The following is a 72,089-nucleotide window of genomic DNA, read 5'->3' on the forward strand; positions in this document are numbered from 1 at the left end:
GGAAGATAAAGGAGGGGATAATATTGGGACTGGTGATATTGGAGGAATAAGATTAAAAGAGGAAAAACAAATATTGTTTTGAATACCTGTGGTCGGGAACAGACAACCCCCTCCGAGTAGAACTGCTGACTTGGGGAATACATCACAAGAAATGTCGTCATAGAAATAACGTGAGACTTCTTAACCACTGAAAACAAGACTTCGTGGCAAGAAAGGAAGGAAGGAGCCATTAAGAGAAGGGAAAATAGCAAGCCTCCCAGCCCTCTCTAGGACCTCAAATCATAGAGAAGTACTGGCGGCCATTTTAAGAAGGTCAAAATTTTAAAAATTAATTAAAATAAAATAGGGCATTAAAAATACTGGAGCCAGCAGATATCATCATTAAAAGGTGAAATCTATTGGATTATATGTTCAGAATCAACTTTGGTGCGGTTTAGGAGAAAAAAGGAAAAAACTTTTTTAAAGGACAGAAAAGCCACGGACACCATTTTGAAGGGAAAAAATGTTTTTAAAAATTAATATCTGGATTTAGGAGCATCAGGTAATTTTGGGCTCATATAAAAGGGCATGGTCCAATCTATAAGACTGAGTACTTGAAAAGTGAATCTGAGAGGTCAACTTTAGAGCCTATTTAAGTAATAGGCAAACAGTGATGTCTGTGCAAAAATCAGTAACAAAGCAGATCCGAACGAGGGCTGGGTCACTTGAAGAAGAAAAAATGGCCAAATGGCAAGATGCAATGGATGCTATGAAGCAAGATTAGTAAAGATAATAAAGGAGTCAAATAAAGAAAGAAAGAATTAAAAAAAAGACATTGAGTCCAGTGCAGAAGAAGTTAAAAAAGAAATTAAAAAAGACATTGAAGATCTCAGAAAAGACTCTCAAGCAGCGTTAAAGAACATTCAAGAGGTGGAAGAAAAGGTGAAAGACCAAGGAATAATAATGAACACAGTGGATTCCACTATTCAAAAAATGCAGGAGAAAGCATTACTACTAGACTGTAAACTAATGGAAAATCAGATTCGATTAAGAGGAGTGCCTGAATCTATTGAGACTGACTTAAGGACATATATAATAAAAATTATTGCTGAATTTTTAGATGAAGACCCAAATGAAACAAACCATTTCTATGACTACATCTATAGGGTAAATTCGGAATACGCCAGAAGAAACAAACTACCAAGAGATGTGGTAGTAAGATTTGTGACAAGAGATATGGTGGGAAAGATTCTGAGTAAACAATTTGAGAGCACACTGGAGGTGGATGGCAGTAGAGTAAGAATCATGAAAGAATTGCCAAGGAAAGTCATCAGCTACAGGAGACTTTATAAAAAGTTAACAGAAAAGCTGAGAGAAAAAGAAATGAGATATAGATGGGTACTCCCGGAGGGCTTAAGTTGTGAATTTAAAGGACGGAGATTTATCATTACAAATACTCAGGAAATGACAACGTTTTGGGAGGAACATAAGGACTTCAGGGAAACAGATCAAGAATAAAAATTATTATAGATTACAAATTAATATCTTGGAATATAAATGGACTAAATTCACCACAAAAAAAGAAAGGTGATTTTTCATTGGATTGGGAAACAAAAATGTAACATAATTTGCCTACAAGAAGTACATATTAAACAAATGGATTATAATTTTTTATGGAGCAAACAACTTGGCATGGAATTTTGTTCATTGGCCAAGGCGAAAAAGAGGGGTGTAGTTTTTTACATCAATCAAGAATTAGACTCAAAATTAATTTTTAAAGACGAAAATGGCAGATATATTACGGTGGAAGTGACGTTGAACTACAAAACGTTGTTGTTGGAAATATATGCCCCAAATGGAGCAAAAGACTCTTTTTTAAAAGATATTATGCAACAATTAGACCAAGTGGTGTATGAACAAATTATGATAATGGGAGATTTTAATGGAACAGTAAAAAATACTTTGGACAGGTCTGGGGGAAAAAAATAGTGAAGGAAAATTACCAAAGTCATTTTTTGAGCTGGTAAAACAAGAGAGTTTAGAAGACATTTGGAGGGAATTAAACCCCAAAGAACATAACTATACTTATTTTTCAGCAAGGCATAATTATATTTCAAGAATTGATATGATATGGACTACAAAAGATCTTGGAGATACTTCCTAAAATAAGGGCAGACCACAAACCAATAATGTGGTCTGCAAAATCAGGGAAAAAGACTCCAAGATGGCGGATAAATAAGGATTTGCTACAGAAACAGGAGATAGTGGTGTCTCTGGAAAAGGAAACCAAATGCTTCTTCCAAATAAATGAAAATGAGGACACTCAATTTCAAATTGTGTGGGATGCCTATAAAGTGGTAATGAGGGGCATTTTAATTACATTGAATAATAAAGACAAAAGAGCCAAAAATAAGCAAATAATGGACATTCAGAAAGAAATTGGAAAAAAGGAGAAGGAGCTTAAAAAGTGACCTGGGAAAAAGAAAATTATAAGAGAGATTACAATATTACAAAGCCAATTGAGACATTTGCTGAATAAAGAAGTGGAATGGGATTTAAAAAGACTCCAACAGAAATCTTTTGAAGGAGCGAATAAACCTGGAAAATATCTGGCTTGGCAAATGAAAAAAAGAAGGGAGAATAAAGTAATTAACAAAATTGTGTTGGGAGGAAAGGACATTGTTGATCATGAAGGAATTAAAAGGAAATTTTATAAATACTATGCCAAGCTATTCAAAAGTCAAAGCAAGGATAGAAAAAAATTGATGCATATCTACATAAAATTAAGGTAAATCCCTTAACAGAAAACATGGAGAAGGTGTTGAATAAACCAATTGAAAGAGGAGAAATGGTGGAGGCGATTAACTCAATGAAATTAGGAAAAGCACCCAGTCCATATGGTTTTACAGCAAAATTTTATAAAGTTATCGCAGACGCGTTATTACCAAAACTTCAGAAATTGATGAACATTATAAGAACAGATGGGAAAATTCCCAACACATGGAAAGAAGCAGTAATTTTGTTGATACCAAACGAAGACAGAGACGCCACAAATGTAAAAAACTATAGACCAGTTTCATTATTTAATAATGACTATAAAATATATGCAAGAATTCTAGCAGAACGCCTTAAACAGCATTTGAGCAGTTTTATTAAAGAAGAAGGAGCAGGATTTCTTCCCAGGAGACAAATTAGAGATAATATCAGAACAGTTATAGATGTCATTGAATATTATGAGAAACATCCTGAAAAAGAAGTAGCATTATTTTTTGCAGATGCAGAGAAAGCATTTGATAATGTGCATTGGGACTTTATGTTTGCAGTGACGGAGAACTGAGACTGGGAGAAGATTTTATAAGAATGGTAAAGGCGATATATTTTGAACAAGCAAGGCTCTGTATTAATGCAGATTTAATGGAAAAATGATAATAAGTAAAAGAACAAGACAAGGTTGCCCTCTATCTCCACTGATATTTATAATGACTTTAGAGGTTTTGCTAATGCAAATTCAAGAAGATAAAGAGATAGAGGGACTGAAAGTGAAAGGGTTTTTTTTTAAAGTACAGAGCATTTGAAGATGATGTAATGTTCATAAATGAAAATCTCACTCATGTAACGCTATTGTTGCTTTGTAAGATACTAGAATATGGAGAATTGGCAGGCTTTTACATAAACAAAGAAAAATTGAAAATTTTATGTAAAAATATGTTAAAGAGCAAACAGGAAGAACTACAGAGGTAACAGAGTATGCCGGTTCCGGCATGCCCAGTTTAAGGATGGCGGTGACTTTGTCTCTGATTAAAAAGCTAAGTTATCAAAGTTTTTTAAACTTTCAATTGATGTTTTAAACTCATCTATTGCAATTTACAACTTTGTTCTTCCCTCTTGGCAAGGGTGGATAAGTTTTATCTTATCTTACTCCACTAACAAGGAGTCAATTATCTGCCGTCCATTTACTGCTGGGAGTGGAGTTTAAGAAACTTTGGCCAGAGGATTTTATGTCTTTCTTTAAGTCTAGTTTTGGAAGTTTACCCTTGGCAGAGGAACCTTTTCAAATTGTGGATTTTGTGAGATTATTTAGCACATCCTTTGAGAAAAAACTGTTTGAAGTTTTAGAGTCACTATTATTTTCACCTGTGTTATTCCAAGGGTCTCCCTTCTACCTCTGGATTGTATTTTAAGTTTTCTGTTCCAGCGTAGCCTGTTGTGGTTTGTGCTTTGGCTGCTTGTCAACAATGGGATTGAAAAGGACATATCCTTTTGAAGAAGAGGTTTCTCAACCATCATTCAAACAATCTAAACTGGATCATTTTTTTTTCTGCAATATCATTGTGAAGCAGGTTCAAGTGCTTGGAGGCTGTTGCTGAGGAGGGCGAATTCCTCACCTATCAAATCACCCCAGAGACTGAGCAAGAGATGCCTGGTTTCATGTCTCCTAATGACAGACAAGCCACCACATCTTGGGAGGGGCTGGAGCTGCTAGCCCAACAAACAGTTCTAGTTGCTGAATCCCTAAATAAAATATTTCAAGCCCAAGAGAAGATGTTGGCCCTGCTTCAAGAACTGAATAACACCATGTCTATCAATATGGATAGCAGTTCACCAATCACTAAAGGGAGTCCAAGTGTGCAATTCCAGTCAGACAGTTCTGATGGTGACCAGAAGGCTAATGTAAAAGCCTCCTTTACACTAGTCCTTAATCCTTATGCTGTCATTGTTAATGTGTTCCCATGGAGAGGGAGACACATTGAATGGAGCCAGAGAAGCAGAGCAATAGGTCATCTGGCTGATATTTTTAAGCTTCACCATAAAGGTATTGATCTTATTTGGATCGAGAGACTAAGCAGCCCAATCAGGTTTGAACGTTTCCTTTTGCATTTTCACTCTAAGACAATACCATCATGACTGTTTGCCCAATCCACCAAATTAACTGCTCTGGGCATTCAGGTACAGAGACATTTCAAAACCACCTTAATTCAGGAGCTAGCCCCCAAAATTGCTACAATAAAATCTGAAAAATCCATTCAAGATTTAAATGCAAGGGCAACAGGGACCCAAAAGGCGCCTATCAACCCTCGGGATCCGCTGATGATCCTAGACCTGCCTATTCCCTCCAACTTACAACAGCCGTTGAGGGTGTCAGGACAGCAGCCCCCTACTGATATCTCTGCCCCTAAGATCCTAGAAACATTAAATTCAAGGAGTCAGATCCACATGGAGACTGTGGATTCCCCAGGTGCAGAGGATGTGATAGAGGCAAGGCTTTTCACCTTTTTTAGGACGTTACCAACTCAAGAACAAGATTGTATACTTGGTCGTATGGAGCTCTTGGTATCCACCCTGAAGGGTTTAAGACAGCCCCTGGCAGAAAAAATGAACTGAATGGACCCTCCCTCTGCCATAGATGGTTCTCTAGTGCCAGCGCCATTGAGATGCATTCCACTGGAACCAATCATAACAATCAAGAAAAGGGGCAACAACACCAATCTGATTATCCCTCCAGACAACCCAGTCTTGCATACGATAAGAACATAAGAACATAAGAGAAGCCATGTTAGATCAGGCCAATGGCCCATCCAGTCCAACATTCTGTGTCACACAGCGGCCAAATATATATATATATATATATATATATATATATATATATATATATATATATATATATATATATATATATATATATATATATATATATATACACACCCACACACACACACACACACACACACTGTGGCTAATAGCCACTGATGGACCTCTGCTCCATATTTTTATCTAACCCCTTCTTGAAGGTGGCTATGCTTGTGGACGCCACCACCTCCTGTGGCAGTGAATTCCACATGTTAATCACCCTTTGGGTGAAGAAGTACTTCCTTTTATCCGTTTTAACCTGTCTGCTCAGCAATTTCATCGAATGCCCACGAGTTCTTGTATTGTGAGAAAGGGAGAAAAGTACTTCTTTCTCTACTTTCTCCATCCCATGCATTATCTTGTAAACTTCTATCATGTCACCCCTCAGTCGACGTTTCTCCAAGCTAAAGAGCCCTAAGCGTTTCAACCTTTCTTCATAGGGAAGGTGTTCCAGCCCTTTAATCATTTTAGTTGCCCTTTTCTGAACTTTCTCCAATGCTATAATATCCTTTTTGAGGTGCGGCGACCAGAACTGCACACAGTACTCCAAATGAGACCGCACCATCGATTTATACAGAGGCATTATGATACTGGCTGATTTGTTTTCAATTCCCTTCCTAATAATTCCCAGCATGGCGTTGGCCTTTTTTATTGCAAACGCACACTGTCTTGACATTTTCAGTGAATTATCTACCATGACCCCAAGATCTCTCTCTTGGTCTGTCTCTGCCAGTTCACACCCCATCAACTTGTATTTGTAGCTGGGATTCTTGGCCCCAATGTGCATTACTTTGCACTTGGCCACATTGAACCGCATCTGCCACGTTGACGCCCACTCACCCAGCCTCAACAGATCCCTTTGGAGTTCCTCACAATCCTCTCTGGTTCTCACCACCCTGAACAATTTAGTGTCATCCGCAAATTTGGCCACTTCACTGCTCACTCCCAACTCTTAGATGAACCTACTGGAGTCGAAGGAATCACTGATCCTGTTTCCCTGGCAGAAGCTTCAAAGGTATGACAGCCAATTCAGTGTAAAATAGAGAAGCCAAACCATTTTAAAATAATCTCCTGGAACATAGCTAGCTGGGCCCGCCTGAGAAGCCTAGATCATTCCTCACTTTTTAAGACATATGACATTTTATTCCTTCAAAAGGCCTGGACAGCTGGGGAGCTTTAATTGGATGGTTACTATGGTTTTACTAACAAGGCTACCCCTGGTGAAGGCACTGGAAGGCTCAAAGGGGGATTGGGAATTCTAATCTCCTCAACAATTAAAGGTAAATGTGTACATTTAAATAATGCAAACCCATGGACATTGGCAGTTCTCCTTCATTTTAACACAGAGACTATTTTATTAATCAACGTCTACTTACCTCCCCATCAAAGACAATCAGACATTCTTGCAATCTGGAATGATTTCGAATCTCATTTAGAGGATCTTCTGAATGATATTCCAGCTGATATAATCCTAATGGGAGGGGACTTTAATGCTCGACTAGGCCCTCATGATGAGATCCTTATTGGAAAGTTTGGATTTCCAACTTTCATCAATGAGGCGAGTCGCCATCCCACTCTCCTTCGACACCTTTCAAAAGACCCCAGGGTAAATTTTGCAGGAGCTTGCTTAGGAAGGATGGCTAGAAGGTTTGCCCTCTCCATATTGAATGGCTCCATAGTAGGTGATTATCCTGGGGAGATCACCTTCCTAGCCGGCACTAGATGCAGTACTATCGACTATTTTCTAGCCAGCCCAAGATTACTTTAGACGGTTCTTCACCTACAAGTTCTACCCGAACTAGAAAGCGATCATCTTCCACTATTACTCACTCTAGCTCCTTTAGTTCCAGAGACTTTTCATAGTATTACTATGGGCCCACATTTGGTTCTAGTCCAACAGATGATGAAAATTGGGAAAATTGCAGGGAAAATTGCAACATGGGCAGTCCAACAGATGCCGTGCCAAGTGGTCCGATCAGTTGGCACAAACAGTGAGGGGAGCCCTGGAGAAGGAGGATGCTTGCTCCAATAGAAAATTAATTATGGATACTCCCCATTACTTGAACCCTCTGATCCCCTTCGACCATCTCCTCCAACTCATAAAACCATTACTGGTTCAAGATGCTTCTGTTCAACATCGTAGATTCAAAAACGTCTCCAAGCCCTGGTTTGATAAAGAATGCAAGCAAGCAAGAAGAGATCTAAAATCAGTGTATCAAGTGCTGTACTCTGATCCCCATCATTCTGCAGTTCCCCAGATTCATGAGGCTCTTTCAGACCTGCCACCTTGGCTTCCAGTGACGGCTGGAGAAGTTAGATCTTTGATCAGTAAACTCAAGAGAGGCAAAGCTCCAGGCCCTGATTTTATTCCCCCAGTTCTATTGAAAGATAATATAGACTGGTGGTCCTCTCTCTTGGCCCCATTGTTTACATATATAGATTTGACAGGGGATTTACCTGAGGCCTGGAGAGAAGCTATCATCATTCCTTTTTTTTTTTTTTAAGTCCGGGCAGAAGGATAATCCAGCCAATTATAGGCCAATCAGCCTCTTGAGTATTCTGGGCAAACTATACGCTAGCCATCTTCTAGAGAAATTGCAGTGCTGGCTGATTCAAGAAAGGTATTTGGTAGATGAGCAGACTGGGTTTTGGGGAAGGACTATCCACATTGGGACATAATTTGATTCTATCACATTTGATAGAAAAATACGCAACCAGCAGAACGGTTTCTCTTTATGCAGCCTTTATTGACTTAAAATCTGCTTTTGACTCCATTCCCAGAGGGAAATTATGGGAGAAGTTAAGTGCCACCTCAATTGACAGAAGACTTTTATTCCTGATCCAGGCATTATATACCAACACGTCTATTAGGGTCAGTGCAATAAGCAAGGTCTACTTACGGACCCTATTCCAAATTTAAAAGGAGTCAAGCAAGGCTGCATGCTGACCCCTTCTCTTTTTGCCATCTTTATTAATGATATGATCAGCAACCTCCATCTAGTCGATATTCACCCCCCCTCCCTGGCAGATGGGGAGTAAGGTAGCCTTACTCTTTGCAGATGACACAATCTTGCTGTCTAGAACACCGGTAGGCCTTAGAAGGGCATTAGCTCAATTTGGTCTTTATTGTGATCATAACCTCTTAGAGATTAATTATCAGAAAACAAAAGTAATGGCTTTTGGCCCAAAACCCAGGCTAAGGAGATGGAATATAAATGGCCATAGTCTACAACAGGTAACAATTTACAAATATTTGGGGGTCATGATTCAGTCCTCAGGGTCAAAGAAGGCTCACCACGAATATGCTGCCAATTCTGGTCCCAAATCGACCCAGGCCACCATTAGTTTTTTTCTCATGAAAGGGGGGCATTTTATACTAGTTGCATTAAAACTCTACTTGGCCAAAACAATACCCCAACTCACTTATGGAACTATGTTGGGTCCATCCTTATCAAGTTTTGATCCCCTTGAGAAAATTCAGTCCAAATTCTTGAGAGCCATTTTCCACTTTCCAACCTGTGTTTCCAATGCAGTACTACACTTGGAAACTGGCTTGCTAAGGATAGAGGCTAGGGTGAGCCTACTTTCAATCACCACTTGGCTTAATCTCAGCCATTGCCCCACGAATATCACATCGTTGATTTTAAAGGATAGTTATTGTTCCTCTTGGGTTAGAGCCATCCATCAGAAATTGTCTACACTTGGCTTTTCACCTGAATCTCTCCAGATAAGGGCCCTGGATCAAGCCAGGGCCATAGTCAAACAGAGACTACAAGACATTGAGAGAAAAATGATATTGCCAAGGCCTGGATTATCTAGCTCCCCCTCAAAGGAGATATGTGTTAGCTCCAGCCCCCTATCTCTCAACTCTAACAATACCATCCCACAGAAGGGCCTTTTCTATGGCCCGTTGCAATATCTTTCCTTCAGCAGTCGTTGAGGGCCACTTTAGAAAGGTGCCTATGGCTGACCGGGTTTGTCCTTGTGGTGCAGATAAAGTTGAAACGATTGACCATGTTTTGTTTGGTGGGGCCTATACCCTGGCATACGAACCAGGTACATTTATTCTTTGTTGGAGGGATGTCTCGGTTTTTCTGATTTCAAAATCAGAAATATGCTGTTATCAGATTTTAACCCCCAATTCACAATTAATTGTGCCAAATTTACGGCGGCAGTTAGGAGAATTCGTGAGGATTATGTAAAGAAGGGGTCTTGAACTGACTGTTTTTTGAATATTTCCAATCTTGTATTTTATCTTTTCTTAAATGCCTGAGTACTCTGTATACCATCACAAATGCTACTGAAACTGATATAAATACAGAGACCATGCAGAAAGTTGCCAAATTTTGTTCCCATGCAATCAAATTGCATTTTATGGTTCTTACAAGTTAATGTCAAGGTAACAGATTGTAATTTTAACCAGTGTATTCTAGTTAATATTTTTTCTGGAGCTGTATAATTTTTAAATTTTTTATTATATGTACTATATTTATTAAGCTAGAAGATGTTTGACCACTACTGTATTATTTGTCATATCTCATTATTCATACTAATGTCCTATATTTTATTTTCAAATTTATTTTTTAAATATCTTACATTTCACCTATTTAGGCCCATCTTGATTTTTACAATTTTTATGTGGTTGTTGTTGGCCTGCATTGTGCTGTGTATTTGGTCATGGACTGTAATAAATCAAATTGAAACTGAAACTGAGTATGAAGTTACCTCTAAAATAAAATATTTAGGTGTGGAAATAACAACAAAAAATATTGATTTGTACAAAAATAATTATGAGAAACTTTGGTGTAAGACCGATGGAGATTTGATAAAATGGAATAGATTGAATTTGTCTATGCTGGGCAGAATTTCTGCAATTAAGATGAATGTCTTACCGAGAATTATGTTCTTGTTTCAAACAATTCCAATAGTGAAAGATAACAAACAATTTAATAAATGGCAGAGGAAACTTTCAGAATTTGTATGGGCCGGGAAAAAACCAAGAATCAAAATGAAAATCCTGACTGATGCGAAAGAAAGAAAGGGGCGGATTTCAACTGCCTAATTTAAAGCTGTATCATGATACAGTATGCCTGGTGTGGATTAAGGAATGGATGACATTACTAAATAGAAAATTACTAGCATTAGAAGGTCATGGAAATGTTTTTGGATGGCATGCCTACATGTACTATGGGAAAATAAGATGGACGGCTTATTCTCACATCACTATATAAGAAGCAATTTTGGTCAAAATATAAAAGACATGGAGATGAGAGGAAATTGCTTTGGATTGTGCCAACAGAAGTAATAAAATTGTATTCAGATATTAAAGAAGAGAAGTGGTTATCATATAAACAGCTTTTTAAAAATTCAAGGAGGAAAGGTGGAATTAAAATCGGCTGAGAAAATACAGTATAAATATAATTAGTTTCAATTGCTATAAATAAAGAGTTTGTTTGAACAAGTAAGATGGAATAAGACATGAACAAACAGAACTGGAGAGAATACTGTTTGGGTAAAATGAAAAGCTGATTTCAAAGACATATAAATTATTATTGAAATGGTCTACGGAAGATGAAGTAGTTAAATCACAAATGATAAAATGGGCGATAAATATAAATAAAGAAATACAAATGGAGACATGGGAACACTTATGAAAGAACTCTATCAAAATATCTACATGTTATAAAATTAAGGAAAATTGCTTTAAAATGTTATATAGGTGGTATATGACACCTAAGAAATTGGCAAAAAATGAACAATCAGGTGTCGGATAGATGTTGGAAATGTAAAAAACAAGAAGGATCTTTCTACCCTATGTGGTGGACTTGTGAAAAGGCAAAACAATTTTGGCAAATGGTTCAGCAAGAGATTTCAAAAATTTTGGGTTATAACATTAAGAAGGCACCAGACATTTTTTTTGTTGGGATTACAAAGGGAAACATTTTCAAAACAAGATAGAACAATAATTTGGTATATGCTTTCAGCTGCACCGACATTATATGCGCAGATGTGGAAACAAGACAAAATACGAGAAATGTGGGAGTGGACTTTGAAAGTTATGCATTGGAGTGAAATGGACAAGCTTACAAGAATCTTTAAAGAACAAGATTTAGAGAAGTTTAAAAATGAGTGGGGAAAGTTCCAAACGTATGTTGAAAAACAATGGAATGTTAAAGCATATTTGGCGATTTTTGACAACGGTTAATCTCTCTAAAGAAACTTTATATGGATTATAGTAAAAAAGTGAGATTATGGGAAAATATCATTTTAATTTCTTTGTTAATGACTAAAAGACTATGAAAATGGATTACAATTATAACCTATGTTTTTTTTTCTTTTTGATGCTTTTTTAATGAAGTAAGATTTTTTAATAGATAAAGAATCTATTAACAATTTAAATAAAATACACTGCCGGGGGTGACAAAAAGGGGGGAGGGATGGAGAAAATGTAAAGTATATGTATTAATTTTTAATAACAAATGATAATGTGTTGTTATAATACATTACAGTATAATAAATTGTTTTAAACCAAAAGGTGCTAACTTGCTTTCCTCTCAAGCAAAAATACTTGGAGGGCAATATAAGAGAGGAAGAAGGGTCTAGATGATAAAAAAGGAATATTTAATTAATTATTCAGAAATCAAATAAGAAAGTACAAGGTCAGAGTCTATCACATCATCTGCATTTGTTTGTGAGTATGAAAATAACATGTCCTGTTCTGCATCTTTGATACCTCTCTATTTTCCTTATTGTGACAACACATCCTTTAACTCTACTACTAAGAAAATTTGATGTTAGGTCCGCAAAGATGTGCATAATTCAATTTGGCACAGAAACTGATGGATTTATCATTGGACATGTTTATTATTTTTGCTTAAGCATGTAATTTGCTGTCACATATGTCCTTGTAAAATCATGGCAAAAAATCAATCTGATGTTCAGTGTCAAACAGTTTTCTTTAATGTCTTTGAAAACGTTTGTGAGTCTTCTGCACTGTAGGAGTTATGTACTAACCACCTACAGGTCAACAGTGAAAGGACTCAGCATGATCAAACTGGGCACAAAACCCCATGCCAACATGCAAGCAGTCCTTTTGACTTTGTAGAATTGCTCTCATGAATCTTCAAGCAGCCATTACCATACACTTTCAAGGCACATTCAAATCATGATAGGCCTCTGTAATACTCAAGAGTTTTGCTATCAGTTCTCAGGACATTTACAGTGATGTAAAATGATTTACTATCTGCAGTGATAAATGAGGAGCTGTAGTTTAGCCTTGGGACTTTTCCAGAAGGCAACACTTTCCTGTGGAAGCCCTGGTGTCATTGTAGCTGTTCATGCAGCACCACAGCAATGGGGCAGACGGCAACTTATCCTGCATTTCCCCATCACCATTCCCCACAGTGGCCACTCCCTCCCACCTAGGGTCAATAGTCTCTTCTGGCAGCTGGTGGGGGGTGAGCGGGAGGACTTATCAGAATTGGGATGGAGGCCCAGGCAATTTTGAAGGTGACATGGCTACATTACTTCCAGGGTGCGCTGGAAGTGATGTCATCATGATGTAATGTTGCAATACTCTGGTATTTGGGGGGGGAATCTCTATAGTAAAAATGTCTTCTACCATAGCATTTTTGCCCAAATGCCAGAGTGTCACCTGGTCAGCACCTATGTAATGATGTCACTTCTGGTTCACTTCAGAAGCAACATTGCTTGGGTCTCCCTCTCTCTACTGGTAACTCCCCCTGCCAGCAAGGTGATTGTTGGTTGGAGGTGGGACTTGGCAGTACTGTACCCCCACCTCCACTGTGGGGAGGGAATCTGGAAACCCTATTCCCACCACCTTCTACAATGGGATAATGGACATATTGATGTATTCTGGTAGGTGGCTGCTTCAGGGACTGGGGCAGGGAAAATTGCAACATGGGCAGAACTAGGAAAATCCAGACTTTCCTGTCCACATGACAGTCAGTGCAGCTTTTCTGTGATCTTTCACAATATATTTCAGCAAAGCAGGTTTGGGAAAGAAAAAGTGCAGGAAAATGTAAGTGGTGCATGGAAGCACCGCAATGCTGTGAGGAAGCAGCAGAGGGAAAAACTTTTCAACAGTATTAAACCCTAGCCAAACCACCCATGTATAAATGACCTAAGACTGGTCATTTTTTTGCCACAAAACTCATTTGGTGACTCTGGGCCAGTGTTTTATCTCTCAGCCTAACCTATCTCCTTTTAAAATGTAAAATGTAAAAGGGAAGACCTAAATATACCACTCTAAGCTCCTTGGAGGAAAGATAGAGTAGAAATGTAATAAATAGACTTACAAGAGCTTATACACATTTTCAGTTTCTATAGCTGAAGCTTAATGCTAGTCTGTTCTGTTTACTGAACTGTTCTATTACCTCTCCACAATGCACATTCCAACAAATAAGAAACATTGGCTTAATAAACACTGTGATCTTCTTTTGATGGGTTAATCATGTTACCTTAGAGAAGGTCCCAACAGAAAATCAGTGCAACTTTTAAAAGATAGATTACATGACCATATCACATACATCTCTCTCTCCGCTGTTTCCTTGAGCCCAGAATACAAAACAATGCCTGGTGGTCAGGGCATGACTGAATTAAGGAGAGTCTATGCTGTGGAAAACACTGAACGCATTATGATGCTTCAAGAATCACCATAATAAAGAAGCATGCACAAAAATATAACCACAGTGTGCAAATCAGCACTCAGTTTGACACAGGGGAGATGTTTTTTAGATACACTAAAGAGAAGAAAGGAAAATTGGAGCTCTCAGGACTCTGAAGGCCTTATATAAGAGGAGCATATTTATAGACTTTGCCAGCACAAGTAAAAGAACAGTTTTAACTCTTGTTGTTTGTGTTTACTAACCTATCTGAAGGTCTCCCTCCAAGAGTATTGCAACCAACTTGCACATTCTAGAACAATAACTGCCGTGCCTATGTGGTTAACACTGTACTTTACCTAACAGAAGAGACAACTTTATATAATAAATGCTGCAAGCTCTGGGGTACTGTAAATGGCCTTTTTATTTATATGTAGCAGGGAAAGTCCTGTGCCGTCCAATCAATAGTAAATCATACTCACAAACGAGGTCTGAGGCAAGGTCAGGAAAACAGCTTCTTTATTTAACGTGCATAAGCGCTCTATACACGGGCTTCAGACCCGAGGGTCTGAGCAATGATTACAGTTACCTGCCATCCCTTATAGGGGGTCTCCACCCACTCACTACCTTAAAACACCCATGTTCTCCAGTTCCCTGGGAGGATGTCCACGTCATACTTTAACCACCTTTTGTGTTGTTTACCAGCTCTCTGCGCCCCTATTAGAGCCCCTCTTCTGCTACTGTTTGTCCCCTGTTACCTTATATGGAATCATTACACACACACACACACACATTCCTTATTGATACATTGCTTGCACCTACTGCAGTTCCCCTTTTATGCTTCTTACTGGCGCTTTCACCCTGCGGTTTCTCTTAGAAAGGGCAATGACCTTTCGTAGTTCCCTTTTCTCTCAACAAGCTAAAACTCCTCTGCTTAAACTGTCCTAGAAGATTATTTCCTAAAAGTACTGTTATTTAATTCTAGCATTTCCAAGCCATATATATTGATTAGGTATTGGTATTGATTTTGGCCTGATGCCACATTCCCCTCTTTCAAACAAAGTTTGATTACTTTCATCATCCTGTACATTACACAAATTAGCTATACAAGTCTTCGCCGAACTCGGCCGTCGTTCCCATGATGGCTTTCTTCTCCCGAGCGTAGAACAGTCAGCTCCTTTGTGACTGCAGCTGGGGGTCGTCTTAGATGTCTGTGAAATCCTGCCTTTTCAGGTAGGCTAGGACTCCAGAGGGCGTTGCCTGTGGAACCTCACTGTTGCCGGTGAGTGAGGTCCAGAGGTCGGGGGTCAAGCAATCAGGTCTGGGGGCAAATCTTCACCCGGAAACCCTATCTAGGAAAACCTTGATTAAAGCTGCATAGCAAAACAAAATCAGGTTCGATCCAAGCCTATCCTATCATCATAGCATATAACACTTCTTTCTGGGGGCTGGGTTTTCCTCATGCACTCTCACCAAAGAGCTTCCCCACAAAACATTTAAGACCTCAATCGTCTATCTCACCCTTGCCAAGCATCCCAGCAGGAAGAAGGCACTAAACAACAACAAATAATGCCTTGCCCATACTGAAACGCCTAGCAAGCTCATCAAGATGTTATTCATGAAAAAGCTGTCTGAGAAAGATAACAACAATAAACGAGACAACCCAGCTTATGACACATTTTGTCCCTTAGCATGAACAAGGCATATTTCGACTACCCAACTCTCCCCAGGGGTTTCTCCTACCTTCCCTTCTTCTGGGGCTGTCTGATCAGCGTGCTCCATGGGCAAACAAATCTCATGCCTAGAGCTGTTGCTAGCAAAGGAAAGTGGCTTCAAAACATTAAAAAAATCAAAATAATCCAAAAATTATTTAAAAAGGAACAAAAAGAGTCCCCTCTTTGTAGCTTCACACAGAAACTTAGCAAGTTGGACTTTCTTCCGGACTTTCTTCTGGGCCCTCTCCCTTCTGGAGAGGCTCTTGTAGGCTCACACCTCGTTCTGGGACTGGGACAGCTGCTTCTTCCGTGCTTCTACCATTTCCTGGCCATCTCCCTCTGGCGCAATCCGGCTACAGCCTTCAGGCGTGAAACTTCCTTGATGCCAGTCAGTTCCCCTTTGTGGATCTGTTCGATTCTGCTTTGCTGCTGGGCAGCGTTCTCTCTGCCAGCTGCTTGGCCCCTCTGCAGCCACCCAAGAGCTCAAGCGTCGCAGACATCAGGACCTTCAGATGACCCTTGGTTTCCTTATCTGGATCGGCCCTTCTACTAAGGTTTTCTCTCTTATCTTTTGCAGCAGCAGCAACAAAGAAAAAGCTATTAAGGAAGCTTTTCAGCCCACAGTTTCCTCCACAGGCTTCCTACTTCTTTGGGCCAGCTGTTTGGCTCGATACTCATAGCCTTACATCTTACTGGCTGAACAATACTTTTCCAATCTCCTTCAGGCTGGACTCAGCTTCCTGCTGCCTTCGCCTGATATCTGGAGCCGACTGTAACTTCGTGGTTGGTGGAAATCTGGTGGGCTTCACACAGGCATCTGGCTTCTGGAGGATTTCTGCTGCCTCACACGTCTTAATGGGTTTTATGCCTGCTGGTAGAGCCTGTTGGCAGCGGCTTACTAGGCAGATGGGAGCCTCCCTGTTGGCATCTTACTCGAGGGCAGTTGTTTCTTCACTTCCGCAATCTTGGAGGATTATTTCAGAGACACTCAGCAAGCACTTTAAAAGTCTCTTCTCCCTTGTGCCCAATGAATACATTGTAGCCTGTCATGGGCCAGGAGTTTGGGAGCCCTGGATCTGCTGGAGGGACATCACATGGCTGACGGGGATTTCTTCTGAGAAGGTAAGCTGACCAGAGGCAGGGGACTTGCTTCTGGAGAACTTCTCTCTTTGGTTCTTAATCGATGCAGGGGGCGAGGATGAGGTCTAAGTGGCAAAAGAGGAAGAAGCTGGGAGCTTTGCGTTGGGCTTAAAATCAGCTCCCCATAAGGGGCAGCAGAAACACTGCTCTATGTTTTAACATTCGATTCCCAAGGGGCTCCTTAACTAAAAGTGCCTTGTCCTGAGACTGAGATGCCTGTCCAGGGACAGTATATCTGACAACCATATGCTACTTAAAAGTACACATTAATACGCTTAAGTAAAACGGGAAGCATATCAAAACACAAATGTGACATGATTAATGCTTTTAGGTGCTCTTTTACATGGCCTCACACGGCAGTATTATTGCAATCATAAAACAAAATAAAGCACAGTTTTCCTGGTTAATAATCTTTGGGGTTGTCTCCAGGATTTTTCTCCCGGGGTAAAACACATGCATTTTTATTGCAAGTTGCTAGGTAGCTTATTCACACTCGCACTTCCCGTTTTTCCTGAGCGAGGCCAGGGTTATGCAATACTGCAGAAATATTTCACATCACCACAATCAGCCTTTACACTATCCAGCTGCCTGGGGTGCTGCGAAACCCGTCCACGGCTTTTAAATCTGCTCAGCAGACAACTTCTCTGCAATCAGTGCAATTTGAAAAATTTTCAAGAGTTATGTGACCTTTTTGCCTCCAGCATTTTAGTGTAGGTCAAAACATACCTAGTCGTCACACACCAAGTGAAATTTATAAACGGTTCTCTCTTCCACACAGTAATATATGGGCTTGTAAATTAAAGCTTGAGCCACTTGCTGAGCTCTTCCAGTAATGGTTACACAAGCAAAGGGGCAGAAGCTGCTGTGGCCCATACTAGGGCCACCATTGATCATACCAGGAGGTAGATGGCATTTTATTTCCATGGTCCCAACATTCTGGACCTGGGTCACCTCCAAATACCAATAATCAACATCGGCCCCCCCACGAACACATATGGGACCGCTTTAATAAGCCTACAATACGTCTCCCCCGACTGACAGACAACTAGAACACAAGAACAGGGAGGGGTAACATATATGGGATCCTATTCAGCCGCTTCTCTGTGGTCCCGGCCCACCGTGCTCACGCAGGCGGGAAACGCGGTACTGACAGATCCACTATCGCTTCAATAGCAAGTATTGTCTCAGACACACGTCATGCACACATCAAGCATACCAGACAGATATGTTACTTTTAAACCCACAATTTCCCTAGACAATAAACACAAAATTTCCCCCAATAATTCCCTATTGGTGGCAGAAGGGTCGATTTCGTCCCTTCCCCAGACAGACAGGCGAATGACATGTAGGCTCCCCCCAGCCGCGTTGGTAGGGAACCCTGACCTGTCAATTTCTCGAGGCAAGCACATTTTCCAGGGCGCTGGTATGGAGAGAACCACTACCCCTGCCAGCGGGCTGTACTAGGGTGCTGCCGGTGCATGCGGGTGGTTAGGCCGCCGGGATGGGCATCAGGCGACCCGTTTGGTCACCTACCCTGTTAGAGAGGTTTTATTACTGCAATCAGACTGTTTCAGGTGAAGGAAATCTATCACGTTGAGCACAAGGTCCTGTACTATCAGGGCCCTGGGTACAAGGCTCTCTACTTACACTCCGGAGTCTTCCAAGCAGAGCTGGTTCCTGTTGCCTCCTCGCCGGTCCGAGATCAGGCCATTGGTCAAAGGTCAACTGAAAACAGGGCGGGCAGATGACGGTCAGCCAGAAAGAAGGCTGGGAGCTCCTTACCGTGAATCTGGCCCTCCCCGCCAACAGCAGCACTCGGCCGGGCTAATCATCAGGAGCTAAAGGCCCCTGTCCCATCTGGGTCGCCAAATTTATGTAGCAGGGAAAGTCCTGTGCCGTCCAATCAATAGTAAATCATACTCACAAACGAGGTCTGAGGCAAGGTCAGGAAAACAGCTTCTTTATTTAACGTGCATAAGCGCTCTATACACGGGCTTCAGACCCGAGGGTCTGAGCAATGATTACAGTTACCTGCCATCCCTTATAGGGGGTCTCCACCCACTCACTACCTTAAAACACCCATGTTCTCCAGTTCCCTGGGAGGATGTCCACGTCATACTTTAACCACCTTTTGTGTTGTTTACCAGCTCTCTGCGCCCCTATTAGAGCCCCTCTTCTGCTACTGTTTGTCCCCTGTTACCTTATATGGAATCATTACACACACACACACATTCCTTATTGATACATTGCTTGCACCTACTGCAGTTCCCCTTTTATGCTTCTTACTGGCGCTTTCACCCTGCGGTTTCTCTTAGAAAGGGCAATGACCTTTCGTAGTTCCCTTTTCTCTCAACAAGTTAAAACTCCTCTGCTTAAACTGTCCTAGAAGATTATTTCCTAAAAGTACTGTTATTTAATTCTAGCATTTCCAAGCCATATATATTGATTAGGTATTGGTATTGATTTTGGCCTGATGCCACAGTACTAAGAATAATTAGTCCCCATTCCCCCATAAAAGCTGTTTGCCTTATTTGTAAACCCAACTGTCTAATAAGGCACCCAAGTTTATCCTGTGATTATAAAAGTTGTACAGTCTAGCAACCACATTTGTGAATTCAGATTTCCAAATGGCAGGAGCAGAGGGTTTTTGTTTGTTTGTTTGTTTTGATGTTTTTCTCTGCAAAATATTCATGGTTAAAGCTTCAGAAGTACCACTTTGCCCTGTGATCACTTGATAGAGCCCTCAAACTGAGCAGGGTCAGGTTGGGTTAATATTTGCATTACAGCTCTCTGAGGAACTTGAAGTGAGGCCAATAATTCAGAAAGTGACCCTCTTCTTTCCAGCACACAACGGAGCCTCCTGCAGCCTGTCGCATCGCGGCGTGGCTGCAGGGGAGATTTTGCCCGCCCGGAGGGAGAGCAGACTCTTCGGCATGCTTTCGAGCGCGTCTTGAGGGGGTGGGGCTTCAACGCTGCTATTGAAGCCCCGTTTGCCGGCTCGGCAGTCCTCTCAGCGTTCTTGGACTGCAGGGAGTTGCTCTTAGTTCGAATGGGGCTGTGTGGGCTGAGAGGCTGGTGCATCATCATGGATCATGTCGGAGGGAAGCAGGGAGCGTCGTGGGACGTCGTTGGTTTGCTGCATTGTTTTATACGAGGGTGTTGTTGTGTGCCCTCGAGCATTTTCCTCACTTTTCTTCCTTATTTTTAGTCTGGTTTACAGGGGCGCCATTTGGGCGGTGGGAGGCTTCTTTTATAGGGGCCCCGGTTGCCAGCACTTCTTGGGGGGAGCAGATCATTTTTTTGGGTGACCTGTACACTGTCAGTGGTTTTAAGTGGCCATTTGAGCAAGGCTGAGGTGACTGGCAGAGTGGGTCGGCCATTTTGATAGGCAGCCATTTGTCATAGGCACTGGAGTGGTTGTGCTTTTACTTCCCTCTGGTGCTTGGCAGCCATTTTAGGCTCGCTTCTTCTTCATCACACCTTGCTCTTGGGCGGCCATTTTATGAGGTGGTGAGGCGGTGGCCATTTTAGAGTGCAATGGGGTGGCGGACATTTTAAAGGCAGGCTTTGGCCCTCCCCCCACCTTTTTTCCTGTTAAGCTAATTAAAGAATCTGGGGTTTTGGTGACTCGCCTTTTTGGCTAAGAGTGGCTAGCTGCCTTACAGTAGTCCATTCTCCCTTTGATTTTGATTTGTGCTGTGCTCTAATGAGCATGTCGGGTCATAAAGGTAGTGGAAAATCAAAGGGGAAACAGCCTGCCCCTAAGGCTCCTAAGCCACCTCCGAAGTGTCCGCCGCCCCCCTCGTCTTCTGATGAGGAGGGGGACGATGAGGTTAACACAGCCATTTTCCAGCGACTGCGAGCACTGGAGCAGGCATCGGGGCTTCCACTTTCTCAGTTGCCTAAGAAGGGGTGGTTTTCTAAGCGTGCTTTGCAGAAGATATACTGACCTGCTTGTCTCTTTTGGAGGACAGATCCGCTGCAGTTGCTTCTGGAGGAACTGTGGGGCCTGTTGGCTCTGATGTTGGAGCGGGCCCGTCGTCTGGTGCAGTTGGTGCTGGGTCAGCTTTGGTGCCTGCTTTACCCTCTGGTATGTTGGGGGATGGCTCTTTGCCTCATACTGGGCCTGTGTGGCCTTGGGGGGCTTGGGGTTCTGCTGGTCCTAGTGGGGTGGGTGCTCCGTTAGGTGGTTCAGGGGCTCCTTCAACTTTAGGCTTGGAGCAGCAGAGCAATTGGATGTGGCCTCAGGGTCAGTTTGGTCCATTTAGTAATTGGCCCAGGGTGGGGCAGCAGGGGCCAGCAGCGGCTTGGTCAGGTGGCTGGGGTTTACCTTCTCCTTACGGGGCGGTCCCTTTTGGTGCTATGCCTTTTGGCGAGGTTGCCTTGCCTTTGGGTGATCACCTGCTGCCTGCCACTAGGGAACAAATTTTAAAAGGGGAATATGTTGACATATTTTCCCTTTTATTTAGAGAGTTGGGGGAAAAAGGACAAGGAGGAACTGGATGATAAAGAGAAGGAGAAGCTCAGGAAGAGGAAGGTTGATCGGACCTGGGCCAATTGGCTTCCGGGGTTTTTCATATATGCGGGAGTGATAGCACGTGCGCAGCCTTGGCGGGCCGCTGCGTTAATTCAATATATGGACATCATATACAAGGGGTATACGATGTTCAGCGGCCCGGCCTGGATCCAATATGACCAGGAGTTCAGGATGAGGGCTGCTTTGTACCCTTCACTCCCTTGGGATCGGATTCACCAACAGTTGTGGCTACAGGTGATGTCACCTGTTTGGCCCAATTTGGGGGACTGATCGGACAGTGGTCACCTGGTGACTAGGGCTTCCTCTTCTCCTTCTGGTGTGTCCTCCTTCTTCTGCAGTGTTGTGGGGCAGGCGGTTAAACACCGCTTGCTTTGCTGGGAGTTTGGGTCCCAGGGAACATGCAGTCGAAAAGACTGCCATTTTAAGCACGAATGCCCCCTGTGTGCTGGCTCACATTCCTTCAACAACTGCCCAAGAGTTCAGCCGCACAAGGGTCAGAAAAGATTGGGCAGGGGTCCTTTTCAAACTGGAAAAGGGCCCCAGCTCGATAAAGGTGGGGCCTCTTAAAGAGTGGCTTCGCAGGTACCCACGTAGGGAAGACAGTTTATATTTGTTGAACAGTTTTAAGTTGGGTTTTAGAATTCCTTTTCAAGGTTCTCGAGTACCAACTTGGTCCAGAAACCTTAATTCAGTTGTGGGTTTAGAGCACATAGTTGAGGCAAAAATTGCTAAGGAGTTGATGGAGGGCAGGATTTTGGGCCCATTCGCCAGTCCTCCTGTGGTTAATCTTAAGGTTTCCCCATTGGGAGTTGTGCCGAAGAAGGCACCTGGTGAATTTCGTTTGATTCACCATCTTTCTTACCCCAGGGGTTCCTCTGTCAATGATGGCATACCTGAGGAGCTATGTTCCGTTAGGTACACCTCATTTGATCAGGCCATGGGCATCGTTCGACGCTGTGGTCAGGGGGCTGAGTTGGTGAAATGCAATAACAAGTCGGCATTTCGCCTTCTCCCTGTCCACCCAGATGATTTTGAGCTGCTGGGCTTTTTGTTTGCAGGGCAATTTTACATGGATAGGGCATAGCCTATGGGTTGCTCTGTATCATGTGCCGCTTTCGAGTGTTTCAGCACCTTTTTGGAATGGGCTGTGCGCGAGAAAGTGGGTTTGCAGGATGTCGTTCATTATCTGGACGACTACTGTTTGTTGGCCCTGCTGGTTCGGGTCGTTGCACTCAGTTGTTAGCCAGCTTTATTGAGTTGGCCACTGAGGTTGTGGCAGGAGTTTTTGGAATCCTTTAATGGGATTTCTTTTTGGAGAGAGGACATGAGGCTCGAGGCTGAGCTTCAGGTCATGTCCGATGCTGCTGGGTCATTAGGTTTTGGGGTCTACTTCCGTGGACACTGGTGCATGGAGATGTGGCCGGAGTCATGGGTGCAGGCCTGTTTGAGCCTGGACCTCACGTTATTGGAATTTTTTCCCATTTTGGTTGCGGTTTGGCTGTGGGGGAGTGATATGGTTAATTGCACTGTTCATTTTTGGTGCGATACCATGGCGGCTGTTCATGTTATTAGTTCCCTTTTGTCCAAATTGCAGCAGGTTATGAGGTTGGTGAGGGCCTTCACTCTGCATTGCCTGCGGCTTAACATTTTGTTTTTGGCCAAGCATGTTCCTGGGGTGGCTGACGCTCTCTCTCGTAAACAGATGGAGAGGTTTCATCAGCTGGCCCCAGACGCTGATCTGGATGCGGCGCCAATGCCCCAGGAGCTATGGCTGATTGGAGAGCCGAGGCCTGCAGAGCGATAGGTGCACCTAGCACCAGGAAGTCTTATGAGCATGCTGTGCGGCAGTTTGAGGATTTTAGGGCTGAGGTAGGGTATTGCATTGTTTGGCCTCTCCCAGTGGAGCAGTTGCTCCATTATTGTGTTTCCTTAAGAGGTAAGGGATTGGCCATGCGATCGATTCGGGGACGCATGTCAGTGCTGGCCTTCGCTAGCAAGGCCTTGGGGTTTAAAGAGGAAACAGCAGATTTTCGTATTCGAAAGATGCTGGAAGGGTGGTCCAGGGAGGCTGGGCCTAAGCCTGATACTAGGATCCCTATGTCGCCTGAGATTCTCCTGGGGAGGACCGGTTAGCCTCCCTTTTTTGGGGCGTTAGGGGTCTGACAGGATCAACCTTTGGTGTGGCCCCAGGTGTGTGAATGCAGACTGTCCTGGAGACTCGATTGGATGGGTGCCTTTCTCTGAGACTCGTGTCTGGTGTTTGGGCCCTCCGGTGTGAGCCTCCCTGCTGGGCCTGCCTAACGGGAGCTGTGGCTCACAGCTTCGGCTGGGTGGCCGGGTCTCTCACCCGCTGGAAAAGGCAGGGGAGCGGTCTGAGGAGACTCCTGGCCCTGACCTGGCCGCAGTTCGGTTGCCCTTGCCGTTGCTGTGTTATTTAATAAAGTGGTCCATAGTTTCACCAATCCAATTGTGTCCATCTCTTTATTTCGACTTGGGGGGGGCAAAGGGATAACAGGCCTTGTGTTATTTATAGGAAGAAAGGACTTTACTGTTACAGACTTGCTTTTCTTAGCTGACAATTTAGCTGAAAAAGCTGTGAGTGTGGGACCATTAAGGGCACTTTTGCCTATCAGTTTTTTTTAAAAAAGTTAGCTCTTTATAATATGCGCAGGATTATTTGTTTATTTTATTATTTTATGAAGGGTGTGTGTGTACCAAGCCAATGACTAAAGACATTGCAATAAAATAAAATAACAAATTAAGGGGAAAAAAACATAATAAAAGCCACTAAAAGCCCAATCAATTAAAAACAAAGCCAATTTGGTGTAGTGGTTAAGTGTGTGGACTCTTATGTGGGAGAACTGGGTTTGTTTCCCCACTCATCCACATGCAGCTGCTGCAGTGACCTTGGGCCAGTCATAACTCTCAGAGATGTTCTGCTCAAGAGCAGTTCTTGGAGGGCTGTCTCAGCCTCACTTACCTCACAGGGTATGTTGTGGGGAGGGGAAAGAAAAGACGATTGTAAGCCACTCTGAGACCTCTTTGGGTAGTGAAGGATGGGGTATGTCTCCTCCCCCTCCTCCTCCTCCTCCTCCTCCTCTTCTTCTTCTTCTTCTTCTTCTTCTTCTTCTTCTTCTTCTTCTTCTTCTTCTTCTTCTTCTTCTTCTTCTTCTTCTTCTTCTTCTTCTTCTTCTTCTTCTTCTTCTTCTTCTTCTACTATGGCCTGGGGGCACATAGCAGGCTCCAAAGGGAGGGGGACTAGCCTTGCTTGCTAACTGGGATAAGGAGAGCCATTGGCTCAGAAAATATTTTATATTTGGGCCACAATGATTTAAATGGTGGATGGGCAGGCAGGGAGGTGCTTGGGGGGTGGGGTGTAATAAAGTAAAAAAAAAATGAAAGAAAAGATTTGATATCAATGTGGTAATAGAATATTTGTAGGTCATGATCTGGAAAAGGCACTGCCCCAAATGTCCAAAGTACTGATATAAAACAAAATGGAGGGACCCTAGATGCATAGATTTGTGTGCATCTGGTCTTTCTTCTAATGTTGTTCCCTACCGCATCTTCACTTGGACTCAAAGCAAAAAACCCCCCAAAACCTCACTTTGACATAAGGTCCTACAGAAACTATAGTATACATTAAAGGACATCCACAAGTTATGCTAATTGGCAGGGCTTTTTTGTAGAAAATGCCCAGCAGGAACTAATTTGCATATTAGCCCTCACTCCCTGACACCAAGCCAGCCAGAATTGTGCTCAAAAAAGGCCCTGCTTTTTTGAACACTGTTGCGATTTCAGCTTTGTAGCTTTTGTTCTGGTGATAACTGGGGAATTGTTCCTTTGTTATTACTTGTGTTATACCTAAAATACAAATGTATTACCTTTCCTTTGTTCCTTACTTTCTGAAGGTACTACCAAGAACTTAGACAAGAGCATTGTGAGCTCATAAGAAGCTACCTTCCTCTTGAGGTATGCTGTTGCATTTACATCTTTTCTAAAACGGCTCACTCAGATTAGAGTGCAGTCCTGTAAACATATTTGTAATGGACTCAGGCAAGTTAGCCTGGAAGCTGGGAAACAGCCTTACAACAATTGGCTGGGCCGCAGCTAAGGTAACAGAAATGTAGTGAATTGAGAGATACTTGGAGGGATATAAAATACTTCAGGGTTTTAGATTCTGTTCAGTTGGAGTTGGAACTTGAGTACTGAATCAGTAAGAGTGAAGACTGGTACTTAAGCTTGTCAGTTGTGGTGTGAAGCAACTGGACAAGGAGTTGAGAACAGCCAATGGGGCTGAGTTCCTTGAGGAGACAGAACTGAAATAAGCTTTTATTTGTGAAAGAGTTTGTAGGCAGAAGGTGGTCAAAACCAGGCATCTTCTGTGAGGAGGAACTCTCTCAGAGAATCTGTCAATACAGCAGGGCAGACTCCTAGTAAACTGAGAACACTCAGAAAGGAGAACTGGATTCTGGTGGCTAGAAGGGAATCCCAAGATTCAGACTAGTTGGGTGGGTCACACAGGAGTGAGGGGCTGGAAATGGCACTTGGAAGGTGTGGACCCTGTATGCTAGTGTGTATGACTGTGAGGAAAAATTGATCTAGCACAAGTCAGGAGGCCTCAGTGTGAGTGGCAAAGAGTGAATGACAGTTTATTATTTTTATTATTTGAGACGCCAGAGCACAGGGCTACCATAATCTCTGCAAAGCATTTCTAGTGCCCAGTAGGCACTGCCTGCCTGTTCAAGGTTTTTGTATAGTTCTAAGCCTTCCTGTTTATATATTTTTGAACTCTCCCAGCCTGATAAATCTCTGGTGATCAGAGATTGTTTATTTTGAATTGCCTGCCAAAAGATTTTTTATTGTTAAACTAATTAATATTATTTTACCCCTCTCTCTTACCTTTTGTCAACCAATAAATATTCTTTGTGGTTTTGAAAACTGTCTGGTGCCTAGGTTACTTTAGTTCTGACAGGATTTCTGTATATGTGCCTGGGGGACTGAAGGAAGGTGATTGGGGAAAAATTTATAATGGTCATCACCCGCCCAAGCTGACCCTGACTGATTCCTTACAACCATTTTTTGAAAATTCACCTAATTATTTGTAAGACCTGATCTTGAATAGGATGACTTTGTGCATCTGCCTATACTTCAGCACACTTACTCTTAATATCAGTTAAATTTAACTGTGTGAAACCGAGCACAGGATTGCAGTTTATAAGTTCCTGCTGAAAGTCCAACATTATATTTACTAACTTTCAGGCTGTTGTTCTTGATCAGATGTGATCACTTACCAAATGTTATTTTAGTGCACACACACTGCTGACAACCAGCTTGCCAGCTCCAAGATTTCAACATCCGTGACTGTGGATGAGAAGGAAATAGAAGTTATTTTGAACATATAAACATTTAAACAAAATACATCATTTATGCACAATATGGTGCTTTTATTTCATTCTGCTTTTAGAAGGAAAGATCAATTTGAATCAGGTTAGAGAACCTTTAATAAAAGAAGCAATGCTGACATACAGCCTTTTTCATGCTGTAATCCATTTAAAAATTGAATTGGTATTTATTTTAAAGATAAATTGTAAACAAAAAGATGAAAATATCTTCTGAGAAGAATTCAATGAGACTTGTGCTGAGAGTAGTTAAAATTGAAGGTTGGATTCTACTGTCTGCTGGCACAAGGAACTGATGGGGGTCCATGTTCTTTGTCTTCCAGTTTCCCCAGCAATCTCCCTTGACCTTCCTCACACCAAAAGTTGATCTTAGGATCAGGGATCCTTGTAGGCTCTCCTTTTTACAGCAGCTCTTCATTCCACATGATGTTTTCTTCAGAAGAATCCTCCAACCCTTGCCATCAGTTTTGGGTGATCACAAAGAACTGCAGTGAGAATGGGAAGGTATAAAGGTAAAGGTAGTCCCCTATGCAAGCACTAGTCATTTCCGACTCTGGGATGATGTTGCATCACAACGTTTTCATGGCAGACTTTTTACGGGGTGGTTTGCCATTGCCTTCCCCAGTCATCTACACTTTCCCCTCAGCAAGCTGGGTACTCATTTTACAGACCTCAGAAGGATGGAAGGCTGAGTCAACCTTGAGCCAGCTACCTGAAACCAGCTTCCGCTGGGATCGAACTCAGGTCATGACTAGAGAGCTTGGACTGCAGTACTGAGCCATGGGGCTGCCTTATGGGAAGGTATGCCTTTGCTCAAAATAACCATTCTCAAGACTTGCTAGTGCTGATTTAGTTGTTTGACATAGGGTGGATACAGATATGCCACACATCTGTGTGATAAAATTCTCCTTGCCACTTGGAAGGATCTCCTTTAAAAAGAGATTTTTTAAAAATCGTGGTAGACCTCTGGGGGACAGCATTATGAGGAGAGTTTGACATCTGGCCTGCTTGTGGAAGTATTTGTGGGGAGTGGCCAGAATGACCTAATCCACTTATTGGAAATATTAACAATGGGAAACAGGTGCATCATTCCACAAATAATGTTTTTTGCAAGAAAGAATTTAGAACTTAGTAAAATCAGGGCTGATTGTACCATGAAACAATGGGGCCTGTCCATTATTGTCATCAACTAACTGTTAATTAGACACCCACGCAACTTGCAATTCTATCTTGGAGCCAAACAAGCGAGCTAGACTGCTGTTCTTTTGAGGGGTTATAGAGTGTTTCGAGCCCGTCCCGTGCAGCGGCACGCCGAAGCAGCCTGTCACTAATAACACAGGTCGAGATGCAGGACAGGAACCCGGAAGTGACCGACAGGCTGCTTCAGCGTGCCACTGCGCCGGCCCCCTGGGCCCCACAACGATGCCACAGGGACGGGCTCGAAACACTCTATAACCCCTCAAAAGAACAGCAGTCTAGCTCGCTTCCCCCCAAGCCCTGCCGCCATAAGCCTCAAGGGGGCTCATTTTGCGGCATCTCCCGGCGGGAGGGTGGCACCCGCACAGGACACATATCAAATGAAAGAGGCGGCGCAGGGCTATCAGAAACAGCTGGTGGAGGGAGTCGGGAGACCACCCCACTGGGGGATCCACACCCCGAAAGTGATGAAGGTGGCGCAGATAGAGCCAACAGAGCAAACAGGACAAAATAAATAGGCTGCATTATGCAGCACAGTTGAGAAAGTGCCTTATCCCATATACTGATGAAGTAAATACAGGATCTGAGAACAAAATTGCACCAGAAGACACAAACACAAAGCTCCCTTACACTGAATCAGTGCTTGGGTCCACGAAAGTCAGTATTGTCTAGTCCAGTCACAAACACAAAGCTCCCTTACACTGAATCAGTGCTTGGGTCCACCAGAGTCAGTATTGTCTACTCCAGGGGTGGCCAGAGGGAGGGAGGGAGGAAGGAGGGAGGGAGGGAAGGAAGAAAGGGAGGAGGGAGGGAGGGAGGGAGGGAGGGGAAGGAAGGAAGGAAGGAAGAAAGGAAGGAGGGAGGGAGGAAGGAGGGAGGGAAGGAAGGGAGGGAAGGAGGGAAGGAAGAAAGGAAGGAAGGAGGGAGGGAGGGAGGAAGGAGGGAAGGAAGGGAGGAGGGAGGGAAGGAGGGAAGGAAGGAAAGAAGGAAGGAGGGAGGGAAGGAAGGAAGGAGGGAGGGAGGGAAGGAAGGAAGGAAGAAAGGAAGGAAGGAGGGAGGGAAGGAGGGAAGGAAGAAACGAAGGAAGGGAGGAGGGAGGGAGGGAAGGAAGGGAGGAGGGAGGGAGGGAAGGAGGGAAGGAAGGAAGGAAGGGAGGGAGGATGGAGGGAGGGAGGGAAGGAAGGGAGGAGGGAGGGAAGGGAGGAAGGAAGGAAGGAAGGAGGGAGGGAGGGAAAGAGGGAAGGAAGGAAGGAAGGAAGGAGGGAGGAAGGAAGGAGGGAGGGAGGGAAGGAAGGGAGGAGGGAGGGAGGGAAAGAGGGAAGGAAGAAAGGAAGGAAGGAAGGAGGGAGGGAGGAAAGGAAGGGAGGTGGGAGGGAGGGAAGGAAGGGAGGAGAAAGGGAGGGAAGGAGGGAAGGAAGGAAGGAGGGAGGAAGGAGGGAGGGAGGGAGGGAGGGAGGGAAGGAAGGAAGGAAGGAAGGAAGGCCGCCCCCTCCCGCCAGCCGCCCCCCCCGCTTTTGGCCCCCTCCCTCCATGCTTACCTTCATCCAGGGCGAGTGGTGGCCTCTCCTCCCGGCGACTGGTGCTGCTGGTGGGGCTGGCGGCGGCTGCGGAGGCCGGGGAGGGCCTCTGCTGGTCTCTGGAGGGCCTCCAGGGACCAGCGCCGGCCTCTCCGCGGCCTCCTCTGGTCAGCGCTGGTCGCTGGAGGCCCTCCAGAGTCTCTGGAGGGCCTCCAGCGACCAGCACCGGCCTCTCCGCCGCCTCCCCGGCCTCCGCCACCACTGCTGGGCCCCGCGCACGGGCGGGGAAGGTGGCGAGTGAGGGAGGGAGCGGCCCTGTGCACGCGCAGGGACGCTCCCTCCCTCACTCGCTGCCTTCCCCGCCGGCGCGCGCGGCCCACCGCCTCCGGGGCTGGCTAAACCGGGACCTCGAATGGTCCCGGTATAGCCAGCCCGGGAGGCGGGAATAGGGGGCCAGAAGGAGGGAAGGCTGGCCCCCATCATCTCCCAATCTGGGGTAAGCTTGTTGGGTGTGGCGTCAGAGCTATAAAGGCTCCAGCCCCGCCCAAATCCACGCAGTTGCTCTTCGGCTCTCGGAGGGAGAGCAGCATCGGGACGTCTGCATTGCGCGGCTTGGGCCTGGGCGCGGCAGCACGTGTGAGACTCTTCAGGGGGACACGTGGGAGGCACTGTGAGTTCCTTGCATGAGCAGCGGCTTTGAGTGCTGGTTGCCCAGCCAGAATACCAAGTCGGGGGTGCTGTTAGGAGGAAGCGGGAGTGCATTGTAGGGCACGAGTGCCTGGACAGCGGCCGGTTCACCCCCCTCCCCCCATGGGAGCAGGAGTGTGTGCTCCCACCCATCCTCCCCATGTTGGTTAATAGGGTAGTGGGGGGCTGAGTCTCAGTAACTGCCCCCCTCCCCCAAAAACACATACAGCAGCCCTGTGGCACCAAGTGGTAAAGCTGCAGTGCTGCAGTCTTGAAACTCTGCTCACAACCTGAGTTGATCCCAGTGGAAGCTGGGTTCGGGTAGCCAGCTCAAGGTTCTTTCTTCATATTAAACAAAGAATGTTGTTTGCCCAAGGGTGGGGCAATAAGCGGGGGGAGCTAGGTTACTCGAGGGGTTGTTTATATATATATATATATTATATATTATATATATATATATATATATATATATATATATATATATATATATATATATAAATGGGGGCGGTTAATAGGGGTGGGATGGCTCCCAAGAAGGGTCAAGGCCCCTCTAAGGGAAAACAGCCTGCTAGGAAGAGAGGGCAGCAATCTAGGCCACCTGGTGACTTGGGTGAGGAGGCCTAGCTACTCCAGGCCATCATTAGACAACTGGCCACTTTGGAAAAACAAAGGCACCGTAGGGCAACAGGCCATTTGTCCAAGTTGACTTTTGAAAAGGAGGTGCTGGCTCGGCTTTCTGCATTACAGGGCGTGGTCGTCGGCTCGGATATGCAGCAGCAATCGGATCAGGAAGCAGAGGTGGACACCAGAGAGGCCTCCAGTGGGGATTCTGTGGATCCTGGCACAGGAGGGGAGGTGGTGGAGACAACCCCAGTGGTGGCAGTTGCTGTTACCCCTTTGGGGGTAGGGGTAAGTCCCCATTGCAACATCAGCTTCCAACTTGGCCATGGGGCATTCCCCAGCCGTCGGTTATCCACAATACACTGTGTATGGCGGTGTCACAGCCTGGGCAGCTGGCGCCTTCTGGGCAATACAGTCAGGCGTGACCTTCTTGGGCTTCGGGTTCACTTTGTGCCCCGCTTCAAAGCCAGAACATGGTTGGTTCTGTTTCACAGCCCCCTTTGCAGTCAGTGGCTACGCCAGCATCGCAAGGCGCCTCCACTTCACAGTCAGCACCAGGTGTGCTGCCGTGGGGTGGGCAGCAGCAGTTGCTACAACAAGGGGCGTGGCTGGGGTGTGTGGCATTATCCACCGAATCTTTATGGGTCCATATTGTTCCAAGTCCTGCCATGTGGTGACACCGCATTGCTCTTGGGAGAGCATTTTGGCAATGGCCACCCGGGAGAAAATACTGAGGGGTGAATATGTGGATGTTTTCAGTCTCCTATTTAGAGAACTAGAAAAGAAAGATAAAGAGGAGCTAGATGACAAGGAGAAGGAGAAGCTGAAACGTAGAAACGTGGACAGGACTTGGACCAATTGGCTGCCAAGTTTCCTGATTTATGCGGGTGTGATAGCAAGGGCGCAACATTTACGGACTGCAGTCCTTTTTCAATATTGTGATATAGTGCACCGTGCATATACGGACTTTGTTGGGGCAGTACGGTGGGCCAGTTGGTTCAACCCCGGCTGTTATGATGGGATTTACCTCCAAGGGCGTGTGTGCTAGGAAAACCTGTAAATTTAAACACAAGTGCCCGCTATGCAGAGGGTCATATGCCTTCTCAGCCTGCAGCAGGTCAAAAACTAAGGGGAATGCCAAGTGCCCTGGTGGTGGGAGCAATCCACAGCCGCCTGGAAAAAGGACCCAGCCCCATACGTCTGAAGGTACTTAGACGGTGGTTGGGTGATTATACCTTGGTTGCTGACAGGGCCTATTTACTGGAGGGATTTAGTTTTGGATTTAGGATTCCGTATCAGGGACCTAGAGTCTCTTGTATGACCCCCAACCTTCGTTGGGTGGTTGAGATGGAACAAGTGGTTAGGGTGAAAATAGCCAAGGAATGTTCAGAAATGAGGGTTCTTGGCCCCTTTGACGCTCCGCCAGTGCCTAATTTAAGAGTGTCTCCCTTAGGGGTGGTACCAAAAAAGGCGCCGGGGGAATACTGCTTGATATACCACTTGTCATACCCCAGAGGCGGCTCAGTGAACAATTCCATTCTGGACGTTCTCTGTTCGGTCAGGTATACTTCCTTTGACCAAGCGGTCAAAGTGGTACGGGGTTGTGGTGTGGGGGCTGAAATTGCAAAATGCGACATTAAGTTAGCATTTCACCTGTTGCCAGTACACCCAGAAGATTTTGATCTGCTGGGTTTCTCTTTCGAAGGAAAATATTACATGGATTGGGGTCTACCCATGGGATGCTCGGTATCTTGCACCGCTTTTGAGCGTTTTAGTTCCTTTGTGGAATGGGTGCTTCGGACTAAGTCTGGGTTGAACAACACGGTGCATTACCTGGATGACTACCTTTTCATGGGCCAGGTGGGGTCTGGGCAATGTGCCAGGTTATTACGGTCATTCGAGGACCTAGCAGGGGAGCTAGGGGTCCCGTTGGCCCATGAAAAAACAGAGGGGCCCAGCTTGGTGATTACCTTTTTAGGCATGGAGCTGGACACTGTTCGGCAAGCTTCACGGCTGCCTGCAGATAAACTCTCAAGGATCTTAGAATCGTTTAGCTTCTCTTAAGAAGCAGCAAAAGGTGTCGCTTTTGGAGCTGCAGCAGTTAGTGGGGCACCTCAATTTTGCATGCAAGGTTGTTGCGCCTGGTAGGGCCTTCTTGAGGTGGCTATGTGACACCATGGGGTCCCTGCGGCTTCCTCATCATAGAGTTTGGATGACCACAGGTAAGCGTAGGGATATGGAGGTGTGGGAAGAATTTTTGGAATCCTTTAACGGGATTTCATTTTGGCAGGAGGAATTGAAGATAGAAGCAGAGCTTCAAATTTCCTCTGATGCAGTGGGTGCCACTCGTTTCGGAATATATTTCCGGAGACACTGGTGCGCTGAGCAGTGGCCTGCGGCATGGTTGGTCAGTAGTCTCAGTCGGGACCTCACCTTTTTGGAGTTCTTTCCCATTGCAGTGGCAATTGGCTTTGGGGAGAGCAGCTGGCCAACATACAGTTCATTCCTGGTGTGATAACATGGGCTGTTGTACATGTTATCAACTCCCTGTCATCAAATCTCCAATGGTTATGAATCTTGTGCGGGCATTCACATTGCGAGGCCTTCATTTTGAACATTTTGTTCCTAGCAAGGCATGTTCCGGGAGTGTGCAATGGGGTTGCGGACGCTCTATCTCACCAACAGATCGAGCGTTTTCGCCAGCTTGCTCCAGAAGCAAATCCATCCAGCACGAATGCCATGGGACCTTTGGTGGCTTGGGAAGCTGAAGCCGGTAGGGCAATTCGATTAGCTCTAGCACCAAGCACTCAGAAAGCTTATGATAGGGCAGTGGCGCAATTCTGGGTTTTTAGGGACATGGTTGGGCTTCCAGATAGCTGGCTGGTCCCGGTGGCGCACATATTGCAATTCTGCATTAATCAGAAGGTCAGAGGGTTGGGGCTTAAGTCAATTAAGGGACAATTGCCTGCACTTTCTTTTATAAGTAAATCGCAGGGCCTGGCTGAGGGCACTGGCGACTTCAGAGTGAGGAAGATGCTGGAAGGTTGGGCAAGGGAACGCGGGCCGCGGGTGGATGCCTGACAGCCCATATATCCGTCAGTGTTGAATGGACTTTACAGGGTTTGGCCTGACATATGTTTATTTTCCTTTGAGGCTGCACTTTTTCATGCAGCTTCTTTGGTGGCCTTTTTCAGCTCACTATGGATCAGTGAGCTGGTGGTGCAGTTGAAAAAGGATACCTCTGAACGGGCGCTTCAGGCTAAGGAAGTCAAATTTGAAGATAGGCAAGCTCGGGTGACACTAAGGCGGTCCAAGATGGACCAGCATCAGAGAGGCACAGTAATTACAATTGGGCGGTGTGTTTCACCAGAGCTGTGCCCCATCACTGCATTGGAGCGGTATATACTACTCAGGGGAGAGGGCGATGGCCCCTTGTTTCGCCATAGTGGGGGTTCCCCCCTAACTAAATACCAATGTGGGGCAGTGACTGTTAAGTCACTTATGAAGTTGGGGTTGGGGGGGTTAAATTGGCTACACCTTCGTTCCGAATTGGTGCCGCATCCACTGCGACAGCTATGGGCTACACCCCTCTGGCCATACAGCGGTTGGGCCATTGGCGGTCGGCTGCCTACCAGCCATATGTTCGCCCGTTGGCCTTTCAGTGAGATTGTGGGGGGGGGGGCAGGTAGTTGCTATGTTGCCTGTTGGCATGTATTTGCTGGGTTTTGACTCTTTTCTGTTTTTCAGGCGCTGTGGCTCATAGGGAGAGGTGTCGAATCCTCATCTGCGGGCACAGTATGATTTTTTGGGCTGCCCACTAGGCCAAGAGATCACCAGTTGGCACCCAGCTGGGTCTCAGTGAGTAGGCGACTGTGGAGTGGCTTGGTCGCCGCAACCTGCTTTGGCCAGGGATCATGCCACTGTTGTTCTGTGGGAGGAGTGTGCCTCCTCCACACATTTTGGTCATCCACCTTGGTGGTAATTACCTTGGTTTATGAAGGGGAAGGCCCTTTCATTGCAGGCGTGGGATGATCTGTGGGCAATTAAGCAGAGATGGCCAGGAGTTCTGTTGGTGTGGTCAGCAATTCTGCCACGCTGAGTCTGGCGGTATGCTTTGTCCCCTGCTGGAATAGAATGCACCAGGCGTAAGGCCAATAGGCCTTGCAGAAAGTCATGGAGGGGGGCTTAGGGATATTTCTCCCCCATCCGGCCATACGAGTCGGGAATGCCGCCTTGTATAGGCCAGATGGGGTGCATTTATCTGAATTGGGTAACAGGGCCTTTTTGGAAGAGATTAGGGTGGGGTTGTGGTCAGCTCTGGGCTGTCCGGTGGACGCTAATGCCTAAGCAGAGGCTTGGCATTGGTGGTGGCAGGATGAGGTATGGGCTACAGTGTTTGTTCAGGGGAGCACTGTGACGGTAACGAATGGGTTAACAAGAAAACTAAGGACGCATAGAGCCTGCGTCAAGTGATCTGAGGGTGGGGGCCAGAGTGCTCGGAACTCTCAGAGGTGATTGACAGCTAACAGCTGAGGTCAGTTAGTGTCAGACAGAGTCTGAGGGAGACTGCTGAAGAGAGCAGTTGGTCTGAGAAGGAGCTGAGACAGGAGCTGAGGAGAGTCTTCGAGAGAAGTAAAGCTCACTGTTCACTCTATTTAGACAGCCACGGGGCTGTGTGTGACTAAAGGAGAGTCACAGTAAAAGACCTGAGAGGTCACAGACACAGAGACACTTCTCTTAAGAGCTAAAGAGGTGGTTGAGGGAAAGATGTGGGTCTAGAAGTCTGAAGAGCTGGGAGAAGAGACACCAGTCGACTTAAAAGACTTGACACATTATACCCAAGAGGCCAGAATAGTGTTGGAGAGTGAAAGCTGTATGATCTGTGAAACCAGAGAGACCTAAGTGAATTTGATATTATAAAGCCTGAACTACGAAGAAACTGTTAACTGCTTGAGATACAATATAGCCCATGTATATATTTCCCATTCCCCAGTTGAAGACAGTGTGTGTATGTTAATAAATTTCTGTGGTTTACTTTAAAGTTCTCTGGTGCCAGTATATTGGGAAAGCTATCAAAGCTGCTGTGGTCCCCTACCTACAAACTGAGTTTATATCCATCCGAAAGCGAAACAAAACCCCCAAAGAGACTAGTATTGAGAAATCCATATTACACCCACCCTTTGCAGTTCATAGTCGTGAGGTAAAATTCAAAAGGAAGAACTGAGGTGGAAGAGGGGCTGGGGTAGCCATAAGCCGCATATAGAAGCGATCCAGTGAGACCGCGAGGCATGCTGTTATAAGCACCTATGGCTCTGCACCAGGAGGTGCAGGTAGTCTGTATGAACTGCAGATGGGCTGTACGGCTCAATGCAGGGAGTGCAGATCACGGCAAAGCCTCACCGGGGCAGATCTTTCCAGAGGGATTGATGCTGGCCTAGGTGGAGGTGGAGTTTGGGCCTGGTCACTCAGCACCAGTCAGAATGTTGTGCTCGTGCTGGGGGCAGGGTGGCTCGCCCTCTAAGGACAAGGCGGGGTCCTGTGGTTGACCCCAGGCCTTGTCCTGTTAGGCCTATACCCCTTGCCATTCTAGTTGATTAAGTTATCTTTAATAAAGTCGCCCGGTTTATCCAACATACTGTGTCAGCCTCTTTATTCCAACTGGGGGGGGGGGGGGCAACAGTTTCTTTATAATCAACCTTAAAGTTATGTAATTCCTCAGTAGTAAGTACTTTTGTCTTCTTGATGTTCAGCTGTAATCCAGTTTTGGCACTTTCCGCTTAACCTTCATCTGTAATCATTTCAAGTTTTCATTATTTTCTGCTAGTAACAATGGTGGTCCAGCTTTAACTGTTACTTACCCTATAAACCCTACAGGATCACCTAAATTGGCAGCAGTTTAACAGCACTTTCCACCACCCATGTGCTGTCGTCTATGTATCTCAAATTGTTAATGTCCCTTCCACCAATTTCACTCCACCTTCATATAAATACCACTTAGGTAGGAATTTCTACCAGGTGGGACCACTGAGATATGCGAGTTTTGTGAGGGGGTGTTGTGAGAGCTATGATGGAGTGCTGAAGGGACCTCTGTGCAGATTACCTTTCCCTCCATGGTGCAGGCCCTCAGCATCCAGCTGACAGCAGGGAGATCCTCCTATGGGCACTTATGCATGTGTGAATCCTGCTTCCCCATGGGCATCAATGCTGTTTACCATCATGACTGGTGTTGAGTTGGAAGCCAACTGTGCCCATATTGCTGGTGGCACCCTAATGGCATTTACTCTTATGGTAGTCATCAGGTAGGCTGACATGCATATTGAACGTAGTGTGCTTTGTTTCTGCCGATGGCAACTGAGATTGCCTGGTATACCCTGCTATGTGCTGTCCAAGACCCTTCTTCGCATAGGCAAAAATCCCCAGGGTTGCAGATGAGCCAATCAGGCCTCTGTAAGAATCTGCCCTCTGAACTGTCCATCTCTGTTCAGCTGTGCAGAATGCTACCCACAAAGCCTCAATGAGGTGACAGCCCCTAAAGCCAACAGCATTGTTAACACAGTGCATGGGTCATCAGCCCACACTGGCTCACACTGGCCCAAAGAACACCCCCACCAGCAATGATCCATTTGCATCTGAGCAATGGCAGTAGGTCTCCTTCACCTAATTTGAGATGATTCATGGGGGAGCCCTTCTGCCTTGGGTTGTACAGCATGTGCTTTTGGCTGGGGGAATGGCAGCCTCTCATGTAGCCTTCCCCTCTCACCCATTTGTGTCCATTGCTGTACTAGCATTATTGTTAGGATGGGCACCCTGCTGGAGTTTGGTCTATGAGGATTGTCAGACTTGTGTGCCAGACCTATGCACTCCCACCTCCCATAGTCAACAACAACAGCCACATCTGTTATGGACACAATACATGAGGGAACCTGGGACAACAGTGTGGTATGGCTGGGATTGCAGTGTTAATGACCAGCCCTCAACTTGGTCCATTGGTGCTAGGGGCACCTCCCCAATGGGTGTCAGTAGGGAAGAGCCAGGAGGTGCACACTTGGTTGGTATCCTGAGCTTCTTGAGTTTGTGAGTTTGTGGCTGTAGCTGAGTGGAGGAGAGTGAAAAGAAGTTACCATGGCTGCCAGTGGGCCACACCACCATTTTTGCCAGTGCAGTTTTGTGCCTTTTTTGAGGGGCATTTCCTTGCTGAAAGTCCTTAGGGAACTGACTGGTATCATGCCCCTTGGCATGACCACATTTCTACTGGTCTAAATGCCCTTTACATCAGTGTGTATTTGAGTTACACTGGTGTAGTGGTCAGTTGCCTCACTATTCTGATTCACATACACACAGACAGATTTTGCTGTTTAAGTAGTAGATTTTAGCCAAAATGGAAATAGATGCACTTAAGTTGGAGGAAGACTTCTTAGGTTGTATGACGGCTCCAAACTTTCCTGAGAGGCATGATAGTATACCTGACATTATGTAGAGATGGAGTAGGACTTGATAGTTAATCCCCACACATCCATAGAGCTGTGGATCTTGTTTTAAGATTAAAATGCAGGGATGGGATATGTGGAGGAATCCACATAAACCATAGGGTTGCCATTTACTTGGTTCTAGCAGGCGACCTTACAGCACTGTTTCCTGTCCCTCACCCTTGAACAATAAAGCGGTGAGAGGAAATTGGGGGGGAGAAATGGCATTGATTGATATTTCAATACAGGGCTTTTTTGTAGAAAAAGCCCAGCAGGAACTCATTTGCATATTAGGTCACACCCCCTGGTGCCAAGTCAGCCAGAACTGTGTTCCTGTGCATTCCTGCTCAAAAAAAGCCCTGTTTCAATATCACTTCATGTTTGGGAACATGGAATTATAACATGATGCTCTATGAATTTCAAAAATCTCTATTTTGAAATTCCTAAAGTACCATGACATCACTTCTGCTCCCAAACAGTGTGTGTTGTCTCAGAAATTTCTACCCCACTCTCAGAGGTTTCCTAGTGACCCTTAGCTCCTTGAAGGAATGACAACAGAGTACTCAGATAATCTGAGTTATTTCAGTGAATTTGAGTGATTTCAGATTTATGATTACTACCAAAATCTCCTTAAATATGACAAACCTATACTTTAATATTTACCATAGTAAGCACTTTTCAGAATTATATTTGCCTTTCTAGAATTAGGGTTAGAGCTTTTAATGGTATTATATACAGATTTAGTCTGTTATTCAGCCTGGGCTGTTCACCTAAATTAATAAACCTCTAATGAGGCTCCACAATTAAGCCATATATTTAAATACAAGCAATCATCACCTCAAGAAGATTTAATATGAGCTTACTGTTCTAGATAAGCATTTTGCTCATTCGCTTTTGATTTAACACTGCTTATGCTCATCAAAATCCCCACTGAATTGACTGTGTTCCTTAGTAAGAAAGTAAAGGCCAAGGATTCTATCAGTGACTTCAGGATGAAGTGCTTTTAATTAATCTCCTGTGGATTTGGTTATTATTAAGGTATTAAAAATTAACAAAGCTGAAAATAAAACAAAAATATTATCCTCCCTTCCTCTCCTCCCTCTTCCACTGTCTTATATACCAGTGTAGTTGATGGTCATTTCAGCATAACTACTAAGCTCATAACTGCAAACTCAGGAAACTCTTTGGCTAATTATGATAGGCTTTCATTGCATCCTATGATGAGAGTTCAGGTTCTTATGCAGATGCATTGTTTCATACTGCTCTCAGCTACCACTGCCAATACCCGCATCTGATGTACACGATTTCCACCCCCACCTCCCACCCCAATTGCAGATTTGAATGCAAAGGGGTCATTTTCAGGAAGGGCAGTCTAAAAATCTAATAAATCAAATCAAACTATTTTCAAACTGCCTTTGTATTCTGTTTTACTAATTGGTTGCTAATGGATTTTTTCTGTCATTTCAGACAGACCCTTTTTAGTAACCAGCTGCTATTAGAATTTACTTACTTGTTCATACAAACCCGCTTGCATTGTGTTAACAAAGAGTAGTTGAGCTGCTTTTAAGGGAAACTGCTTTCTTCTGTTCTCTACACCTTCGTTGTGCATCTGAATCACTATGGTGTGCTGTTTAAAATGTTCATAGTGTTTCTAGAATGCCATTCCCCCCCCCTTTTTTTTTGCTGTGCGATCATCCACAAACTTTTTAAAATGTTCTAAGTTGAGCACTATATTACTAAACCAATATAGTACTTCAATGCTACAGCAGCACCATTGAGATGCCTTGACTCTGTTGACTCAGTGGTGTTGCTATAGCACAGAAGTGTTATATTAGTTTAGCACTATAGCACTCAATTTAGAAGGTTAAAAAAAACTCTGAGGAAGACTGAGTGGCAAAAAGGCAGGGCACTGTTTGAAAGATTATAGCACTCCAGAGATGGTTCATTAGCAGAAGGTAATTTGCTGTATGAAAACCCCATCCCTGTATTGCTTTACTCAAAATCAGGCCAACAATGAATAACATCTGGCTTAGAACAGTAATGTGAAAATCTTCTATGTTCCTATATAAAACTATAGTGTTCGTACTAAATAGTAGCAGGGCAAGGCCAACAAGGATGCAGGTGGGATTGGGGTGTCCTAGAGACATCTGAGGAAGAGAATAATCCCATTATAGGGGTGACCAACAGCCAGAAGCAGACCCAGAAGAACTCCACATATGAGAGGTGATCAGGGAGGAGGAGACTCAGGGCAATTAGGGTCACCTGGGAGCAGTGACCATAATGTTATTGATTTCACCTTTTGTATAAATAGGGAGTTGTCCAAAAAGACTGCCACAACCACGTTTAACTTTAAAAGGGGTAAATACACTGAGATGAGGAGGCATGTGAGGAGGAAACTGAAAGGAAAGGTACATACGGTCAAAACCCTTGGGGAAGCTTGGATGCTATTTAAAACTATAATCCTAGAAGCGCAGATAAAATACATACCACAAGTTAGGAAAGGCACAAACAGGCATAAGAAAAGGCCTGCGTGGTTAACAAACAAAGTAATGGAAGCTGTAAAAGGTAAGAAGGACTCCTTTAAGCAGTGGAAAACCAGTCCAAGTGAGATTAGTAAAAGGGAACACAGGCTGTGGCAAATCAAATGCAAGACTGTGATCAGGCAGGCAAAAAGGGACTATGAGGAGCATATTGCAAAAAACATAAAGACCAACAATAAAACTTTCTTCAAATATATTAGAAGTAGGAAACCAGCCAGGGAGGCAGTGGGGCCCTTGGATGACCATGGGGTAAAAGGATTACTGAAGGAGGATACGGAAATGGCAGAGAAGCTAAATGAATTTTTTGCCTCCGTCTTCACTGTGGAAGATGAGAACTTTTTGCCCGCCCCAGAACCACTAATTTTGGAAGGGGTATTGAAAGACCTGAGTCAGATTGAGGTGACAAAAGAGGAGGTCCTACAACTGATAGACAAATTAAAAACTAATAAGTCACCGGGTCCGGATGGCATACATCCGAGAGTTCTGAAAGAACTCAAAGTTGAACTTGTGGATCTTCTAACAAAAATCTGTAATCTTTCATTGAAATCTGCCTCCGTTCCTGAGGACTGGAAGGTAGCAAAAGTCACCCCCATCTTTAAAAAAGGTTCCAGAGGAGACCCGGGAAATTACAGGCCAGTCAGTCTGACTTCAATACCGGGAAAGTTGGTAGAAACCATTATCAAGGACAGAATGAGTAGGCACATTGATGAACACGGGTTATTGAGGAAGACTCAGCATGGGTTCTGCAAGGGAAGATCTTGCCTCACTAACCTGTTACATTTCTTTGAGGGGGTGAACAAACATGTGGACAAAGGAGACCCAATAGATGTTGTTTACCTTGACTTCCAGAAAGCTTTTGATAAAGTTCCTCATCAAAGGCTCCTTAGAAAGCTTGAGAGTCATGGAGTAAAAGGACAGGTCCTCTTGTGGATCAAAAACTGGCTGAGTAATAGGAAGCAGAAAGTGAGTATAAATGGGCAGTCTTCGCAGTGGAGGACGGTAAGCAGTGGGGTGCCGCAGGGCTCGGTACTGGGTCCCATGCTCTTTAACTTGTTCATAAATGATTTAGAGTTGGGAGTGAGCAGTGAAGTGGCCAAGTTTGCGGATGACACTAAATTGTTCAGGGTGGTGAGAACCAGAGAGGATTGTGAGGAACTCCAAAGGAATCTGTTGAGCCTGGGTGAGTGGGCGTCAACGTGGCAGATGCCGTTCAATGTGGCCAAGTGCAAAGTAATGCACATTGGGGCCAAGAATCCCAGCTACAAATACAAGTTGATGGGGTGTGAACTGGCAGAGACTGACCAAGAGAGAGATCTTGGGGTCGTGGTAGATAACTCACTGAAAATGTCAAGACAGTGTGCGTTTGCAATAAAAAAGGCCAACGCCATGCTGGGAATTATTAGGAAGGGAATTGAAAACAAATCAGCCAGTATCATAATGCCCCTGTATAAATCGATGGTGCGGTCTCATTTGGAGTACTGTGTGCAGTTCTGGTCGCCGCACCTCAAAAAGGATATTATAGCATTGGAGAAAGTCCAGAGAAGGGCAACTAGAATGATTAAAGGGCTGGAGCACTTTCCCTATGAAGAAAGGTTGAAACGCTTGGGACTCGTTAGCTTGGAGAAACGTCGACTGCGGGGTGACATGATAGAGGTTTACAAGATAATGCATGGGATGGAGAAAGTAGAGAAAGAAGTACTTTTCTCCCTTTCTCACAATACAAGAACTCGTGGGCATTCGATGAAATTGCTGAGCAGACAGGTTAAAACAGATAAACGGAAGTACTTCTTCACCCAAAGGGTGATTAACATGTGGAATTCACTGCCACAGGAGGTGGTGGCGGCCACAAGTATAGCCACCTTCAAGAAGGATTTAGATAAAAATATGGAGCACAGGTCCATCAGTGGCTATTAGCCACAGTGTATGTGTGTATATAAAATTTTTTGCCACTGTGTGACACAGAGTGTTGGACTTGATGGGCCGTTGGCCTGATCCAACATGGCTTCTCTTATGTTCTTATGTTCTTAAGATTTATCACAGACAGTCTTAAAATGACTGGCCCCCAGAGATCAGGGAGAATAAGAAAACCACCAGATAGATTAACATTGTAAATTGAGTTTTAGGGGGGAAAGGTGTGTTATGTCACGGTCAGCTGTGAATTTGGTCGTGTTCCCTTATTATATTGTACCGTTATTTTAATGTGATCCTGTAAGGAAAAAGCCTTTGGTCTAGTTTCACGTTTGTTATATTGGTTGCTGGCTGTGGCTGGTTATGGCCTCTCAGGGCCTAGAACAGGCCTTGCTCATGTTCTAATACATTTCTGTTCTGTTTCGATATTGGGTGTGCTGTTTGCATTGTATTGCATTGTATTACAATAGAAATGAGTAGTAGTGGTGAGAAGAATGAAAATGATGAGCAAGGGTTTGATTAAGTATTCAGATCTACTTTGTAGTCTCACAAAATGGTTTTAGGAGTTGCTGTGATATTCAGTCACAAACGTCTTAGTCATTATCTGGTATGAACTATGCCCATTAAAAATTCTTGTAAATGTTCAGAAACCACATAGAATTATTTTGATTGAAGAAATCACACTTTCCCTCTCTTTCTTGTCACCAGTTCTGACTTCCACTTGGGTGAGTTCTGTTGTTCCTCCCCCTGTGCAGAACATCCCACTTCCTGTCCCGTCTGGCTTCTCTTTCCATCCCATTGGTCTCTGCTTTCCTGATCCCCAGGGATTCATCTTTTCTCCTCTCCTTCCAGGATCTGTTTTACCCACCTCCAGTGGACTGGCTTCCTTCTTGTCTCCTCTTTCTATTCATTCCTACCAGTGTTTACACATCATTTTGTGTTGCTATTTTCCTTTTGCGGGAAAGCATACATCTGTGATGCCTTTATGTTTCCCCAGGTTTCCATATATGACCTGCTTTGATTTGGGTTGGACCCCTCATCTTGTTGGCTGTTACTAAGCCTTTTAAAAAGCCAGTTAGAAAACCATTCACAGGCATACTGAAATGAAATGTAATTTGATGCTCATTACTAAGCAAGGCATGGAATGGATTTGACCCAGTGCAACAAACTTCTATGGAATTTTGGGGAACAATTGTTCAATTGAATCTTAGCTGGCACATTGGAAGCCTTTTTAGCTTGCTATAAAGAATTGCAATAGAAACCCAAGTATCCTCAAAATACTCTGAAATTTATGTATGCATTATCTATACAATGGCAGTGCTTCAGGGCATGGCTGGATCATATGCATCTCTCCAGGCAGCCTGGAGTATTGCCCAAGCAGTTGTATAATCATAGATTTGTGTAAATGGGAGAAGCTTACTTCTAAGCCACACACTAATCCTGAACAAACATAATGTTTTGGATATTGGAAGGTTTTCCAGCAAAATATTTTTTGAAAAGCAACCGCTGCCAATTTATTCTTTTAAAAACACAGAGATATGAAGCTTTAACCTCATTTACTTTAACCTCATTTACTTTGGCAGTTAATTTCTGATGATGGTTATGTTAATTTTTACTTGATTCCTAATGGTGAAAAATATTTGGCAGATTAACATCATTTAGCTTTTCTTTCCCAAGGGAAGGAGGAGAGAGGGAGACAGGCCAGAGAGAAGGAGAAAGCAATTGCCAAATGCTGTTGAGCTTTGGGTTGGGGATGGAAGAGAGCTTTGCAAAAGAGGGACATATTAAAACCAAATTAACCAAAATGCATGAAAAGTTCAGGGGCCCCCTGCTAGTCCTCTGTGAGATTCCATCCTTTATTTACTGCTGACAGTCCATCTGTCAGCTCTTGAGCAAAGCAGAAAAGGAGAGTACACCTGTCAACACGTCTGTGAGGTAGAGACGGAGCAGATGTTGGAATTTGCACTGCTGATGCTCAAATTGATCATGTCTGGCATAAAACTGAAAATAAAGGAGAAATGGTAGCTGTCCCTTATGATGCTTCTTTTTGGTCTGCCTCCTCCCCCCTCCACAAAAAAAAAAATATTAAAAATCTGGGAGCTGCAAATCCTTGCCAGCTCAGCTTCACAGATGGAAAGATGGGATTCAGCGAGGAAATTTAATTTTAGTAGAATCCTACCCAAACAGAATAATGTGTTTAATATCTGTGCAGCAGAGGAGAGGAGAAGATTCATGTCCTCTCAGGAGGCCAGGGAAAATGATGCATTTAAGCCCCTGCTTTGGTACAGAAGTAATATAAATTCACTTTCACATGAACGCACAAATACATTAAGGCAAGAACATGATGCAAATCAACAAAAGCAAGTATAGCCTAAATGCAAGGAAAAACCTACAATCTCAGCTTTAAAATGATGGCTGTTGTATATTTTAGTATCTAATATTGTTAAATATTAACAGCATGTTAACATTACGTGTAAGGGTGGAATGGCAAGTCAATGGTTTGAAAATGAACACAGAAGGAAGGGATGCAAAGACAGCTCTACTAAGCCTTGCAGAAACAGCAAGAGTTAGAACACAAAGAACAAGAGAAAATGGACAAAATGTTATGGAAATTGACTGTGGTGAAACTGTCCTGTATTAATTAGGAGGGAGGGATTAATAGGCACACTCAGCAGTTTTTTCCTCTTTAACATTTTCTTTGTATTAGTTAGCTAATATTCACAATTCCCAGAAATGCCCCTTAAGCAATGGAGAGCAGTTTTATGGTACCTGGGGGGAGGGGAGAGCACAGGATCTCAGATAACTGAAGAAACAAAAGTCATGAGTATGTGCCACAATACACAGGAAAATGTGTTTGTGCATGGATAAATAATGGAGGGAAAGGGAGTTCTAAGGAAGAACTCACAAACTGTGGCTTGGGAGACACATGTGACTTTTTCACACATATTGTGTGGCTCTTGAACCCCCCACCATCTTGTTGGCTGGCTTGGAGAAGGCATTTCTCTCTTTAAAACACTTCTCCAGTTGGTGGCTTGGCGAATGCATTTAAAGTTGCCTTATTTTCACATCTTCCTCCATCCTGCTTCCCCATATCCTTCCTTCCTTCCTTCCTTCCTTCCTTCCTTCCTTCCTTCCTTCCTTCCTTCCTTCCTTCCTTCCTTCCTTCCTTCCTTCCTTCCTTCCTTCCTTCCTTCCCTCCCTCCCTCCCTCCCTCTCATGTGGGTCTCAAACATCTGACACTGATGTCTCGCGGCTCTCAGATATCTGAAGTTTATCTATGTGCTCTTACATTAAGCAAGTTTGGACACCCTGGGTCCATAGAAACTCTCAGATTTTTTTAATGAGTAAAATTTGGGCCAGGCCTCAGTTTCTATGGACCTGTTTCACCCTCAGTGTGGAGGTGAGAGACCCATGCTCTGCAAGCAGAACTTTTATTTGCAGATAATCTGCTGAATCTGAGCCATAATTCTCCCCTTCTATTGAAAGTTTTCATCTGGCATCATGTTTCTGTTCATGTCTCACAATGTTGTCTTGTAAAAATAAAATAGTGTACGCTGAAAAACTATTGGCCAGCTTTTATGGTGGAAAGTGCCATCAAGTCAAAGCTGCCTAATAGTGACCCTGTAGTGTTTTCAAAGAAAGAGACCTTCAGAGCTGTTAAGCATTAGCTGCTTTTGCATAGTGACCCTGTTTAGCTCCTGAGATGTGATGAGATCAGGCTAGCCTGGCCTAGATCTTACTTATTAAAACAAAACAAAACAAAACACTATTATAGACACAGTACAGAAAATAAGACAATAAAGCAACATGATTATTTTGTAAATAAAATAACCTTGACAAAGCAACTTTGAAATGTTTTCTGCTGCTGTGTTTTTCATTTTTGTTGATTTATGTCATTTAAGTAGCAAGCCAATTGTTCAGGAATAGATTAAAAATCATGATGCAATAGGTTAGCTAGCATAGGCTGTTCATCACAATGCTCAATTTTAACAGTTAACTAGCTCTGATGTTTTGTACAGAACTCAGCTATGATACTTCTTTCCCCATTCTACTTAGTTAATGGTCTAGCAGCAAGTTCAGTGACGCATAAGCAGATCTGGACCTGGTCATTACCTGAATGGGAGTCTTTCTATGAGCCCTACCTACACTGCTTCAATATTTATTATAACATAAAGCTAGATTATAAAGATAACAGATAAATGCTCAAATGAAATTTCACAGTGTTTTGTACGTGTCATCTCTTGTTCCCTATTTTTGTGAAACTGTGATTGTTGTAGATTACTGCAGTGCACTCTACATAGAGCTGCCCTTGGAAAGTGTTCAGAAACATCAATTGGTACAGAATGCTGCAGTCAAGCTGTTGACTGGAGTAGGACCATATCACATCTCAACTGGCTCCCAATCTGTCTCCAGGCACAATTCATGATGCTTGTGTTGACCTTTTAAGGACCCACAATAGGTCCACCTACTCTATTATACATCTACCTAATTACTATAATCATCTGAGGCCTTGTTTCAGGTGCTCTCGCTTTCTGAGACTGTGGTCATGGCATAAAAATTTGAGAACTCTCTTCCCAGAGAGACTCACCTGTCCCCTTCTGCCATCTTCCACCTGTGGGTAAAAACTTTTTTTTTGTTTTTATGTGGCTTTCTCTTAGTGATCCTTACTTCCTGCCCAGTTTTTAGTACTTTTTTCTGTATGTTTATTGTCCTATATTGTACATGTATTTTAATTTGGTTTTAATTGTTTTAGTGGTGTGCTTTTGTTTTATCTTAATGGTCTTAAAGTGTATTTTTATTATGCATATTTTTAATCTGTTAGTTGCCTTGGTGCCCCTGATCAGGACAGAAAGGCAGGGTATAAATTTTGTAATAAACAAATGAATAAATTTGAAAAGATCATTCAGAACAAGTTTATTCATCTTTTAAAATGTTAGTTTCTGTCCTGGTTTCAGTGCTTTGTCTTCAGCAGAGTCCATGGAGCTTGTAAGCCGAAATGCCCTCAAAACGAGGTTGGGGAATTAGTGAGGTGGGCACCTGGCTCACTAGGGATTGTTTCCCCAATGTATACAAGATTAACCAACCAGAGAGTAATGCTTAAATAATGGGGACTCTAATTAAGTAAAACAATTACAATTTATTCTAGAAAATATAGGCATACATACAAGATAGAATACTCATACAATCATACATACAGTCCTAGGAAATATATATATAGAGATAGAAGAACACATGGGTAGACAAACAGGGTGATATTTACCTATCGTAGTCTTCAAGAAGGCTCCAATGGCAACGTAAGAGGACGGGGGAAATGGACCCAAAACTGTGGCCAGAATTGGGGATGGATCTAGACAGCGGAACTGGGGTACTGCTAGATGCACACATGAGTGGAGTTGGGTCAGAGGTTAAATAGACTACCTTAGACTCTCAGGGGCTGGGAGGTATAGGGGAGGAGAAAGGGGAGGCTCTGCAGTGACCATAAGGCTGGGCTTCTGCAGTAGCCAATAGAAAGTGCATTGGTGACACCTAATTGGGTGCTTGCTCTTGACCAATGGACTTGCCTGGATCCTGGATACCTGAGAGAACTTTCAGATTGAAACGGACCACGAGGAGGCTCCAAAGTGACAGTTGGGAAGATGAATAGAAGTGATTACTGGGTAGGGAATACTTAAGACTAGATGGGCTTATCTAAAAAGGTGACAATAGAAAATCAAATGTTGGCCTAGGTAACACCCGGGTTGGACAAAAGACGTGGCTCTGGCAGGAGATAGTCTTCCTCTTCTTCTGTCTTCTTCCTGGCACCAGTCTTTGTCCTGAGTTCTGTTGGACAAAGTCTTGAGTGGTCTGGCAGGATCCATGCCTGGATAAGCTTGATTGCCTTATGCAGAAGCTGAAGCAGCTGTTGGATATGGAGTCAGGAAAACAAGATGGATTCTGGTGGTGATAGCCTTTGGTTCATGGAAACAGGCTGGAAACATGGTGGCATGGCTTCTTCCACTGCAGCGGCCAAGACTGGGCACACAAGGAGCAGCTGGAAGCTCATCTGTAGTTCTGGCTAACACCCATCCAGAGATGTAGAATGCTGCTGCAAAGCTGAGGGTATAGTATCCACATAAGCCTTAGCAACCATGGGCAAAGTCCACTTCTTAGAGCAGATGTGTGCGAGTCAAAACTCCAGGCACCCTGGCAACTATACTGGTGATCACGATGTCCATATGTATGAAAAGTAGAGGGCTTTTCCTTACAAGCTTGTCTCCAGTGACTGCCCAAATCAGGTGGTTGGAGGGGTGCCACAGTCATGGTACCCCCTGGAGGGCTGAGGCAAGGGTCTCCTGACAGTAAGAAGCTTGACAGAAGCCAGGGGAAATGGTAGCAGCTGGCCCCTGATCCTCCTGTCTCTCTGATACTCCACCACAATGATCGCCATGACAGCAACAAGAGGTGATGCCCAACTTCTTCTTTGTCTCAACAGCTTTCTAAGCTTCTCTTTTCTACTGCAACTGCTGAAACTCTACCATGCAAGTAAGTTTACTTAGAAATCTCACCGACTAATGGAATTCTTATCATAAAACCAAACAGGATTGTGCAAAAGGGCGGGGGGGAGGATGTTTTCCCCCTCCCCCACAGGAGAGACTTCCAAAAGAAGAACAAACTGCTGAAAATTGGCATTTTTTTCCATTTTTTCCATTTTTTTAAATTGATCTCGTTTATAATTAAACAAGCTACAATTGGAACTCTAGCATATTATAATACAGTCTGAATAGAAGATGAATATGTTTATAAGATAAACTCATTTGAAGGGGATTAGAACGGATGTGGTCGGAACTGGAATGTAAGAGAAAAGCACACAGAGAGAGGAGAGCTCATTAACTTTTGTTATCGGACTGAGTAATACTGTGGAAAGATGTCTTGGCAAAATGAAGTGGATGATAAAAAGGATTTTTGTGCTGCCGTATCTTCTGTACAACATGGTATTGGTCTGCTAGGGAGCTGATAAAAAACAGGTGGAAAATTTTCTTCTGAAGTATAGCAAGATTGAGCATCTACGTGAGCAGAAATGCTGAGAGATCCCAGAGTTGTCTAATGAGCTGGAGAATGTGAATGAACAACAGTCTGGAAATGTGCTGAATGAAATCAAAATGGAGACGACATACAGTTTCAAAGGTGGGGTGGAAATTATGACTTATCAAAGCTGTCGTAAGAGGAAGTGACTATGTGTGGGCCTTATCCTCTTTACCAGAACAGATAAGCGCACTGAGGGGAGGACACTACACCAAAAAGATCAAGATTTGGAAAGCCTTTAAAAAGAAGGGACTATAAATTGTGTTTGCATATTTGGTCACTAATGGTACAACGTAATGAAGCAGATATGCTATTCTGAGTGGAAGCTGGAACTTTATAATTGGGAGGCTTTATATTTTACAATCTAAGTAGAGTAACCTAGCAGAGACTGTGCTGTAGCGATTGTATTATCTTCTCCTTAAAAACAAATATACATGGGGGATGAGGTTGCTATGGTGTACCAATTCTCCTCTTTTTAAAGTAATATGATAGTTGGAAATAGAGTCTCCAAAAGCTCTTAAATAATTTGTGAACAATTAAAGAATAATTAACTTAGACAAATAGTTGGTTATACTCAATCTATATTAATGTAGATAATACAGATATTATATAGTGGCAAAGATCTGCTCTTGATCTCTAACTTTGGAACCTGTTCATAATGATATAGATAAAATAATGTGCTTTTGTTTTTAGCACTGGTTGGAAGCAAGCAAGTTATTATTATAGATATAAAGTGTATATTCATCTTACCCATTTATGCTTATTTTTAATATTTTTAAAACCATTCAGTCAGTTTTGTTCTCTTGTTTGTCTCTTTGTTTTATGCTTTTGGATAAATGTTTTGCATCAAAGATAAATAGTTCAGATTTATACTATAAATATTAGAATTGTATAACAGTTTAAAAAACTATAAAAGGACTGTAGAATTTAATGGTAATATCTGGTTAAAGCCCAAAGACTTGCAGGTAGAAGAAATCTGGTATCTTGTTTTGTTGTAGAAAAGTAACTGATATATTTTTTGCTCTTCCCTTGTTTTTTCTGTTTTGCCCCTTCTTTTTTTCTTCTGTACCCCCTTTCTTATACTTAAAACTAATAAAAAGTTGAAATGCAAAAATGTTAGTTTCCTTCCTAAAAATGAAGGATAATGTACATCTATTGCATCCCTATTATTACATCTGTTAAAGAAATGGAATCCAATCATTTCTTGATGTTACAAAAGAGATATTGTTCAGTGTAATCCAACTGTACAGAATGTTATTGATCATAATCTGAAAAGTTAGTTTAAGTGTACATACCCACCCTGTGGAGTTTATTTCCTTCAGGTCAACTGGTTTGTCTAGAAATGGCAAAGAATAAGCTTAAGAAACACAAGCCCTAACTTGCACTATGGCATATGGCTTTTATGGATGGGAACAATCCTAAGCAGGTCTCTTCAGAATTAAATCCCATTTTTTTAAATGAGGCTTACTCCTAGAAAGTGTTCTTTTGATTGTTTGTTTGATTGACTGACTGATTATATTTGATTTATAGCCTGCCCTTTCCCAAATAGGTTCTGAGCAGGTAACAACAATTGTAGCTACAGCGATCAATAATAAATAAATATACCTTTATAAACATTTGTTTTAATCCTCACTTCAAAAATCTTCCTCTGGTTTACACTGTAACAGGTTAGATTCATTGTGTGAGTTCAACCCCAAGAAACCCCAAGAAACCCCAACTACATACAAGAGAATCAATACAATTTGTTTCAAAATCAAGACTGATCTGGCTTGTATTGCAGAGAGATTTGTTGTATGAAACAAATAGAATTTGACATGTGTGGTCATGTTAATTTAAAACTACATATTTCACTACACTACTTAATGCATGAGCTGTATATATTTATTTAAAAAATTTATATCCCATCTTGCCCAAAGTTTTAAATGCACTGCAATAAAAATAAAAGAAACCAGAACTGGAATCTAATAGCAATAACAAATACATCTCAACAAATCACTGTTTCCTATACATCTGTGAGGAATCAATCCAGATAAGTCGGGGGGAGGGGGGGACTCTCCCAAAGAGAGCAGTTTTGCAGGTATTCTTACTATGGATGGGCATGAACAGCATTTTTATAGTTCATTTCGGTTTGTGGCTAAAACATGAACCAAAACACAAACCAATATGAACCAGGAGCTTGGTTCATGATCCAAATTGGTTAGTAGCCGTTTGTGACTCCTACTTTCTGCTCACTGTTAAAAACTTTCTTTGTCAGGAACAGAATGCAGGGTTTCACCACAAAAGTGGTGGGGAGCAGAAAGCAGAGGCTTAAATGTCTTGGAGCTTGGAGGCATTTAAACTCCTGCTTTCTGCTATTCATGAACAACTTAATGAACCTCCACAAACTGCCTTAAAATTCATGGAAGTTCATGGCGGCTCTTCAGTTTGTGTTTCAGTTTGCGAACCATGAACCAGCCAGAATTCATGAGCCAATCTGCACCCAAATCTACTTCTTACAGTGAAGATTTGCACCTGGCGAGTGAATGATACATTCAACAGACCTGTTGAATGAATGTAAATTAATGTGTTGCACTGTGAACTTCACCTAGACTAGACAAAAACAAAGGGATTATTCCAGGACGTATGGCTCTTACCAGTTGATAATCACTTTCTAGAAAAGAGCTTCTCTCAAGAGTTTTGGTAAGCTTTGTGCCTTTTATGTATTCATCCTGCAGAAATTCATTAGGTTTATATGTAACAATGCTTTTTGTACATTTCTGTTTGGACACACTATCCCCTACACACAATGCTGAGCTAAAGACTAAAAACTGTGGGGTCATGGAACCTAAGTTCTAAATGAGCATTATGTTTGTAACTCATATGGCATAGAAATTACATCATGACCATTTCTGTGCTCTTTGGAGTACAGGAAAATGCTTGTAGCTAAACTCTTACCACTTAACCCAAAACAGATTTTATGCTAGAATGCACCAGTACCTTCAATTGGACCCCCCAAAAATTGGGAGTCAGTGCTGATGGAGAAAGTCTGGAATGATTTGACTCTACACCCCACGTCAAACAGCATTAGACTTTCCAAAGATACTCATGCAGCCCATGAGGTCACTCACTGCCAGAAGCTATTGCTCCCTTACCCATCTGTAACCAGCCTGGCTGCCAGCACTTACCAATTGCACAAGAATATGTTCACATCTCATCCTGACCTCACATCCTTCTCTTGCACACAGGTGTGTTTCTTCGGGATGTGTGAGACCACTTTCTTGTCTTGAGCAAATGATTGACACTACAGTAGGGGCTGGGTTGTCTTAAAACAAGTGAGGTATCTACTTCCCAAAGCACCAGAACCATGGGTGTCAAAAGCAGGCCCAGCACCACAGGGAAGCTACTCGTACAAAGCTTCCTGTATGCTCATCTTCTATAATATAAAAAAGCCCTTTTGTCTTGGCAAAACCAAGCAACCTGATTGGTTGGGACTGGGTGGGAATGTGGTGCATCAACCTTTGGCCCATCAAACTATCAATCAAGAATACTTCTGTGTCATTGGTTGAGTCTGCTCCCCTCTCCTGCCCAAGTGGCTGTTGCTAGCCAGAAAAGTTGATTCTGTCAGTAAAGGGCAGCCAACCTTAGTTCTAGCAGTGACTGACTCTCCCTACTCTCCCATTGGCTGAGCCGCCTGTCACACTGATTCACAAAGGAGAGAAAGAAACCCTTCCTCAGAGGTGGAGGGAAACAGCCTGAGAATTTCTCCCTGTCCTCCTCTGGAAAGAAGAAAAAATGGCATCCTGTGGCAACAGACCAGAGAGAGACTTGGAAGGGAAATGAGACATAAGAGAGATCAAAGTCCTGTGCTTAAGACCAACAATGTAAGAAGAGACAGAGTGTTGATCTAAAGAGTACCACTAAAGACCTCTGAGGCAGAACTCAATGGGGCCAGTCCTGACTATGGTTGCCAGTTCCAGGTTGGTGGGAAATTCCTGGAGATTTCCAGTCCAAATGAGATTGGAGAGACCTCTGGAAGAGAGCAGAGAGTGCTTCAAGGGTGAGGCTTGGCAGCTGGGGAAATTGCTGAAAACTTTTGAATTCATGTGAAGGGCTGAAGATGATTGTGGCTGATTGATTAGAGTGGCTGTGTTGCCCACCCTCTTTGCATTATTAAGCTGTGCCTTGCCAGAGGTGCCTTGCCAGAAGGGCAAGAGCTAAAGGGCTCTTGGCCTGTGGCTCTTAGCCTGGGGGCTGTGTAAGGACCAGGAACCCAGATCCCTATTTCTTTGTGTTCCCAATAAGGTAAGTAGACTCTCCAGACAGGGAGCCACATAAACAGGGTTTTAAAAAGAGACTGTATATTTTAAAAAAGCTATCATGAAGGTAGAATGCCAGCAGGGGGGTGAGGGTTTTCCAGTGTTTTGCATTGAGTGTCACATGTATAACTATCTGCCCACAGAACAGAAGTCTTGGGTGTGTGCTCGATGCAAGGAGCTCCTGGTCCTCAGGGAACGAGTTTGTACCCTTGAGGCTGAGGTGACTGACCTGGAGAAGCAGAGACAGTCAGTTAGGCACTCATGGAAGACTCTCAGGGATGTGTTAGTTGAGCCTCGATCTGAACGTGGCAGCCCCATTGCTGCCAGGGAGCGTGAAGGTCAAGAGGGAACAGGGCACCGGGATGAGGATAAGGGGAATGCGCCCTCAGAAGGGACCTCTTCTTCGGTTGGTGAACAGAAATCCTTTTGCGCCAAGGAACCATCCCTGGGTGGGGAGAGAGGGAGGGTCTTGGTAATTGGTGATTCGATCCTTAGGCAAGTAGACAGCTGGGTGGCAAAACCGCGTACTGATCGTATGGTGACTTGCCTGCCTGGTGCAAAGGTAGCGGAAATTACACGTGTAGTAGATAGGCTGATAGACAGTGCTGGGGAGGAGCCGGTGGTCGTGGTGCATGTTGGCACCAAAGATGTGGGGAAATGCAGTCATGAGGTCCTGGAGGAAAAATTTAGGCTGCTAGGCGGGAGACTTAAGGCCAGGACCTCGAAGGTAGCCTTCTCGGAAGTGCTCCCTGTTCCACATTCAGGGCTGGAGAAACAGGCACAAATTAGAAGTCTCAATGTGTGGATGAGACGATGGTGCAGGGAGGAAGGGTTTAAGTTTGTTAGGCACTGGGATGCTTTCTGGAACAAGCGGGAGCTGTACAAAAAAGATGGTCTCCACTTGTCCCCGGATGGAACCAGGCTGCTGGCGCTTAAAATCAAAAAGGTGGCAGAGCAGTTTTTAAACTAAATCTAGGGAGAAAGCTGACAGGACATGAAATGTCTCTGGTTCGGGAAGACTCATCTCAAAGAGATGAAGGGTTAGCTGATACTTTTCTACCAGGTAATGGAACAGAGTTGTCCACTGAGACGGTGACAAACAGAATGGACTGCCTGCCAGAGTCTTGAGGCGGCAGGAGGAAGGTGGCGGGCCTAGCTTGCCTAGGAAATTATAGATGTTTGTACGCAAATGCTAGAAGTCTTCGAAGTAAAATTGGTGAGTTGGAATGTTTAGTGTTGAGAGAAAGCATAGACATTGTGGGAATTTCAGAAACTTGGTGGAATGAGGAGAATCAGTGGGACACGGTGATTCCTGGATATAAGTTATACCGGAAGGATGTCAGAGAGGGCATACGGTCCAGTAAGACTGAGGTCAGAGAATTAGACTCCCTTATAGAAATGTTTTGGGTTGAAATAGAGGGCCCAAAAGGCAATTTAACTATGGGAGTTCGTTATCGCCCACCAAATCAAAAGACAGAGGATGACTATAATATGATGGAAGGCTTAAAGATGGTGGCTAGACAAAAAAACTGTGTCATCATAGGTGATTTTAACTACCCGCAGATTGATTGGGTCAATATGTGTTCTGGTCGAGAGAAAGAAACTGAGTTTCTAGATGCTCTCAATGACTGTGCTATGGAGCAGATGGTCATAGAACCTACCAGGGGTGGGGCGATCCTGGATTTGGTTCTAAGTAATGTCCAAGACCTGGTGAGAGATGTAAAAGTGATCGCACCACTTGGGAGCAGTGACCATAACATTATTGATTTCACTATTTGTATAAATAGGGAGTTGCCCCAAAGACCAGCACATCCACGTTTAACTTTAAAAGGGGTAAATTCTCTGAGATGCAGAGGCATGTGAAGAGGAAACTGAAAGGAAAGGTAAATACAGTCAAAACCCCTGAGGAAGCTTGGAGGCTATTTAAAACTACAATCCTAGAAGCACAGATAAAATATATATCACAAGTTAGGAAAGGTACAAACAGGTATAAGAGAAGGCCTGCATGGTTAACAAACAAAGTAATGGAAGCTGTAAAAGGTAAGAAGGACTCCTTTAAGCTGTGGAAAGCTAGTCCAAGTGAAATTAATAAAAAGGAACAAAGACAATGGCAAATCAAATGCAAGACTGTGATCAGGCAGGCAAAAAGGGACTATGAGGAGCATATTGCAAAAACATAAAGACCAACAATAAAAATTTCTTCAAATATATTAGAAGCAGGAAACCAGCAAGGGAGGCAGCGGGGCCTTGGATGACCAAGGTGTCAAAGGATTACTGAAGGAGGATAGGGAAATGGCTGAGAAGCTAAATGAATTTTTTTGCCTCCGTCTTCACTGTGGAAGATGAGAAGTGTTTGCCTGCTCCGGAACCACTTCTATTGGAAGGGGTGTTGAAAGACCTGAGCCAGATTGAGGTGACGAGAAGAGGTCCTAAAGCTGATGGACGAATTAAAAACTAAGTCACCAGGTCCGGATGGCATACATCCAAGTGTTCTGAAAGAACTCAAAGTTGAACTTGTGGATCTTTTGACAAAAATATGTAATCTTTCATTGAAATCTGCCTCTGTTCTTGAGGACTGGAAGGTAGCAAATGTCACCCCATCTTTAAAAAGGGTTCCAGAGGAGATCCAGGAAACTACAGGCCAGTATGTCTGACTTCATTTCCAGGGAAAGTTGGTGGAAAACATTATCAAGGAGAGAATGAGTAGGCACATTGATGAACACGAGTTATTGAGGAAGATGCAGCATGGGTTCTGTAAGGGAAGATCTTGCCTCACTAACCTGTTACATTTCTTTGAGGGGGTGAACAAACATGTGGACAAAGGAGACCTGATAGATATTGTTTACCTTGACTTCCAGAAAGCTTTTGATAAAGTTCCTCATCAAAGGCTCCTTAGTAAGCTCGAGAGTCATGGAGTAAAAGGAAAGGTCCCCTTTTGGATCAAAAACTAGCTAATTAATAGGATGCAGAGAGTGAGTATAAATGGGCAGTCTTCGCAGTAGAGGATGGTAAGCAGTGGAGTGCTGCAGGGCTCAGTACTGGGTCCCATGCTCTTTAACTTGTTCATAAATGATTTGGAGTTGAGAGTAAGCAGTGAAGTGGCCAAGTTTGCAGGTGACACTAAATTGTTCAGGGTGGTAAGAACCAGAGAGGATTGTGAGGAACTCCAAAGGGATCTGCTGAGGCTGGGTGAGTGGGCATCAACGTGGCAGATGAGGTTCAATGTGGCCAATTGCAAAGTAATGCACATTGGGGCCAAGAATCCCAGCTGCAAATACAAGTTGATGGGGTGTGAACTGGCAGAAACTGACCAAGAGAGAGATCTTGGGGTCGTGGTATATAACTCACTGAAAATGTCAAGACAGTGTGCAATTGCAATAAAAAAGGCCAACGCCATGCTGGGTATTATTAGGAAGGGAACTGAAAACAAATCAGCCAGTATCATAATGCCCCTGTATAAATCGGTGGTGCGGTCTCATTTGGAATACTATATGCAATTCTGGTCACCGCACCTCAAAAAGGATATTATAGCATTGGAAAAAGTGCAGAAAAGGGCATCTAGAATGATTACAGGTTTGGAACACTTTCCCTATGAACAAAGGTTAAAACGCTTGGGGCTCTTTAGCTTGGAGAAACGTCGACTGTGGGTGACATGATAGAGTTTTACAAGATTATGCATGGGATGGAGAAGGTAGAGAAAGAAGTACTTTTCTCCCTTTCTCACAATACAAGAACTCGTGGGCATTCGATGAAATTGCTGAGCAGTTGGGTTAGAACGGATAAAAGGAGGTACTTCTTCACCCAAAGGGTGATTAACATGTGGAATTCACTGCCACAGGAGGTGGTAGCAGCTACAAGCATAGCCAGCTTCAAGAGGGGGTTAGATAAAAATGTGGAGCAGAGGTCCATCTGTGTCTATTAGCCACAGTGTGTGTGTGTGCGTGTGTATATATATATATATTATATCTATCTATCTATCTATCTATCTATCTATCTATCTATCTATCTATCTATCTATCTATCTATCTATCTATCTATCTATCTATCTATCTATCTCTCTATCTCTCTATCTCTCTATCTCTCTATCTATCTATCTATACATTTTTGGCCACTGTGTGACACGGAGTGTTGGACTGGATTGGCCATTGGTCTGATCCAACATGGCTTTTCTTATGTTCTTATGAAGCTGACTAGGTGATTTTGGACTAGTCATGGACTTATGGCCTAACCTTCCTCACAGGGTTGTTGTCCAGATGAAGGGGGGAAAGAAGAATAATGTAAGCTGCTTTGGTCTCTCTCCCCCCCCCCCCCGCCACTGTAGAGTAATACTGTCCTTTATCTATGTAGAGGCTGCACGGAGGGGGAAGGCGATGGAAAGTTGAAATCAGAGGGGAAAATAAAGGGAAGGAGATAGGGTTGCCAACTCTAGGTTGCGAAATTCCTGGATATTTAGGGGGGGGCTGGAAATGGTGGGTTTGAGGAGGAGGGTTGGGGCCTGGAAATGGTGGGTTTGAGGAGGAGGGTTGGTTCCTCTGACAGGTCCTTCTCAAGTTCCATCTGCTTCTCAAGTTCCATCTGCTTAATTTGCAACTGGAGACACAAGACATCTTCAGTTGGGGTTGCCATTCCTCCGTCTGATGCCTTCACCTCAGCAACTGACCAGCAACTCCTGCTTGGCTCTTGCTTCGAAGCACAGGGGTGTCCTCTGGCTTCTGTCTCCCAGAACGGAAGAACATGCACTGCCTAACTCTAGCCTCTCTGTCTAGTTGACCCGATAACTAGAAATAAATAAAACCCCTTTACCACACTGTTATTAGACCTTTTTCTTGGTCTTACTAGCACCTTAAAAAAATGTGGCTTCCTTAAGCCAGACAGAGTGGAGAGGAAAAAAAATTCAGAAAAATAGACCAATTATTCTGTGCCTCTCCAGGTCAAATCTGGCACATCCCACCTCTGCCACCATGTCATGAACCCAGTGAGTTGCTGCCTTACACTGCCACCACTCTGGATTGATGGTCCCTTGAGAAGGCCCAGAGTACCCTCCCAAGTCCAACCAAAATGCCCCTTTAAGCTGAGAAAAAAACCCAGGCGTGATGACCAGGCAGAGAACACTACAAAAAGATAAAGGTTTATTAATACAGGGATGGGTATTTAAACAAGGCAAGGTGCTTAATCAATATAACAGTGGATAAAGGAAAACGAAAATAAACTATCACGGCTACCTGTACTCCCCCCTAGCCTGTTAGTCGTCAGGGCCCACAGCCCTTTTCACCAGGGCCGACTCACTCTGGTGTCTGTCTGTGACTCACTCTACTTTCTGAGTGAGCGATCCTTCTCTCAGCCACAGACTGTCCTCTCAGCCTGACTCTGTGAGAGGAAATACCACAGTTCCACAGCCCACAAAGTTTATGTATCAGTCCCCTCACACAATCTCCGGACACTGATTGGTTACAGTGGATGCCAAGCATTGTGGGGATTGTAGGCTGTGTCTGCTTTCTACTCCCACCCTGGTCTTTAGGTCCAGGCCTCCCTAGGCCTTGTCTCCCAGTCCTTCACAGATCATGACATAGCCAATCCTCCTGGAGCTTACAGTAGGCCCTCTACTAAGAGCCCTGTAAGCTCTTGGAGTATTGGCTACATCAGGGGTGTGTGGCCTAATATGCAAAGGAGTTCCTGCTACAAAAAAAAAGAAAAGAAAAGCCCTGCATACTCCCAAAGTACAAAACCAACAAACTGTGCAGTCAGTATTAGAAACTGAATACACATATTGAGGGGTGCTATTGGGATCATCCCCTCTCTTTTCCTACTTGTAAATGTCCCTGAATGGATGCTGTATATAAAGCTTAGCTCTGATTAGCCATATCTAGTGATGGGTGCTTCTGCTGTCTTGATTCTTGGCAAATCTGGTCGAAGGAAATTGATAGCCTTTAAAAATTAATAGAAACATTAACATTAACAATGTGCATCACTGCATGATTACTTATATTTAGACAACTCTGTTGTAACATGAAAATCAATTATCTCACAATCTTTGCTTCTTTGCATGTTTCCTGGCATGCTTAACATCTGTGATTCCTCAAGATGTTTGGTGCATTTCATTCATCATACATGGCATTTGCATAATGCAAACATCCTACTTTATGCAGACACATCACTGAATATTTTGTCAATTGCAGCTGCTATTTAAACCAGACATAAATAACAGACACAAGAGATCTGCCTGCATTTAAATGCATGTGACTGTAAGATCCAAATGGTCATTTTTTTTCATCTATAGCAATAGTATACTTACTGTTTACATCCCCTGCAAATGTAATCCTTTTCCTTTTGTTTTCTTTCAAAGACCATTAGAATTCTATTAGCTGCTTGCAAATATTATTTCATGCCATCTGCATTTACTCCAAAAGTTGTGATAATGACAGCTGCAGTATGCAGGGGTGTTTTTGTGTATAGTCGCTTATTGAGTAACAGAGCTTTTTTCCTGACACTGTCATTGGAGATATAGCCAAATACAGTGATGACTTGTTTGTAAATCTCTTTCATACAGTATTATTTTATTTATTAGAAAGGCAAAAGAGGAAGCACAGAGTCTAACAGAAATTGAGCTTTCTCAGCACTCCCCCCCAAAAAAAGGGCAGACATGAGACAACAAAGTAATGGGTGAACCTAAGTTTGCCAAGGAGTGCCAAGTAGTGTTTCCAGCCTGATGTGATGATGGATGTAACTTCTGAAATGACAGCATGACATCTGGTGGTGTGAATCATGCACACATCAATTTTCTCGGCCATTTTTCCTCTGCTGCCCAGTTGAGTGGAGTCAGTCAGCATCAACTACGGACTTCCAGGGTTGAGTCATGGAAGACTGAACTGCTTCTCACAAGAGGAGCAGACCAGAGCCTCTGTTCTGGGCAGAGAAGGTGATCCTAACACCTGCTGCCTACTTCTCCTAGGCAAGGAGAAGGCCAATACATGCTTATTAAATTCTGAGGGGATTTACTTTGGCTGACGAGGGATCCCAGTGGGGTTCCTTTTTGACTTTGAAGAGTCCCTGGAGAAGGATTGCATTCCAATGTCTACAGAGGAATTCGGGAGTCATTAAATCGACTTAAATTCATTGTGATTCAAAGCTTATTTGGAATTACTTAACATCTACTCTTGAAAAGAATGGTGCTTGAAAGGATCATGATTTTAAAGGTAAAGCTCTTTATCTATCACTCGGGGACTAAAACAAGACTTATTTGAAGTAAAAATAAAGGTCTGGATTCATCTATATTAGTTTAAGGAGATAAAGGAGGGGGTAAATTTGGGACTAATGAAATCAGAGAAACAAAATTAAAAGAGGAATAACAATTATTGTTATGCATACCTGTGGTCGGAAGGACGTCACAGGAAGTGGTGTCATAGAAATAATGTGAGACTTCTTAACCATAGAAAACGAGACTTCGTGGCAAGAAAGGAAGAAAGTGGCCATCAAGGTAAAGGAAAACCTCAAGCCTCCTAGCCCTCTCTAGGATTATAATCATAGAATAACACCAGCGGCCATTGAAAGAAGGTCAAAAGTTTTAAAAAATTTTAAAAGACAACGGGACTTTAAAAATTAGCAGAGCCAGCAAATATCCCCATTAGAAGGCAAGATTTATTGGACTATATACTTTGAATCAATTTTGGAGCACTTTACAAGAAAAAGGAAACATTTTTAAAAGGGGGGCAGAAAAGCTGTGGACGCCATTTTGAAGAAAATAAAATTTTTAAAAAATAATATTTCAACCTAGGAGCTTCTGGGAATGGTGATTTTGGGCTCATCTGAAAGGGCATGCTTCAATCTTTAAGACTGCACATTTAAAAATTGATTCAGTGAGGTCAATTTTGAAGCCTATTTTTATAATGGGTAGGCAGTGATGTCTATGCATAAATCTGGAGCAAAGCAGATTTGTACGAGGGCTAGGTCACTTGAAGAATGTCTAAACTGCAGGAACAAATAGAAGCCATGGAGGCAAGACTGGCTAAAGTGATAAAAGATTCAGTAACTGAGTGTAAGAAAGAATTAAAAAAAATACATTGAAGATCTCAGAAAAGACTCCCAAGCAGTGTTAAAGAAAGTGCAGGAGGTAGAAGAAAAGGTGAAAGACCATGATGCAAGAATGGAAACAGTGGATTCCACTATTAAAAAAATACAGGAGAAAGCAGTACTACAAGACTGTAAACTAATGGAAAATCAGAGGGGTGCCTGAGAGGTGTGCCTGAATCTGCTGAGACTGATTTAAGGACATATATAATAGAAATCATTGCTGAATTTTTGGGAGATGACCCTGATGAAACTAGTTATTTTTATGATTATATTTACAGGGTTAACTCAGACTATGCCAGGAAAAATAAACTACCAAGGGATGTGGTAGTGAGATTGGTGGCAAGAGATATGGTGGGAAGGATTCTAAGTAAACAATTTGAAAATACATTGGAGGTGGATGGCAGTAGTGTAAGAATCATGAAAGAATTGTCAAGAAAAGTTATAAATGACAGAAGATTGTATAAAAAACTGACTGACAAGCTGAGAGAAAATTAAATGAGATACAGATGGATACTTCCAGAGGGTCTAAGTTTTGAATACAAAGAAAAGAGATTTACAATTACAAGCACTCAAGAAATGTCAACGTTTTTGGAGGAACATAAGGAATCTGGGGGTACAGATTAAAAATAAAAAATCATGATGGATTACAAATTAATATCTTGGAATGTAAATGGACTAAATTCGCCAGAAAAAAGAAGGGCAACTTTTCATTGGATTGGGAAACAAAAATGTAATATAATTTGCCTACAAGAAGTACACATCAAACAAATGGATTACAATTTTTTATGGAATAAACAACTTGGTGTGGAATTTTGTTCATTGGCTAAGGAGAAAAAAGGGGCGTGGTTTATTATGTAAAACAAGAATTAGACCCAAAAATGATTTTTAAGGACCTAAAATGATTCTATGGTAGATTCACTGTGGTGGAAGTGATGTTGAATTATGAAAGAACTTTGTTATTGGGACTGTATGCTCCAAATGGAGCAAAAGACTCTTCCTTTAAAGAAATTATGCAACAATTAGATCAAGTGACATATGAGCAAATTATGGTAATGGGGGATTTTAATGGAACGGTTAAAAATATTTTGGATAGATCTGGGGAAAAAAATAATGAAGGAAAACTACCAAAGTCATTTTTTGAACTAGTGAAACAAGAAAGTCTGGAAGATATATGGAGGGAATTTAACCCCAAAGAATGTGACTACACTTTCTTCTCAGCAAGACATAATTCTTTCTCAAGAACTGATATGTTATGGATTACAAAAAATTTGGGACTTATAACAAAAAGAAATAGAGATTCTTCCTAAAATAGGGGCAGACCATAATCTATTAATGTGGTCTGCAAAACCCATGAAAAAGGTTTTAAAATGGCGGATAAATGAAGATTTGCTGCAGAAAAAGGAAGTAGTAGAGTCTCTGGAAAGGGAGACCAAATCTTTCTTTCAAATAAATGAAAATGAGGACATTAAATTTCAAACGGTGTGGGATGCATATAAAGCAGTAATGAGGGGCATCCTAATTACATTGAATAATAAAGATAAAAGAGCTAAAGACAAAAAAATGATGGACATACAAAAAGAGATTGGAAAGAAGGAGAAGGAGCTTAAAAAGAGGCCCAGGAAAAAGAAAATTATAAGGGAGATTACAATACTACCAAGTCAAATGAGACATATGCTAAACAAAGAATGGAATTTAAAAAGACTTCAACAGAAATCTTTTGAAGGAGCAAATAAGCCTGGAAAATATTTGACGTGGCAAATGAAAAAAAAAAAGGGAGAACAAAGTTATTAATAAAATTATATTGGGAGGCGAGGAAATTATTGACCAGGAAGGAATCAAAAGAGAATTTTATAAATACTATGCTAAGTTGTTTAAATGTCAAGAGGTGGACAAGGAAAAGATTGATGCATACTTATGGAAAATTAAGGTAAATCCCTTAACTGAAAATATGGAGAAGGTATTAAATGAACCAATTGGAAAAGAAGAAATAGAGGTAGCAATTAATTCAATGAAATTAGGGAAGGCACCCGGCCCAGATGGTTTTACAGCAAAATTTTATAAAGTCCTCATGGAGGCCCTACTACCAAAACTTCAGAAGTTGATGAATACTATAAGAACAGAGGGGAAAATCCCCAATACTTGGAAAGAAGCAGTAATCTCATTGATACTGAAAGAAGATAGAGATGCCACAAATGTAAAAAATTGCAGACCAATTTCATTACTTAATAATGACTACGAAATATATGCTAGAATATTAGCAGAATGCCTTAAACAGCATTTGAATAACTTTATTAAAGAAGAGCAAGCAGGATTTCTTTCCAGGAGGCAAATTAGAGATAATATCAAAACGGTTATAGACATTATTGACTATTGTGAAAAACATCCTGAAAAAGAGGTAGCATTATTTTTTGCAGATGCAGAGAAAGCATTTGATAATATGCATTGGGATTTTATGTTTGCAGTGATGGAGAAATTGAAATTGGGAGAAGATTTTGTAAGAATGGTGAAGGCAATATATACTGAACAACAAGCAAGACTCTGTATAAATACAGATTTGACGGAAAAAATGTTAATTAGTAAAGGAACAAGACAAGGTTGCCCTCTATCTCCATTGATATTTATAATGACTTTAGAGGTATTGGTTATGCAACTCCAAGAAGATAAAGAGAGAGAGGGACTGAAATTGAAAGGTTTTTCTTATAAATACAGAGCATTTGAAGATGATGTAATGTTTATAAATGAAAATCCCACTCATGTGACACCATTGTTGCTACGTAAGATACAAGAATATGGAGAATTGGCAAGCTTTTATATAAATAAAGAGAAATCAAAAATTTTGTGCAAAAATATGTCAAAGAATAAACGGAAAGAACAAAGTTTAACAGAGTGTGAAGTGACCCACAAAGTAAAATATCTAGGGGTAGAAATTACAACACAAAACATTGACTTGTACAAAAACAATTATGAGAAACTCTGGCAAAAAATTGACGGAGACTTATTAAAATGGAATAAGCTGAACCTGTCTATACTGGGCAGAATTTCTGCAATTAAAATGAATGTTTTACCAAGAATTATGTTCTTGTTTCAAACAATTCCAATAGTGAAGGACAATAAATGGCAAAGGAAACTTTCAGAATTTGTATGAGGTGGAAAGAAACCAAGAATTAAAATGAAAATTCTGACCGATGCAAAAGAAAGGGGAGGCTTCCAATTGCCGGATTTAAAGTTGCACCATGATGCAGTTTGTCTGGTGTGGATCAAGGAATGGATGACGTTACTAAATAGAAAATTATTAGCATTAGAAGGTCATGGATATGTTTTTGGTTGGCATGCTTATCTGTGTTATGGGAAAAGTAAGAAGGACGGCTTCTTCTTACATCATTATATAAAAAGTAACTTGTTAAATACCTGGCTGAAATATAAAAGATATGGGGATGAGAAGAAACCGCTTTGGATTGTGCCAACAGAAGTAATAAAGTTATATTCAGATATTAATGAAGAGAAATGGTTTTCATACAAACAATCGCTAAAATACATGGAGGTAAGGTGGAATTAAAATCGGCGGAAGAATTAGAATATAAGTATAATTGGTTTCAACTGCAACAAATTTAGAGTTTGCTTGAACAGGATATTAAAAATGATGGAGTAAGACAAGAATAAACAGACCTGGAGATAATGCTGTTTGGCAATAAAGAAAAATTGATCTCAAGAATTTATAAATTATTATTGAAATGGTCTACAGAAGATGAAGTAGTTAAATCTTAAATGATAAAATGGGCAATAAATATAAATAAAGAAATACAGATGGAACAATGGAAGTATCTATGGAAGAACTCTATGAAGATATCAACATGTAATAATATTAAAGAAAACTGTTTTAAAATGCTATATAGGTGGTCTATGACACCTAAGAAACTGTCAAAATGAACAATCAGGTGTCGGATAGATGCTAGAATGTAAAAAACATGAAGGATCTTTCTACCATATGTGGTGGACTTGTGAAAAGGCAAAGCAATTTTGGCAAATGATTCAGTAAGAGATTTCAAAAATTTTGGGTTACAACATCAAGAAGGCACCAGACATCTTTTTGTTGGGACTACAAATGGAAAAATTTCTGAAACAAGATAGAGCGATAATTTGGTGCATGCTTTCAGCTGCATGGACATTATATGCACAGATGAGGAAGCTAGACAAAATACCAGAAAAGTGGGACTGGACTGTAAAAGTTATGCATTGGAGTGAAATGGACAAGCTTATAAGAATCTTAAAAGAATATGATCTAGAGAAGTTTAAAAATGAGTGGGGAAAATTTCAAAAATATGTTGAAAAACAATGGAAGGTTAAAGGACATTTGGTGATTTTTGACAACAGTTGAATGTCAAGGGAAAAACAAATGGACTACAGTTTAAAAAGGAAACTATGTGAATATATCTTTTTTTTCAACTTATTTTGATAAGCATTATAGTTAAAAATGAGACTATGGGAATATACTATCTTTTCAATTTTATTTTTATGATAGCGCCGAAAGGATCATAGTGAAGATAGATTATAATTATAGTATATGGGTTTTTTTCCTTATTTTTATTATATTTTGGATATATGACTGGGGGGGTGGGCTCCCTCCAGGTGTCCTACCCCCCCCCCCCCCGCCCAGGGAAAGTGCACGCACAATACATCGCCTCTCCTTTCCCGGTGTAGTAAACACTGCGTGGTCACTGTCTGGCTATGCCTGGCAGATGGTCACTGCAATGGCCTCTCCTACATTACTGCATCCGTGGCAACACCTTCTTGCTGCCCCCCCCCCCCGTTTTCACAGAGTTTGCCACGTCATGGTGTGACCGTATGTCCGGCGGTATAACCGGATGGGCAGGCTGGGCTCACCAACCTCGCCAGCCAAGAGAAGGAAAACCCTAACATCAAGCCCAGGCAGACAGAGCTTGTTAATGTAACATCTACCACCTGGAGGACTCGCTGCCGGCGTCCCAGCTTACTGGGCCATGGCAGATGACCCCATGGTGAAAGGGTGGAGCCAGTACTGCGCACACTGCACTTCACCTAAAAATTCCTCTGCGCAGGCATGAAGGGTATCCACATCCACAACCCACAACATACCAAGTCCTGCAGCGATGGGCAAGGGGCGAAATGGCAGGTGGAAGATGCCACTGGAAGCCGCAGTCCCAATCCTGCATGTAGGCGGTTCAGGGTATTGGTCCCCTGATGCTGACCTGGAGACGAAAGCATTTTTCGGCAGCACCCTGAATGACCAAGCAGCCTTATTTAGGGACAGCACTGCTTGCTCCGTATAAAGCTCGTCTCCTTCCCCCCCCCCAGTTGGCTAGCCGCGGTCAACGGGCATCCTTACATGCGGTCAAAAAATAACAACAAAGAAAAGGCATGCACCTGCCTCACAAAGTGTGCAAAGACTAAAGCTTGTGTGTTGGAACATAAGAACCATGCTTGACAAAGTAGACAGTGGTCGCCCTGAATGACGCTCTGCTCTAGTTGCCCACAAACTTCTCAGGTTGAATATCAACATAGCAGCTCTCAGTGAGGTCCATTTCGCTGAGGAAGGTAGTCTTCAAGAACACAGTGCTGGCTATACCCTCTACTGATTGGGTAAGTCAAAGGCTGAAAGCTGCCTTTCCAGCGTTGGCTTCATGGTCAGGAATTCCATTGCCTCTAAACTTGAAAACCTGCCAACAGGTCACTCAGATCGCATCATGTCTATGCACCTCCCACTTCAAAACAAGCAGCATGCAACACTCTTCAGTGTGTATGCCCCAACCCTTCAAGCAGATACTGCAGAAAAGAACAAGTTCTATGCTGATCTATGCTACCTCGTATGGAAAACCCCTACAGAGGACAAGGTGATCATCCTTGGCGACTTCAATGCCAGAGTAGGTAAAGACTCAGAAGCCTGGAAAGGAGTACTTGGCAAACACGGCATTGGAAACTGCAATGATAACGGGCGCCTCCTGCTAGAATTCTGCACGGGGCATCAGCTCACCATCACCAACACTATCTTCCAGCAGAAGAACAGTCTGAAGACAACCTGGATGCACCCACGGTCCAAGCATTGGCACCTTATTGACTACATTCTGGTGCGCCAGAGAGACCTTCAAGATGTCTTACACACCCGAGTAATGCCCAGTGCAGAATGTCATATGGATCATCATCTTGTATGCTGCAATCTCCATCTTCACTTTAAATCTACACCCAGGAGAGGCGGTATCCCCCGGAGGAAGTTTCAGGTTGGCAGCCTTCAGTCAGCCGAAGTTAAAGCTGCCTTCCAGGCAAAACTCCAGTCAAGAATTGAGGACCCCAGTTGCCTCACAGATCCTTCTCCAGAAGCACTCTGGGAACACCTAAAAACTGCCATCCTGTTGACCTCTGAAGAAGTCCTCGGGTTCTCCACAAGGAAGAACAAGGACTGGTTTGACGAGAACAATCAAGAGATCCAAGAATTACTGGCGAAAAAGAGATCTGCCTACCAAGCACATCTTGCTGAGCCCTCCTGACCCAGGAAAAAAGCAACTGTATGGAGTTGGGGCAATACCGCTTGCTCCGTATGGAGAGGGGCCTAGAAAAGGTGGCCCAAATAAAGCTCATCTCCTCCCCCCCCCCCAGTTGGCTAGCCGCGGTCAACGGGCATCCTTACTTGCGGTCAAAAAATAACAAGAAAGAAAAGGCATGCACCTGCCTCACAAAGTGTGCAAAGACTAAAGCTTGCGTATTGGAACATCAGAACCATGCTTGACAAAGTAGACAGTGGTTGCCCTGAACGACACTCTGCTCTAGTTGCCCACGAACTTCTCAGGTTGAATATCGACATAGCAGCTCTCAGTGAGGTGCGTTTCCCTGAGGAAGGTAGTCTTCAAGAACACAGTGCTGGCTATATTTATACCACCTCACTCTACCTTCGTTATGAAGCAGGTACAAAGCTCACCAGAAATAGTTACTTCGTGAAGACCTCCAGAATTCCTGCTCAGCCCCTGAGGTGAACAGCTTCTCCCACCCACACTGTTTCATATTACAGCTAGAATGCTGGGTCAAACCTATGTGGCAAAGCCTGTGGAGTGGGGGGGGGGGGCAGAATACACTAATAAGAATTAGCTGAACATAATGTGATTTAAGCAATGATGCTCCATGCCTCATTTGTTACTCAAATAGGTACCTGTGCATGGGATATAACATGCAAAACATCTTTTACATGTGTGAGATTTAACATACATTACCTTAACTTTGGGATCTTCTCTCCATGTATACAAGGCTCCCAATTTGGAGCATCACTCCACAAAATGAAAAAGAAAACAGCTCTCAATTAAGAAGATAATCTTTATTTCCCTAACAAGATACAGAATGGAAAAACAGAGAGGCAAAACAAGACAGTACAATGAACAAAACCTTTACATAAACCTATGAGGGGATGTCTATTGGGAGAAAACCTGGAAAACTCAAGAAAAAGGAAATGGCTGGCAGCAAGGCATGTCAGAAAACGCCAAGCCAGATCCTGAAGTGAAAGATGGGCAAGAGTCTGATCCAGAACAAGAGGGTGAAAAACAAGTCAAAGGGAAAAGACTGGGATTCAAAGAAAGGGAAAACTTAGTGATTTAAGCCAAAGGTGTCCAGAAAGTGAACCTCTCTCTCTCTCGGCTTGGCTTCGCGAACGAAGATTTAGGAAGGGTGCAATAGTCCACGTTTGCTGCAGGCTCGCTGGTGGCTGACAAGACCAATGTGGGACAGGCAGGTCCGGCCACAGCGGCTGCAGGGAAAAGTCTGATTTAGGGTTCGTCCTGTAGCAGTACGATTCTTCCTCAATCTCCTTTTGTCCTCAAGACCAGCTATGCGTGCGTTCTCAAAGGAAGAGACAGCCTGGTGGATGGTGTGCCTCCATGCTTTGCGATCTGAGGCTAGGTCAGACCACTGGTGATGGTTGATGTGACAGGTGCTAAGGGATTTCTTCAAGGAGTCCTTGTACCTCTTCTTTGGTGCCCCTCTATTTCGATGGCCGGTGGAGAGTTCGCCATACAGGGCAATCTTGGGAAGGCGGTGGTTTTCCATCCTGGAAATATGCCCTGCCCAGCGCAGCTGCGTCTTCAACAGCAGTGCCTCAATGCTGGTAACCTCCGCCCGCTTGAGGACTTCAGTGTTGGTCACAAAGTCACTCCAGTGGATGTTGAGGATGGTGCGAAGGCAGCGCTGATGAAAGCGCTCAAGGAGTCGCAGGTGATGACGGTATAAAACCCACGATTCGGAGCCGTAGATGAGGGTTGTCATCACAACCGCTTTGTAAACATTGATCTTTGTGCCTTTTTTCAGATGCTTGTTGCTCCACACTCTTTTGTGCAGTCGGCCAAATGCACGGTTTGCTTTTGCCAGCCTGTTGTCAATCTCCTTGTCGATCTTGGCATCTGAGGAGATGATGCACCCCAGGTAGCTGAACTGCTGGACTGTCTTCAGAACTGATTCACCCACAGTGATGCAGGGGGGGTGATAATCTTCCTGGGGTGCAGGCTGGTGGAGAACTTCTGTCTTCTTCAGACTAACTTCTAGGCCGAATAGCTTGGCAGTCTCTGCAAAGCAGGACGTCATATGCTGCAGAGCTGATACCGAGTGGGAGACGAGTGCAGCATCATCAGCAAACAGTAGCTCTCGGATGAGTTTTTCCATTGTCTTGGAGTGTGCCTTTAGTCGCCTCAGGTTGAACAGGCTGCCATCGGTGCGATAGCGGATGTATACACCATCGTCATCATCTAGATCTACTGCGGCTCTTTGAAGCATCATGCTAAAGAAGATCGTAAAGAGAGTTGGCGCGAGAACGCAGCCTTGCTTTACACCTGTGCCTATTGGGAAGGGCTCCGAGAGGTCGTTGCAGTGTCTGACTTGGCCTCGCTGGTCTTCGTGTAGCTGGATGATCATGCTGAGGAACCTTGGGGGGCATCCTAAACGTTCCAAGATTTGCCACAGGCCTTTCCTGCTAACGGTATCGAAAGCTTTGGTAAGGTCGACAAAAGTCACATACAGAGCCTTGTTCTGTTCCCTGCATTTCTCTTGGAGCTGCCTGAGAACAAATACCATGTCGGTGGTGCTCCTGTTAGCTCTGAAGCCGCACTGGGTCTCTGGGAGGAGTTCTTCTGCAATGGTGGGCACCAGTCTGTTCAGGAGTATTCTGGCAAGGATTTTGCCTGCGATGGAGAGCAGGGTTATCCCCCGGTAGTTGGAGCAGTCTGACTTTTCCCCTTTGTTCTTGTATAGGGTGATGATGATTGCATCGCGAAAGTCCTGTGGTAATTTGCCTTGTTCCCAGCAGGTGACAAGTACTTTGTGAAGTGAGCTATGTAGTACTGTGCCCCCACGCTTCCAGATCTCTGGTGGAATTCCATCAACTCCTGCTGCCTTGCCACTTTTCAGTTGCTTGATGGCTTTAACAGTCTCTTCTAGGGTGGGGATCTCATCCAACTCTGTTTTCACCGGTTGAAGTGGGGTGAGGTGGATTGCTGAATCTTGAACTACGCGGTTGGCACTGAAGAGAACCTGAAAATACTCCGACCACCGGTTCAGTATGGATGCCTTGTCTGTGAGGAGCACTTGGCCGTCTGCACTATGCAAGGGACTCTGAGCCTGATATGATGGACCATATACTGCCTTCAGGGCTTCGTAGAACCCTCTTAAATCACCAGTGTCTGCACACAGCTGGGTTCTCT

This window comes from Heteronotia binoei, chromosome 2 (assembly GCF_032191835.1).
Source record: "Heteronotia binoei isolate CCM8104 ecotype False Entrance Well chromosome 2, APGP_CSIRO_Hbin_v1, whole genome shotgun sequence".
Classification (NCBI taxonomy): domain Eukaryota; kingdom Metazoa; phylum Chordata; class Lepidosauria; order Squamata; family Gekkonidae; genus Heteronotia; species Heteronotia binoei.